Source organism: Lissotriton helveticus, chromosome 1_1, assembly GCF_964261635.1.
Source record: "Lissotriton helveticus chromosome 1_1, aLisHel1.1, whole genome shotgun sequence".
NCBI classification, from domain to species: domain Eukaryota; kingdom Metazoa; phylum Chordata; class Amphibia; order Caudata; family Salamandridae; genus Lissotriton; species Lissotriton helveticus.
In genome coordinates this window covers 2,033,950,257-2,034,022,345 of record NC_136057.1, presented here as the reverse complement: position 1 = coordinate 2,034,022,345, position 72,089 = coordinate 2,033,950,257, and positions in this window count along the sequence as shown.

Sequence of the window (72,089 nt, the reverse complement as noted above, 5' to 3'; positions counted from 1 at the left end):
CTACTTGACCAGTTGCTGTTCTTCTTCCAGTCTTTCAAGTGGACTTGGGACTCTTCTTGTATGGCTTGCGTGTATCCAACTTGGTAAGCCACCGCACTTCACTGCTGTCGTTGTCACCAGTATTACCTGGAATGGCCCATGCTAACGAGGCTTCAGACACGACCTTCTTACATGCTTCTTCACCAGAATCCACTCTCCTGAACTTAAATCATGTGCTTGCTCTTGCTGTGTTGTGATTGCTATTTCTCCAACCTGATGAGACACAGAACACACCACATCAGCCAATCCTTTGCAATAATCAAGCACTAGATCATCAGTAATATTCATTAGTTGATATGCTGGTACAATTGGCTGTCTCATTGCTATCCCCATTATGACTTTGTGGGGGGATAATCCAGTCTTTTTTATCAAGAATGCTTCTCAGACTCATCAATACCAGGGGGAAAAGCATCTGGCCTTTTCAGTGCTGTGGATGCACATACCTTTGATAGTCTGGATTTAATAGTACCATTAATTTGCTCGACCACACCTGAGGCTTCTGGTCGACAGGCACAATGCAGCTTTTGTTCAATTTGTAATGCTGCACAAATCATCTGAATTATTTCATTATGAAAATGTGTACCTCTATCCATTTCTAAAGAGATTGGAAATCCAAATCTATGAATAATCTCTCTTAAAAGCAAGTTAGCAACTGTTAAACTTTGTTCTTGTTGGATATGCTTCCACCCAACGAGAAAACAGACAAACCACAACCAATACATATTTCAGTCTATTACAAGAAGGGAGCTCAATGAAGTCAGCCTGTAACAGTGTAAACGGTCCTGCTGCTTTTCCAATTAGTCCCCACAACTACTAACAACAGTTTTCCTCCCTGGATTCTGCTGCTGACAAACTATGCATCTCTGGCAAAGACTCCATGCAATGACTTTGAATATAGGATTATACCAAGATTGCTTAAAGAGACTAATCATAGCATCTCATCTCACATGTGTCAATCCATGGTATATCCTAGCCATTTGAGAAAGTAGACAGTCTGGCATTACTGGCCTACTATCTGTACACACCCACACTTCATCATCAGCTCTTTGTATACAGCCTGATTTAATCCAAATCTTCTTTTCTTCCTCATTGGCTTCTTCCTGCAGTGGTCTTATTTTTTCCCATGTCTCTACAGAAGAGAACATCAAGTGACAATTTGTATTCTTTTTCTCTGTCCCTTTGTTGATTGAAATGTAATTTTGTGTACAAAAACGAGCCCCTTGTTTTGCACATCTGTTTCCACTGGTCACATAATCATTTCCTGATTTATGTGCCAGACATTTCACCACTAGAATCTCTTTGGGCAACTGTAATGCATCCAGTAGATCTTTTACATCTTTGCTGTTTCTAATCGGAGATCCCGAAGAAGTCAGGAACCCACGTTGCATCCACAATTGTCCAAAATCATGCACCACCCAAAAAACATATTGACTATCCGTAAATATGGTTACTCTCAAATTGTTCCCAATTATGCAAGCCCTGGTCAAAGCGAGCAATTCCGCAATTTGTGCTGAATTTACCCCTCGCAAACAGGATGCTTCAAGAACCATGGACATGTACACACAGCATCAGAAACATGCAAAGCACTTCTTTCGTCCCTCAAACAAGAACCAGCTACAAACATCACACAATCTGATTCTGGCAATGGTGCATCTTTTATATCAGGCCTTGGTTTGGTACACAACTCTGTCACATCCGAACAATCATGATCTGCTTCATCCATCACATCTTCACAGCTTGTGTTCGGCATCAAAGTTTCTGGAATCAGTATCGTGCATCTTGTTACTGTCACATTCTCAGCACCCAAGATCACTCTCTTAAGATGCTGTGTTCTCATCCTTGTCAGCAAAATTTCAACAGATTGTGGCACATACACTTTCACTGGATGTCCCCTCACAATTGATTCACTTTGCTCCAGACTCACACAAGTAGCAGCCATTGCTTTCAAACAACCTGGCAATGCTGTAGCCAATGAGTCCAAAGTAGCAGAGAAATTTGCCACTGGATGATGCACCATTCCATGTATCTGCGTCGACACTGAAATGCACATTCATCTTTCTCGCAACAGAACAATGCAAAATCTTTACAATATTCTGGCATCCCCAACGCAGGTGCTCAACAAAGACTATCTCGCAGCTCAATAAAAGCCTTCATGGTTTCTTCATCCAATTGGATTGAATCAATTACGTCTTTGTGAGTCAATTTCTGTAATGGCTTGGCTATTAGTGAGAAATCATTGAGCCACTGTCTGCAGTATCCAACCATGCCCAGAAACTTCTTTCTGTGTTCTGGGAGGACCCATTTGCAAGATCACAGCAATCCAATCTTGTGATATTTTCCTGACTCCTTTCTCAATTTTGTGTCCGAAATATTGAACCTCTTTCTGGCAAAATTGTAGTTTCACTGGTGACACTTTATGCCCACCTACTGTCAAATGGTTCAGTAGAGCAATTGTATATGTCACACATGCCTCTCGTGTCTTTGATGCCACCAATAGGTCATTAATGTATTGCACCAATCCTGAGCCTTCTGGCATTACCAATGACTCCAGACACTTTTTTAAAATCTGATTGAAAAATGAAGGACTCTCTGTGTACCCTTCAGGAACTTGGCACCATGCCAAAACACGGTCTCTGAACCGGAAAGCAAAAATATTCTGGCTATCCGGATGTAAAGGTGTTGAGAAAAATGCTTGGCACAATCAATCACTGTAAACCATTCTGCATCACACGGAATTTGATAAAGATTAACTGCTAGATTTGGCACCAAGATACCACAATCTTGTTCACTTTTCTCGGGTCTTGCATAATCCTATATTTGCCACACGGTTTCTTAATTCCCATAATAGGTGAATTAAAGGGACTCCCTAATATCTCTCTCAGAATACCCTGTTCAACTATTTGCTCAATTACAGGAGTAACTCCTGCAACAGTCTCGGGACTAATTTTATACTGTGGTGTTTTTGGAAATTCTGCTCCTTGTTTGACTGAAATTTGAATAGGATGAACTCCCTTCATTAATCCAATCTCTTTCCCTGTAAAATCCCACACATCAGTCATCATTGTATCTCTCAATTTGACAGGCAAGTACTTTGCTGTAAATAAAAGATATAAATCATTCACTTCTGTCCCTTTTCTTGCTAACATCACCATGAAAGCAACATCCTCATCTGGCATTTGAAAAGCAATGCCATCCGGTGTACAGTAGATGGTGCAATTCATTTTACACAACAAAGTCTCTACCTAAAAGCTTTACTGGACACCTCAAACCGATGCAAATCTCTAAACTCTCCAATAAGAACCCCCATTGGTTTGGTCACCGGAGTTTTAACAAGCTTATTTGAGACTCCTACAACTTCGTTTCTCCCAAGAGGGGTAGGTTTGGGATTTCTGCTGCTTTCACAGTAGAACTGGTAGCAGTGTCTACGAGGAATGTAATATCATTACCTTCCATTTTCCCATCCACAAAAGGACCAGACTGATCTACCTCCAGAGATGCACCCAGCACACACTCTTCCTCCCCCCTTAGGCTCCATCATTGAGATTAATCTGAATCACCCTCAGGACATTGAAACCAGTATTGTGAAACCATTTGTACATTTTGATTCTTACCAACTTATTCACCCGCATGAAATCCAGCATTTGCACTGTATCTTTGTCCCTGAGCATTCACATTATTAGGCATATCAGCTTGAGGTACTTGTACTTGTTGTACCTGCTATACCTGCAGTGTAACTACCTGTTCCTGCTGCAGCTGTTGTTGATTCATAACCACCTCATTCTGCATCTGTGGATTGAAATTTTGAACCATTCCATTATTTCCTAAAAAGAACTCACTCTTGTTCTTCCAATTCTCCATTCTTTCCACATGCATGACAAGGATATTTCTTTTTCATCTCATATCTATTATTTTTACCTTTGCCTTTTCCCTGAATCTGCACTTGAACAGCACCACTTGGTACAACATACATATTAGGCACTTGACCATTTTGAATATTCTGATTCTACTCTTTCACTTGAATACCTGTTTGAGAAAAATCAACAACATATCCATTCTTCTGCTGTGCTGCATTCACCTGTGCCCACATCATTTTCTCTTTCAATTTCTTATGTCTTGGTTCAATATCATCACTACAATACTTTGAATACCTCAAAATTTCATCTACTGTCTTGTTTTGCCAACAAATCAGATGCTGCTGAATCATATTACTGATCTCTGGTTTTAATCCGAACACAAACTTATACACAAAATTACCCATATTTTGTCAGTTATGCTCTCAAACCCACTATACTGAGAAAAACACCTGTAAAAGTCTCTCATAATAAGCATGTACTGATTCTTTTGACTCCTGTGTCGTCCTGTCAATCTTAACCTAATCTGTTTCTTTTGGGGAAATCTTGCTCTTCAAGTAAGTAATTACTTGAATATATTTCTTCATCACTTTTTCTGAAGGTGCTCCAATTTTCACATCTCTAGGATATTCCTATTTTGGACAATCAACTGCAATCTTACACTCAGACCATAAATCGGTTGGAACCACAATGTCAAACAAACCATCCAAATCTTTCAACAATACTTTTGAAACCTTTACAAATTTATCTACCTGCTTATACCACTCAACAGGCTTTTCTCTCAGCCTGGGAAATTCATTCGTAAAAGATAATATATCCTGTCTTGACCAAGGAATGTGAACATATCCACCACCTGGAAGTTCTCTCATTGGATATACTATTTCAGCAGACTCTGTCTCTCTTAACGGAAGCAAAAGAGATGCAGTCACACCTATATTTCCAAGCATTTCTTCTTTCTTTTTCTCCCATCTGCCTTTTGATCGTTCCAATTCACCCCATCTTTTCAAGGTACTAATCAACTCTTATCTGTAACCGTGAACCAGATGCATTCAAACTCTCTAGATCCTTATCGCTAAAGTCTAACCTATATGTCTTTTGTAAAGCTTTTGATTTCTCGATATTCACTCCATATGCCTGTGCAGCTTCTGCAAACTTCTCATGCAAACTTTTTGCTCTCAATGTAATATTCTTACACAAGAATAACAACTCATTTTCCTGATATTTACTCAATCTGACTGGACTTACTCAATCTGACTGGACTTATTGTACCAATAATCATCTCTTCCAGATCTACTTAGTCTACCTACATCCATACTCGGTTTACACTTACTAGAAGCCATTCCTTTAATCCAATCATCCCACTCCTCTGGTGGAGGTCCCACTGAACCTGTTGATACTGCAGTTGTTTATCTCGCATTCTGCATTAATCTTCTAGGATCTATTTGCCGACCCCTCTTTGGTGTTTCTATCACATTCCGATTCTCTGCAATGCCAATCAGTGACATTCCCATCTCATTTGATTCTGATCCACTACCATTCCTAAGACTATTCACTGAAACTGTCAATGCATACACCCTCGAAATATTTTGACCCTCAGTATACAAAGGGACTATAGGACCAATTGTCACCTGAACTGACAACACCTCTGCATTTAAACTCATCTGATTAATTTTCTGTGTCAATTCTTCCTTTGCTCTTTTAAGCACATTGATCTCTTTCTCCTGTGAAACTTGTGTAGCCTGTTAAGACTGTAAAGCTAACGGAACTTGTGAAGCTTGTGAAACCTGTGGAGCTTCTATCTCAATTAATGGTGCATCCCTTCCGGACACTCCTCATATGGTGGAGGTCTCTTCAGTAACATCTCATCTAGTAACTCATCAAAAATTTCTTTCGGATCTATATCTGGTTCTGTACCGTCTACATTATTTTTTTTCTCTTTGCACTTTCCACCAGCCTGATCTTCAGCCACAATCACTGGATATAATCCCTCTGTGATTATATCTCCCCTCCATCTTTTCATCTGTGCATCCCATTTAGCCTCTAAATACCATCTCATTGTATTCCTGTATTTTACCCATTCCTATCTCTTTCTTTCCTGTACGCCTCATGTTGCCTTTCTTCAAGTGCCTAATACTGCATGGATCTAGGATTTGGCCTCAACAAATTCATTCGTCTCCTCAAGTTTTCCAAAATCCTTACATTAACGGTACCATGTTCTGGGAAAGTTAAAACTCCATTACCTTCCGTACACTTCACCCAATTCTCCAAGCATGTACACAAATGATATCCATGCTCTAACAACATATAAAAAGCAGGCAACCTAGGAGGACGTATTGGAACTCCCTCTCTAGTAACTATTGGCCTATCTTTTCTAAAGGAAGCCAGTAACATCTTTACCAACTTCAGGTCCAACTTTCTCTTTTCGCTAGCTTATTTCAGAAATCGAGGGAATCCTTCCGTAATTCCGTTCATGCTATTCGCTCACACTCACCCAACACTAGCGTGACTCACACCAACCAATCAATCATAGCACAATACTTTCTGAATATGCACCCGCTATCTGACCAATGCCAGCACGGCTTTTATGACGTCAGTATAACTCCTACAACTGACCCTCCCTTCACAAAATAATACAGCAATGAACTACAAAGTCTTTCTAAATAAATTCTTGTTAGAAACTACACAAAACACTGCTACTTTGTCTGCTGCATTAAATGAAGAGATAGTTCATACGAATATATGATGATACCACGCATACCATCACAACACGGTATTTTACATCGCGGTTTTGACAGCACAAGTCGTTACATCGACTTGCGTTGGAGGGCGCTGGACTTAGGAATAGTGTGAATTACTATTCCAACTCCAGTATACGTACAGTAGGGAAGGTGTTGGAATAGTAATTCACACTATTCCTTAGTCTAGAGCGCCCTCTAGTGCAAGTCGACGTAACGACTTGCATTGTTAAAGCCACGATGTAACCATTACGCGTTGTAATGGTTGCGTGGTAAAGGATGTTTCCCATTTGTACACTCAAAGAGATCCTTTTACAACCAGTAGAATAATGACCAGTGTCACCCTACTCTCAATCAAGTGAAAAGAGGTATTGGTACTTCTTCAGGTGTACTTTCTAAAGTTTCTCAAGAAGACTTTCACTATTACAACCAGCTTACTCACTTACTTCAGAATATGTCCCTTTGATAATATCAACAACCTTTCATTGTTCAATATTATAACAACAGACCAAGTACTTCTCCAGTATGTTACTTTCCACACTCTTTCTCTGCCTCTGGGGCTAAAACAACATCCCGGGATCTTAGAAAACTCTGTACCAGTACTTCCAGACTACATATAACTAGATGCTAACATTTCATATTAGTATCCAAAATCATGAATTCAACCATTAATTTGCCAAAATAATCAATTCAAACCATCAAGCTGCCATCAAAACTGATCGAGCGATCCGGGACTAACACATTTTCACAGACAAGGCCCAAATTCATTACCCAAATAAGTCACTTCACGCTGGGTGAGTGAAATACCAGACTTACCAAAATGTATATCATCGTCTCAGCCATCAAATTGTGGCGCTGCAATCTTTATTTATGTTAACAGGATTTGGGAAATTATTACTTGATTATAATATACTTATAAATCAAAAATAAACACCTGTAATAAAGACAAACTCATTTGTATATTTATAATGCTTTCTCTAAATAATGTGAAATGCTCATCACTACCAAATACAGTATAATCATAGGCCATCACGAGAAACAGAAATAGAGATATAACATCAGATCTCATCTCATTAACTGTGCATAAAGGATTGGAAAGGCGAAGAGACAAAAGGTTCAGAGACAAAATACATTGCCAATGATTATGCAAATTCAGTTTTCTGTCTATACTAACCCAATAGGAAATAGGAAAACTACTCTCTGACCACAAGAGCAGTAAGGCCCTTCAAGAAGATTTGAAGAGGTAAAGACTTGTCATATAGTTACTGCTTATCTATATATTGTGTTAAGTTAGCGTGAGCTTATTAAATGTTTAAACACCATTTTTCCTTTTGCTGCTTCTGCACACAACACTTACTTGTTGATTTAGCTTTCAACCTACAAGAGCGTTGTGATTTACATGAGAATAATATGTTATTGCTCTGATATCAGCTTTGCTTAGTAAACTATGTCTGTACAGTGAGTGCTGAAGCCTAGAAGATAACTCGACACAATTGTTGTGAAGTCTGATCTCCGCACCTTCATAGACATAACATAAGTGCAGATCCTGCCAAATCCTGGCTTTAGGCGGGTTTTATATTGCTTTGCTTAGAGCACACATACACACTTGATGCGGTTCGCATGCAGAGAGAGCTGGTGGAAGCAGATGTGATCTCTTCATACTAGGATCTTGAGGTATGGGCCCGCCCTGCTGAAACCCAAAGAGACCTTCTTAGATATTAATATAATATGCTAGTTAGGGAGGCTAAGAAATAGGTGTGGTTAACGCTTATTCATTACAGCAAGTTAGCATGCTGTCACCTTTTGCTTTCTATGGACTAGTAACTATGCTGATAACTTTGCTTCTGATAATATGTTTCCTTGTATTATCTAAGATACTGCGTTTGAGAAAACGGCATTAGTAAATAAATATTTCAAAAGTGCACGTGTCCTCATTTACTCCACGTTCTGGTTTGAAATGATTGTATAACGAAAGAGTGTTCATGTGTTCCACGTGACCTGAGGTATTGTAAGTTCATGTTCTGGTTTGTCTAAACATTGGGAGTTTGTTATGACCAATGAGGCACTGTAGCTAGCCTGGTAAGGGGTTTTGGGTACTGAAGTGAGTTTTGGGTCACCCTAATTTACCGAGGTTCCAAATCTCTATGCACAGTTCTGTGGGAGAACGGAAACCCTGCGACAGACTAACAGCCAGATTCATCAACCAAAATTGCGATCGCAATAGCTGCGAATTAGCTATTGCGAACGCAATTCAATTAACCGCAATTCATGAAAAGAAAACTGACCATTTTGCCAATTCGCAAAATAGATTTAGCGAAATCGCAATTCAAATTGCAGAATGTAGGTGGAACTCCCTTAGCGAATCGGAATTAGCGAGACTCCAATGATTCTGCGATTCCATTTGCGAATTCGCTATATATTCGCAAACCAAATTCATGAAAAATCGCAATTAGCGAAAAACCACAAAATCGCTATTTGCGAGGCGCAATTTAAGGAGAACCCAAACCAGGTGGTAACCATGAATTTAAAAAAAAAAAACAATTCCCAAACTATCCACAGGTGCGGGCCTGACCAAACACACTTAAGGAGACACAGTAGGAGCATGAGGACATTCACAATGCCAGGACTCTACATGGTGGTCAGGCGGCGAAGGCTCCAGGCTAAGCAGCAAGGAACAGACGCAGGATCCAGGAGCGAATTTTCCACCAGCAGATCACACTTCTGGGCCAAACTGAGGAGGAAATCTACTCAAAGTACCGGCTGAATGGAGCAATGATTACAAAGCTCATCCGGGACCTTGACCCCCTGATGCAGCACCCAACGAGGAGGACCAATGCCGTGCCCACCCATGTCCAGGTCTTGTGCAGCCTGCACCTCCTGGCCTCCGGAAGCTTCCAGGGGATAGTTGCCGTTGCAGGGGGGATCTCCCAGAGCACCATGTCCCGCTGCCTAAAGAGTTTCCTGGGGGCCATGCAGACCCAGCTACACCACTACATCACATTCCCAACCACCCACCAGGACTTGAATAAAACCAAGCTAGATTTTTACAACATTGCGCAATTCCCCCATGTAATTGGATGCATTGACTGTACCCACATCCACATCTGCCCACCTGCAGAAACAGAATACATGTACCGGAACCGCAAGTCCTACCACTCACTGAATATCCAGATGGTGTGCAACGCTAAGACAATCATTACGGACATAGTGGCACAATACCCGGAGAGCACACATGACACCTTCATATTCCGGCACAGCGGCATGCACACACGACTGGCCAGGGGAGACTTTGGCGAAGGACACCTTCTAGGTAAGTACACATGCCAACAAATAGTACATCGCGACCATGTGGGCTCCCCTCCTCTGGTTGCAACTCGCTCCCCCAACCTCGCTGTGATGCGTTCTTTTGCACGCCCTCTGAGGTCATACCACCTCTTTTTAAGTTCGTCAATGGAGCGCTGGGTCACTCCCACTGCATTGACCTTTGCGCGGATGCGCAGCCAAATGCGCCTCTTGTCCGCCTCAGGCACCCTCCGGGGATCCTTACCGAACAGGCGGTCATGGTCCTATGTGACTCTATTAAGTACTCAAGTTCCTGCTCGGAAAATTTAATTGTCCTTTTTCTGCCCGAGGCACTGCTCACTGCTGCTTCCTGGGACATTTTCTGAGGTTGTTTGTCTCCTGGTGTGCTGCTGCAGGTGGTCTGTAGTGGAGCTCTGGCCAGTGCTGCTTCCACTTTCAGGCTCAGTGATCAGAATGAAGGAGGGAACTGCCTACTTCCTGGTTGTGATGTCATCATTGTGCTCGGAATGCGACTTCACGTTTTTGCGATCTCGCAATTAGCGAGATCGCAATTTGCGATTTTGGTAATTGCGAGATCGCAATTTCTACATGGGAAACGGCCGATTCTGCGAATTTTATGCGATTTTGGCAAAATCGCAATCGGCAATTGCGGCCGATTGCAATTCGCTTTTTTTTATCGCATTTCTTCATGAATCCCATTCTGCAAATTCTAAATTGCGATTCGGAAATTATTGCAATTTGGAATACGCAGAATGTGGCCTTGATGAATCTGAGGGTAAGTCAGGAATCAGCAGACAGGGATATCCACCTCGAGAATCGGAGACAGCAACATGGGCCTCTCCTCAGTTAGGTATGAGTCACGCGTTTCTCCCTGTTCTAAAACAACAACGCCACTCTAAACCCTCCCACCTGGAGCCTCAATTATACCCTAAAACCCAAAGGACCAACCCACAATTGTGTCCGAACAGACAATTTCTTTTCATTTGATTGGTTAAGGAAGGGGGTGTACTGTCACATTACTCTCATCATGTCACTTTAGCTCAGGGACTTCATTGTTCGTTTATTCATCGTATCAACTTCCAGCTCAGGAAATACAAATTCAAGCCTCTGTCATAGTACTCTTTTCCTTCATTCCGTCATGGACCAACTTTCGTGCCTCGATTGTTCATTTGTGCCACTTCTCGAAAGAAGTGTTCTTCTTCTGAAGATTATTTTGTTTCTCCATGCAAACTCCTGCCAGGCACATAGGACCCGTGAAGGACAACTGCCTTCCACCTTCCCCTTCTCACTCGATATTAAGCCGCATTTAATTTTTTCATTAACCCAAATGTTTCCTGCTGAGTAGAAAACCATTCTTTTATGGAAAACAAACACAGGCATTATTAATCACTTATAATTAGGCTTTCCTGTTTTCTGTTTCATTTTTGGTAAATTCTGGTGGGTTTTTTCAGTGTTTGTAAGTGATTTCAATACCTTAACCTCTTCAGCGCGGTGCAAATTCCTGCGCTGTGCTGAACGTTCTATTAGCCCTATGGACTCATGACGGAACGGTTCCATCATGAGCACAGGCCAACCGACGCTCATGACGGAACCGTTCCGTCATGAGCACCGAAGGGGTTAAAGAAAACAGTGGTTATCAGTGGTTACACATTTTGCGCCATTAATAACAACAGAAACAGTGATTTTCCAGGGTTTATGGAATGTTTTGCTTTCATTATTGCTTGCTTTCAGCACTGATAGTCAAGGGTATATTGACAGTGTACGTACAGTGCATATGAGGTCCAAATACATTTTTGCAAATCAAAATTATTGTAGTACACCATACAAAACATCTTCAGTGAGTCTTTGGTCATGTGCGCTCACTTTTTCCTTGCCATGTAAACTTTTTTCTGTGAAAAGGCCATCCCAACATTGGCACTGGAGATGGGCAATGCCAAAACAGCCAGTACAAAATGTATTAACTCTGGCCACTGACAAAGCTTTCCATGCCAATAGTGGTGCACTTGAAGATTGCGATTCTCTAGACAGGTTCGGGAACATTTTTGTTGAACTGGGAGTTTATGCAAGCAACACTACAAAACTTAAAACAGCAAAAGGAAGAAGAAACAGTATTTTAGTGACATCCCTAAACAACAAAACTCAAGCAAAATATTGTTAGCCCAGCCTTTCCTGGTGCTAGCTTGTATAACAAAGTTACATTGTATTGGCCCCTTCAGGAAGAAAAAGAATAACTTTTTCACTCTCCTTTTCCTTTCTTTGAATGGCATTTAGTTTGTGGTTCTGCAGGTGTTTTTTCAGTGTTTATATGTTTACACTGGTGAGGGTTATTTCCCTTTTGGTGGGGTTCATCAGTTATTATAGGTTTAAACCTAAAACTGGACAGCCTACTTATTATGCTTTCCATTACGCACCCACCCTGTGTTGCATCTACTCATGCACAACCCGAATTAATATTATTTTCCTAGCAGACATTAATAAATGTATTTAGCAGCATTAGTCAAAAGTATTTTGCGGCCTACTCCAGTGTTTTAGTTCGCGCTTGCGCAGTAGCATTTTTCCTCATGTTAGGCCCTTTTCCGCATAAGTTTTCACTGCACACGGTTAATAAGAATTACTGAGGGTTCAATTTGAGCAGGTTTCATTTCGTGAAAACTCTGCTCCATCATTGGTGATATGTCTACCAATAAGGGAAAATACCTGAGGGTACAATATAATACATACCTATATCATATGTGTCTACTATGATGTCAGAACATCACCTTGCTTACTCACAGTCCTATTCCCCATCATTTGGAACACAACAGTTGCACATATACAACTTAATCTTTAACATAATAGTGAGTGTTTTTACCTGTGCTCTAGTCAGACAACAGTGAATCCCTGGCTCTCTGGCAAGGTCTGCCTCTTTTTTGATTCATCACTAATTGTTTGATTTGCAATGGAATCCAACAGAATGAACCAAGGCATGCTCTAAATATCCAACTACTAGCTAGTGCATCTAAGATGGCGCAGCTACTACTTTGTATCAATTGTGAGTCACTGCTAATCTGTTTCCATACACAGGGTTCTGGTTTCATGACATGCTTTGTTGGCGATAACTGCTGTGTTTTGAAATTTGTCAAAACCCCCTTTCAGAGGGCTTCGTGGCAAGCAGAAACTACTGGGCCCAATGGGGGGGACTAAGGCCTTTTACTACTGATGTAATGAGCCACAACTTACTATGTGTCCTGAGTAACTAGGTTAAATACCCCTTCAACACTCAGTAGTAGTGTGGGTTGAGCAGTCCAAGGCTTCTTGAGGGGAAAGTAGACCCAAAATATGTTCAGCAGCAGCAATAAATGATTGTTCAGTCAAACACTTGCTTTTATGAAAAAAGGAGTATTTACATGCAATCACAATGTGAAATACAGCATACATTAACAATATACACAGCTCCTGATGTTGGGGTTCTAGTGTTCAATAGGAGGGTCACTGAGTCCCATTTCCCTGTCACTAGAGTAGTGGTTACTCCCCATTCATTATAGATAACATTCACATTAGGCCCCACTAGTAGTGTGAGTCTCATCAGTCTCACTTCAACTCTATTTAAAAGGCAAAAATTCCAGCACTTGAAGTGCTTTACGATAGAACAAGTTCCCCCAGGGCCTCCTGGCCCAGTGATCAGTCTTACATGCTCCTGCAAGGACTGAATGAACGGAGTCTCCATGGGGAGCAAATGCTGTTGGTGAATAGCACTCGCAGCTCTGCAGGGGCAGCGAGTGAACATCCACTGCGCTTCTTCCAGTGAGACCGTAAGTTTATCTGTTCCTTCCCACAGGTTGGAGGTAGGCTGCTCTGGTTCTGATTCCCAGCTGGGGCTCCAGCCCACAGAGATCACTATAGTAGCCTCTCCTCTCAACAGAAGCTTGAACCAGGCACAATTCACAGTTAAAAAAGGACCTGTCCACTTCTACTGATCACTACATGGTATGCTGCCACCACTGCGCTCCTGCTATTTCACTCCTGGTAAAGACAGTAGCCTTTCACCATCATGAGGGTAGCGCTTTGTGGGCCCCTCCCAGTCGACAGGTCTGTGTCATGGTGTGCACAATGACCAGTGTTGGCTCATGACAACAAGAAATAGCACTAGGGGTCCAGGAAACATTGCAGAGGGGGCACTCAGGGCAGGAGTACACATTTGTCACTATGCAAGGACCTTTTCCGTCCCAACAAGATGCCTTGAAGATGGAAAGCTGCCACATCTAACCTGTTGGCCAACTTTACAATGGCTCACTCCTTACTCCATGAATGAAATGTATTAGTCTATGTAAAAATTCAATAATACTATGTATTAGTCCATTCTAAAGTTCAAACAAATGTTGATTCGTTAAGATGATCAATAAACCAATGTACAATCAAAACAGTAAAATAAATACATAATTTAAATAAGCATCAACTGGTCTCCCATTCATGTCTTCCTTTACATTGGAATGGTATTGATGGGACAAATTAAGAACTGATCCTCAACAAAGATTAGGTTTGGTGGTTGAATTTAGTGTGTGTGGATGTGATGGGATTTATGATCCTTGACAGAAATGGGCAAAGTTGTATTAGATTCATGATTTGCTATGCCTGCAAGTATATTGAAAATATATGGGTGTGTATGCACTTGTACCTTCTGATCTCACATTCTATATTTAGTTATGCATTTGCAGCTGCATATGACTGCTGAAGGGCTGTTGTCGATTAGCATGGTTTTGTTATTGGAGGTGTTTAATGGAGCGAAATGTAAGAAATCTGTCAAGAACTATTTTCTTCCAGGAAACTAAGAAGGTTATGCGTAATACTGCTTTATGAGTGCGAAGCGGGTTAGTTATTTTACCATTTAATACATCTTTTGTTATTTGCTGACTTGTGGGTTGCTTTTGGCCATGGTGCAATTAATTATTAATTAAGTGTACATCAATGTCATGTATGCTGGCAACTTTCCACTATCGTGTTCTTGACCATTCTCTTGAAAGTGAACTAATATTACTGGTGTCAAATGTGATTTTTCAGAATATGCATCACTGTTTGATGAATTATGTTTTTGGTGGCAATGAGATGCCGCCCTCATCATCACATTGTTCTTGTTTCCCAAGACCAATAATTGAATTGAGAGATAATTTCAGTTTTGGTTCTCTGTGCTTAGCCTTGGTACATTCTAATTAGTTGAGTTAAGAACATTTTGCAATAACTTGCAAAAAACGTAAATGTTAGTTCATATTTACACACAACTGTGTTGTTAATTTGTTCTCAAATTTTGATCGCTTTTTTATAATCAAGCTTATTATATTTTTAATAATGTTGCTGTAAGTGCTATTATTATGGGAGTATACTATTACAATGAGTATACTATTACAATGAATGGAGAAAATAACAAGCAATATTTGCTTTGCTCTGAATAGAGGGAGAGATGTCTCCTTAGGGCGGTGGTGCTGCATTGACCTGATTTATGGTGCTTCACCATCTTTGAAGGGCAGTCACATCGTTTTGTGTTGAGTTATTCAATTATTGTCCATTATTGGTAGTCAGTTAGTGTTTGTATACAGAGTTCAATAAATATTCTTATCACACTATAAACCAAAATAACACTAATCTCAAACACACACACACACGTGTGTGTGGAGGAATAGTGTCAGGTTGGTTTATAATGTGTTAAGTGTATTTATTGAACTCCACATTCTATATATATATACTCATGGACTTACAGCCTGATTCATGTAGCCAATAGCGCTCGCAAAAGGGCCAGATTCTGAGAATCTGGCCCTTTGCGAGTGCGATTTTTGCATTTGGTATTCATGATCCCAAATGCAAAAATCGCTATTTAAGAATTAGCAAATATGCGAGGAATAGCATTTAAGGAATCTCTATTAGAGATTCCTCAAATGCTATTCATGACACATCAAGAAATTGCGATTTAGCACTTTTGGGGCCGCTATTTACCGAGAGGTCAGACCTCTCGGTAAATAGCAAAAACTCAGAGAAATGCTTTTAAAAGCATTTTTCTAAGTTGCATGTTGCACACACACATGTCCTTTGGACATGTGTGTGCGCAACACCTGTTCAAATGTGCTTTCTGGGGTGCTACAGGGTGTCCTTTGGACACCCCTCGCACCCTTAAAATCGCTATCTTATTTGCGAGTAGCAAATTGCTACTCGCAATTAAGGGTTACTCCCCATTCATTCCTATGGGCCTCTTGGCCCATAGGAATGAATGGGGAGTTTTTGCGAGTAGCAAATTGCTACTCGCAAATAAAGAACATGTAGGAATCGCTATTTAATTAGCAATTCCTACATGAATGCCGTTTTGCGTGTCCTCAATAGCGAGTCGCTATGATTCGCTATTAGGGCCACGCAAAACAGCCTGTACATGAATCAGGCTGATAGTTACTAGATTTAAAGATGTGTATTTTTGTTTGGAATGTTCAACAGGCACTAATTAATGATCAAAAAAAGTGGCAGAACATGCCTGTCTCAAACTACGTTGCACTTCACCAGCCTTTCCCTGAAGATCTGGCACCTAAGCAGCAACCGCTGTGGGGCCTCCGAGACCGCCTTATTTTTTCTAATTATTTAATTGTGGTCTTTGAGTTGTTGAGCGTCTCCTAAAAGCATTTGTTTTCAAAAGGTAGCTGAGCCAGCAATAACATTAACTTACAACAGCATTTTCTGCCTTCCCGGTACACGTCTGGCTCACCTGTCCTGAAAACCAGAATGATTATAGAAGAGGCTCAACACCCGAAAGACCTCAATTAAATAATTAAGAAAACTAAAAGGCCGCAGAGCCCCCACAGACTTTTCTCCTCAGGTTACAGGGCATCAAGTTATTTTAAGAGAAGAAAATCCTGGTTTCAAAGAAACATGCTTTGTCTGCCACTGCTTATTCATCAGTCTATACTTCAAAATATGAGGGGTATATTGTCCAATGTGTCCCCCCCTCTTTAAAATCTCAGGAGGTATAACTCTCCCCCATGATTCCTATGCCCATGTTTGTGCACCTATTTCACTAACTTTTTCTCATATGTCCTGCCCTTGTTCCATTTTGCAAAGGCACTAAGTCAATTATCTGTGCCAGGTTAGGCTCACTCCACCCCATGCATACAATTCCAAAGTCCACTTCTACCTTAATTCCTGTTTCTGTTAAGTTTGGACATCTCGCCTCCTGCTTTTGCTGCAGCTGCCCAAGGTGTTCAATGCACACTCTTCTTTTCACCTGCCTGTGTCCTTGCCACCTATTCTGTGAGAGGAAAGTTTGCATGTCAACTATTCTGCTACACTTGATTTGTGGGGTAGAGACATTGGCACTGCTACTGCTTGATCTGAACCTGTTCTGACTGGGAGGTAAATGTACACTGCTGCTGTTGAACTCTTTTGATTCCACCAAAGAAAGAAGTGTTTATTTCTCCTGTCATGCTATATGCATGTTGTGAACGGTAGAAGTTTGTACTGCTGCGGCCATGTTTCTCTTCTGTAAGAAATTCTCCATAGCTGTTGATCGTATGTCTCTTCTTCCATGCTTCGATGTCCCAGGTCCTTTTTCTATGTTCTCCGTCCCTGTGGTGATGGGTATTTAGGTCGACCCTCAGGCATTGCTTTAGCAATGCTTGTTTGGCGAGATTGTAGTAAGGCTTTCAAAAGTCAACCCAAACTGCGGATTGGGTACAGTTCGTGTGAGCTGGGCGCGTGCACATCGCCAGCCACATCGCACACCACTTCAGGAATCCGCTCCCCCGCTCCTCCTTCCGTCAGACTTCAAAGGAATCTGCTCCCCCACCCCCTCCCCGCCACGCAATGCCAAGAGATTGTTTATCAGTGCCACATTCAGCTCATTTCCCCAGTGCAGCTCATTTGCTTATTCCTCCACCCGCTTTTGTGCCCTGCCCACCAAGGCGGCTGTTCAGCTTCCACTGTCCTCTCTGGATGTTCAGGTTTTCCCTTCACCTGCTCTGTGAGGGAGCATTGATTGCACTGCTTCAATGGCTCTTTGGGAAGAAGAGAGACGTGTTTTGCTGCCTCCTGATCTATACTTGATCTGCAAGGAACTAAAGTATGTGTCGCTGCTGCTGTACTGCACAAGTTCTATGAGGCTACGAGACTTGCACTGCTGGTGCCTATGCTTACCTGTTTTGTAGGGGAGGGAAGTCAGTAATGTTGGTATCCATGACATACCCATTTTATGAAGAAGGGGAGCTTGCATTGCTGCTGATGTACCGTTCCTATTCTTTGACAGATCGAAGCTTGCACTGTTTCTGGCATCATGTGCTCTGAGGGAGGGACTTGTGCAAGCCTTCAGAATGAGTAGTACATGTTCAGTGAGGGATGGATGGAAGCTTACACTGCAGCTGTCCTGTTGGAATTGGTGTTGTGCGTGTTAGTGAAGTTTCACAAAAACCTTTTCATGCGCGGCGCAGCTTTTCGCCAGGTCGAAACCTAAAAAATGAGTTCCATTGTGTTGTTGGTTAACAACAAACATCTATTATTCATGGCCAAGATACCCTTCCAGTTGAATGTGCGCTTTACAAGCGATTTTGGAAGAGGGTGATGTATAAGGTGGCTAATTTGTCGGGCACAGGGATGCAAGTCAATGCACAAGGAATACAGGTGTGGAGCAACATCAGGGTAGTGCGAGTATTGAAGGTTGTGGGATGTAATGAAAAGTGTTTGGAAAGCACTAATGTTTGAACAGGATAGGTGTTTTACAAGAAATGTACGTGGATTGTGTAATAAAACAGATTGCTTCATTCTGCTGTTCTTCATATTCATTAATAAGGGTAGGATTCGCGTTAGAGAGAATTAAGAGCTAGAATGGCAGCATCTGAATCTTCAATAAAAGTGTTTAAAGAATATAGTTTGTATGATAATTAAAATCGAGTAGTGTTACCTCAAGAGCACTATAGCCACGAACAATATAGGTAAAAAATGAATATGTGTAACATATTTGTCACACTTATGTGTTTATTCCTTGTTTTTTAATTTTTTTTTATTCTTACTCGATGTCGTCATTGCTCTAATGTCCTTCCTTCCATCGTTTTTGTAAAGCGCTCTGATATCCTTCGGGATCTTGTTCGCGCTATATAAAACTTTTTAAATAAATAAATAAATAAATTATACAAACAAGGGTATTGCCTTTGTCAGAGATTAATAGGTTATAATGGTGGAAACATGGAGTGGCATATTCTCTATTCTTCTGACAAGGTATGTGAGAGATAGTGTTTAATTTCTTATTCCTCCTTCAAAGAACTATTCCTTTGATGATCTTCCTTCAAAAGTTGTTAGATTGGGTTAGAGAGGGTTGATGCATCAGGTGAGATGGAAGGTCAGAGGAATGCATGTGGGAAATTACTGTTGCATTTCTGTTGTCCTGAGTAAAAAATGATGTCTCTCAACCTAAATTTTTACAACCTGCTCACAGTGATCCTCTTTATAGTACAGTGCACACTATGCGCATTGTTACCCTTACAGCTAACACAAGAGGAAAGTGTACATCCTTTCTTCATAGTTAGTGAATTTAGCCCATCTTTGACTATGTCCTAAATCTCTACTATTTGTCCATGAACCCTTTGACTTCATTAGTCGTGGACCTTGGTCAGCGGACTCGATAATTCTCGCTTCGGTGCTTACTCTAATCAGGGGTTCCACTCGGCAACTCTGGGCATTAGCTTGCCTAATCTCCACAACGGCCCCACCAATTCCGGGGATGCCTGGCTCCACCTTGGGGACTCCCAGCAAGGGACCATCCCACAGGGAAAGCCAGGACGGGTTCCCCAGAGTTATACAGCGCCGGGACGCCCCGTTGCTGGGGCAGCTGTGCGCTTTACAAGTATACTACATTTACATTTACATTTACATTATGGCCATCATCACAGTGATCCTCTTTATAGTACATAAACCACGAACCTCGCTTTCAGCTTTCTTTCGAGAACAAACGAGCGTAGACCCAGATTTGGTGCTAGTTGTTTATTTGTTCAGCACACCATCAAGTGGCCATGCTCCGTTTCGGCAGATCCCTGCCTTGATCACATGACAGCATTGCATTATGTGAAACCTCATTCTATAGTGCCAATGTAGTTAATTAATACTAAACACAGAAAAAATACTATGCAATTCGTGCATGAATGCATACAGCTTAACATTGTTTCAATACAATTATATATTGGAGTGGAAAGGGTTTCCAACTAAAATATTATAATACCTCATTTTCAATAAAATGGTATCTTGAATTTCTTCCTAAGTAATAAAAACGGTGTTATTTTTCAATTTTATTTCCATTTTCATATTGTTGAAATTTCTTGCCTAAATGCAATGTTCTCATTTCCTCTCCACCATAATCTATGTAAATACTAATTCAAATAAATAAATAACGAAAAAGTGCCAAAGTCCCTAAAATATAATATAATAATACCCCACCAGTGCCTACTGTGTAAAGTGCTAGTGCTAAATAAAGACGTCATGTCTATTGCCACGAATAGTAAAATATTTGTATATTGTCTCTTGATTTACGTTTCTGGCCACTAAAAAAACCTGTGCAAATAACAGCATGTGCAAACATGAGTTTAGGGAAATAAGCCGAAGGTTTTACAGTATTGAGACAAATGATTCCCACAATCATAAATATATGTCCATAAATATGTAAATAAATAATGATGAATAAATACATATATAGTCTTATAAATACAATTAATTTGTCTTAAAACCCAGTAAAAAACTTTGTTAGTGCTTAAAAATATGTTTTTCATATCATTTCATTTCATAAGTCTTTATTGCGATTCTTCATCATAAAAAGACAATAATAACAAAATAACACCATATTACATATTTCATCCATTAACACTACACCAAAATTATAAAAATATAAATTCGCAAATGTTACACCGTCACAATAATAAATACATCCATATAAATTTACATTGTCATTATTAAAATCAGTTAAAATCATATTAAACATTTAACCCTGCAAAAAGACTTAGGACATACAATGGTTGCCAATAGCTATTAATACTGTTTAAAAAACACGCTATAAAATGCAGTGATGAAAATAAATAAATGCCGGGACCATAAGAGTTTACTTTACCCCCCCTTTTTGGCATGCAACACCCATGCCCAGCTCAAGAACTTAGCTACTCCTATAACTCCATAATCGGAGGAGTCAGATTTCAACAATCTCTTTGCTACCATGGCTGATCTAGTGCCCATGAGTTTACAAACAGGTTTCAACCAGGTGCTTCTTGGATTATGGGAGACTGGGCATACAAATAAAAAGTGGTCTATATCTTCTATCTGGTCTTTACAGAACTGGCACTTATTGTTGGTAGAGATATCCCACTTACTTGTAAGCCACCTCAAGGGTAAAGTGCCAACCCTGAACTGGTGGAGTAACTTACGATCTAGTCGTTTCGTCACTAGGTCCCAATAGGCCTCCAAATGAGGTTCATCCCTGATATCAAGGTAATCCCTTGTTAATGAGGAGATAACATGGGTAGAGAATCTTTTAACTTTGATCATCTCCCAATATGCTGCTTTGAAGAGCTTTTTTGATGGAAATTCCGCAATATCGGGGTGATCTCATAGATTCCTCATCCCCATGTCAGTCAACAGTGATTTGACACCAGAGAACCATGGGATCCTGTGGGAACGACTTAGCCCCCTGACTTCCAACAATGCCCTGGTGAATAGATGGAGCTCTGGAGTAGTCCAGAGGCGTCTCCAAAATGCCAGTGGTCTGTAGCGGGCGACATCTTCCAATGCTTGACAACCAAGATCGTAAAGCAATGGAATTCTGGTGGAAGATTGTGGCAGACCCACTATGGATCTCATAAATTTGTTCTGGGCTGTGGAGAGTGGGGATAAGTTGGTAAAACCCCAGAGTTCGGCTCCATATAGGATTGCTGGGCAGATTTTAGATGTATAAATATTAACTATCGGAGCAATAGGCTTAGAAAGGGACAAACTATATTCCTTAAGCAAGGTACCAGCTAACTGAGCATGTTTTAATGCCAAGGTGTCTATTTGAGGCTTCCAGCTCAGTTTATCATGAAAAGTAACACCCAGGTAGGTGAAAACGTCCGTCTGCTCGAGAGGTACGCCATCCATAAGGACTAGTGCTTTTACTAGCTTACACCCGTGGAGCTCCATAAACTTAGTTTTCCCTACATTAACCATCAGCTCATGCTCGTGGCAAAACACCTCAAACCGTGAAAGGGCCAGTTGTAATCCCTGTCTTGTTTTTGATATTATCAGAGTGTCGTCCGCGAATATGAGCAGGGGCACTTTCATGCCGGCCAACATTGGCTCATCCGTGGGGTAGTTGGTAAAGTACTAGACCACCCCGGTAATGAATATTGAAAACAGGGTGGGAGCCAGCACACACCCCTGTCGGACGCCTTTGTTTACCTCAAACTTTTCGGTGACCTCACCTGGTTTGCCCCAACGTACCTGTGTATTTGTGTGTTCATGCAATTTGACTAGGATGGCAACCAACTCTTTAGGCATCCCAATCTAAGTAATACCTCCCACAACCTTGCCCTAGGGACAAGATCGAAGGCGGATTTAAGATCCACGAATGCTACAAAGAGCATCCACCCGCCTAAAATGACCTCTTTCCAGAAGATCAAAACAAATCTAAAGGCTTGATCTAGCGTGCCTATATGGGACCAAAATCCTGCCTGTAGGGGAGACAGAATATCCTCTTCCGTCAGCCATACCTGTATCTCGCCCAGGATCAAGCGTTCAACGATCTTTTGCACGGCATCGATTAAGCTGATGGGCCTATAGTTGGCCGGAGCAGAGCGATCTCCCTTCTTATATATTGGTATAATCTCTGCTCCGGACCAGGATGGAGGAATCAGAGCTCCTCGGGTAATAGCATTGGCTAGTAGCTTTATATATGGGACCCATAGCTCATGATCCTGCTTGAATAAATCTGCAGGAATACAGTCAGGTCCTGGAGCCTTCCTACTCGGAATTATTTTCAGGACAGATTCCACCTCACCATTAGTAAACTCCAATGGGCTGTCAACTACAATAGGCAGGGCGGCTTCCATGAAGCTATGTGATGCCCTAAACTGTGATTCAAAGAAGGTTACCCATTGCTGGGGCTCAACATAGTTACCCAGGGTTTTGGCCTGCGGGTTATTCCCCCACTTAAGTCATTCCCAAAATTGTACCATGTTCCTCCCATGGCAGGCATTTAACAAATCCTTCCAGCGCTCCTCATCCCATTCTCTCTTGGCTTGTCTTAGCACTGATTTGTAATAAGCTCTACACTGCTTGATACTCCCTAGAGACCTTGATTTTATGGCTTCAACCAGATCTTTATGAGCAGTTCTGCACAAATTATTATACCATGATCTTAACTTCGGCGGGTTGACCTTTTTGCGCAGATTGGTTTTAATAAAAAAACGCTTTCAGCCCACTGAATAGGTCAGTATGAACTCCCAGTATGGTAGCATTAAGCACTTCCTGGGACTCACAGGCCACAAGTTTGTCAAGGACCTTGAAACCATGGACCTGATCTGTAAAACATCACTATCGTTGGCTGCTATCCGTGGCCACCAAAACCCTTCTTAGATCATTAGAGGTAGTTAAGATATTAGGGCAGCCATCTTCTTCTGACGCAGGGGAGCAGGAGAAGCTTTTATTATCAATTATACAAACCAGAGGATTATGATCGCTTTCAGGTCTACTCTGCACCTCCATATCTAAGATTAGCGGCCACATTTCCACATTGGCCAATATATAGTCGATGCGACTTTTGAACCTACCATTGTCAAAGGTTATGGCTTCTATCAGACTTAGTCCTGCCGTTGGCCGCCCTCAGGCCCCGTTCCAGGCACAGCCCCTTTAATTGAAGGGTGGCCTCAGACCATTTCCTTATGGGATTAAAGTCCAGTGAAAGGATGCCCCATACTGCATCTATATCCTCACTAAGCCTTCCATCTTCAACACCCAAGGGTTCGAAGGTGGGGTGAAAGTCACCAACTATGATCAGTCTACTAGTATTAGCACCCTGATCCAGATAATTTTCTAATAATGTAATAACACTCGAACTCCTGCCACCTAGTTGTCCTCTCGAATACACATTGTAGATGGTTAAGTCAAGGCCCTTTGTTGAGCTTACCTTTAGAGCCAAGATATTGGGGCTGTCGATATAAACCTCATCTATCCTTACGCCCTCAGATTGACGAACCCAACAACTCAGGCCTCCTATGGGTCTTCCTCTTTCGCCCCTTATGGCAGCCTTAGAGAAGTTTAAATAACCTACATGGAACACTCCTTCTACAGACCATGTCTCCTGGAATGCCCAAACATCCGTGGAGAAGTGTGGCTCACTGGTTAGAGGAGGCAGACCTAGAAGCGGAGGTCAGCCCGGGACCAGGGTTCAATTCCCGGCTCGGTGGGGTCTTGAGTCCTAAAATGTCCATGGACTTGACAATTCTCGCTCCGGTGCCTACTCGATTCACAGGTTCACACTCTGCGACTCTGGGCAATAGCTTGCTTAATCTCCACGACGGCCCCTCGCGGCGGGATGCCTGGCTTTCACCTTGTGGATACCCTGCCGGGGTTATCTCACAGGGGAATACCAGGACGGGTTCCCTAAGCAAGCGCTTAGAAACCGCTTGGTGATTTGCGCTATATAAATTCCTGTACATTTACATTTACATCCGTGCCCTCTATATACTTGCACCAATCTGGTGACACGGTTTTTGCCTCAAGGCCAGCAACATTCCAGCAACATTCCAGCACCCGCCAAGCCGAACACCAGCAGCAACCACCTCAAGTGCATCCTGCTCAACACCCGCTCCGTCCACAGACACACCATCGAACTCTGGAACCTCCTCGACACCACAGCTCCTGACGTCGCCTTCCTCACGGAAACCTGGATGAACGACTCCTCAGCTCCCGACATCGCCATCGCCATCCCAGAGGGCTACAAGATCACCCGAAGAGACCGCGTCAAACGAACGGGAGGAGGCATCGCCATCATCCACAGAAACACCATCCGCATCACGACCAACACCGACGACTCCCTGACAACCGCCGAACACCTGCACTTCCAGATACACACCGACCCCAAGACCACCCTCAGAGGCACCCTGATCTACCGACCCCCGGGACCATGCACTCAATTCAGCGAAGACATCGCCGATTTCATCAGCCCGCACGCCCTGCCCTCTGCCGACTACATCCTCCTCGGGGACCTCAACTTCCACCTGAAGAACAACAGCGACCGCAACACCACCACCCTGCTTGACAACCTCACCAACCTCGGACTCAAGCAGCTGGTGACCACCCCCACCCACCTCGCCGGACACACACTCAACGCTGTCTTTTCATCCAGCAAGGACATCGTCTTCAGCCACGCCACCGGACTCCACTGGACGGACCACAGCTGCGTCCACTTCAGCTTCAGAAGATCCACGATCCACCACCACCAGCAACAGGTTGCTCGAAGAAACTGGAACAAGATCACAGCAGACCAGCTCGCCGCTTCCCTGAGCCAGCACCCTCCCGCCAGCTCAGCAAACCCCAGCCAGGCCGCCGACAACCTCACGAAGTGGATCAGCAACTGCGCGGACGACCTCGCCCCACTAAGGACCCCGCCTAGCAGACCCGGCAGCAAGAAGGCCCCATGGTTCACCGACAAACTCAAGAGCTCCAAGAGGAACTGCTGAGCCCTCGAGAAAGCCTGGAGAAGGGAGCCAACACCGGACAACATGACCACCCTCAAGCTCACCACCCGGAAGTACCATCAACTGATCCACGCCACCAAGAAAACAGCATTCAAGGACCGGCTGGACAACAACGCACACAACTGCAAAGAACTCTTCAACATCGTGAAAGAGCTCTCCAACCCCAACGCCGGAAACAACGACATCACCCCGTCGCAAGACCTCTGCAACTCCCTCGCCTCTTACTTCCACAACAAGATCGCTGACATACACAACAGCTTCAGCCCACAAACAACGCTCCCCACGACCGCACCAACGCCCCCCACCACCACCCTCAGCGCCTGGACCCGGATCAACACAGAAGACACCATCCGCACGATGAACTCTATCCACTCCGGATCTCCGACCGACCCCTGCCCCCACCACGTCTTCAACAAGGCCGACGCTGTCATCGCACCCCACCTGCGGGACATCATCAACACCTCCTTCGACACCGCCACCTTCCCGGAGAGCTGGAAGCACGCCGAACTCAGCGCTCTGCTAAAGAAACCAACAGCGGACCCCACCGAACTCAAGAATTACCGCCCCATCTCGCTCCTCCCGTTTCCAGCCAAGGTCATCGAGAAGACCGTCAACAAGCAGCTTGCCGCCTTCCTCGAGACGAATGGATCCCTCGACCCCTCACAGTCTGGCTTCCGAGCCAACCACAGCACCGAGACCGCCCTCATCGCGGCCACCGATGACATCCGAGCCCTGCTGGACAACGGAGAAACAGCGGCCCTCATCCTCCTTGACCTCTCCGCGGCGTTCGACACTGTCTGCCACCGCACCCTAGTGCAGCGCCTCAGCAACATCGGAATCCAGGAGAAGGCACTGGAGTGGATCATCTCCTTCCTCGCTGGAAGGACACAGAGAGTCCGCCTTCCACCGTTCAGATCTGCAGCCACGAAAGTCATCTGCGGCGTTCCTCAGGGCTCCTCGCTCAGCCCCACCCTCTTCAACGTCTACATGAGCCCCCTTGCGGCCATCGCACGCCAACACAACCTCAACATCATCTCCTACGCCGACGACACCCAGCTGATCCTCTCCCTGACCAACGACCCCACCGCCGCCAGAACCAACCTCCACGAAGGGATGAAAGACGTAGCCGAGTGGATGACGACCAGCCGCCTGAAACTGAACTCAGACAAGACGGAAGTCCTCATCCTGGGCTCCTCGCCCTCCGCCTGGGACGACTCCTGGTGGCCCCCCGCCCTGGGCGCCACACCCAAACCGACAGACCACGCACGCAACCTGGGCTTCATCCTGGACTCCTCCCTCTCCATGACCAGACAAGTCAACGCCGTCTCCTCGTCTTGTTTCAACATCCTGCGCATGCTACGGAAGATCTTCTGGTGGATCCCCACCGAGACCAGGAAGACAGTCACCCAGGCCCTCATCACCAGCCGACTGGACTACGGCAACGCCCTCTACGCCGGAACCACCGCCAAGCTCCAGAAGAGACTCCAGCGAATCCAGAACGCCTCAGCCAGACTCATCCTCGACGTCCCCAAACGCAGCCACATCTCCGGACATCTGAGAGACCTGCACTGGCTCCCCGTCAACAAGAGAATCACCATCCGTCTCCTCACCCACGCACACAAAGCCCTACACGACCAAGGCCCGGGCTACCTCAACAACCGCCTCAACTTCTACGCTCCCAAACGCCACCTCCGATCGACCAATCATGCCCTCGCCGCCGTCCCCCGCATCCGAAGAGCGACAACAGGAGGTAGGTCCTTATCCTACCTGGCCGCCAAGACCTGGAACACCCTCCCTACCGACCTTCGCCTGATCCAAGACCACCTCTCCTTCAGGAAGAAGCTCAAGACCTGGCTGTTCGAGCAGTAGCGGCACCCCCCCCAAACGCCTTGAGACCCTCTGGGTGAGTAGTGCGCTCTATAAATGCCTTGATTGATTGATTGATTCCAAGAAGACAGTGTCAGGACCTGCCTCAGGGGGCTAGAACCAGTATTCCCAGTAGAGGTCGGGATCTCAATTGTGTTAGGTTCCATTATTAACGAAATACCTAAATTGCGTGTACTTAAATGGGATTGAATCTCAGGAGTGGTAGGGGTATCCCACCCTTCGCTTCCCATGCTTACACTCCCTAAACCGCTTATCAATGATTTCCGAGAGGAGGGTCCCCCGCTTACCTGTTGACTGTAGTTGATGTTAGAGGGATTCTCCAGTACTGTCATATTGACCTCTCTATCTAATGCCTGCTTCCCTGGTGCCCTTCTTCTCAGTCAGTCAGTCTATATCTTCAAGAGTTGATAGGAGTTCATAGCGATTGCTAGTCTGGATAGGGTGATCTAACCTATTGAAGGACCATTTTTGGGATCGTGAGACCCTGTTACTGGGAGTAGACCAATGATTGTAAAAAAAAACAAGTGGGAGTGATCTAATTCCATCTGCCGTAGGTAGAAAGTGCCCAGCCAACTCTAGGATATGTCGAACCAAGAGAGGTGATCTAAAGCTTACAACCACATAGTAATCATCTAGCGATTTAAACAAGTGGCCCACCCAATTGACACGACAAACCATTTTAAATTCGTCAAAAAGCTCTTGACGAATCCCAGTCTTCTTACTTAAAAAATGAAGGGCCTTGTTCTTGAGTGTTGACCAATGTTCGCGTGTACCCGGCGCCAAAGGAGGCACATTCGCTAGGATGACCGTGTAGGGAGTGGCTTCTGGCGGAAGATGTAGGCTTGGTAGCATAGCCGGATCCCCATCTAAAAATCGCTCATCTAATCGTCTATTATCATTGGAGGATGCCCTATGTTGCTGTATCGGGAGAGGAAGACTACCCTCAGCAACACAAGTTTGCAGAGGACAGGCTACACTCATCACTGGTTCTACCTGCTCGACACTACTTTGTGCGTTTTGCAGACCTACCCGCTGTGTGGCACGCATTGCCCCATGAGAACTGCGATGCGCTTCCACGTTAACGTGCGCAAGATGTTGCTCGCAGTCCCTTTGGGCACTACAGGCTAAGCGTTGTTCAATCTTGGTTAGCTTAGTATCCACTGAATCAAGACGCTTAAGTATAGGATCAATAAGGACTGCTAATTGTTTCCCCAGTAAGGAACACAATTCATCTTGATTAATCTGTATTTGTGGTTGTACAACAGAGTTAGACCCCGTGTTGTTTTCCCCCGATTTTCCAAACACAAAGCCCCGCTAGCTTTCTTAATGGCTGTCAGTGGAGTTTGTTTGGAAGTACCCCGACCTTTCCTTTTTTTTGTGGGTGGTTCAACTCCTGACCCCCTTGGAGCTTTCCTTCCTCTAGTTGTTACCATGACGGGACTGTTTGAATTGCATTGTATTGATGGGGAAGCCGGAGATATGGGCGCGAGTGTACCACTTATTGTATTGGGGGGAGTTATGTCGCTGGTGTTCCCAATTCCATAATCTGCTGTGATGGAGGTATCTGGGCACTAGGTAGGAAGCCACCCCTCGAGGGTGTGGGTTCTAGTGAGAGCCTACACTCTATGGCCTGTATTTCATATTTTAGGACTGACTCAGCCCTATTAAGAAAAGCATCTGGAGTGCCCACCACCCTATCCCCCACTTTCCTTTTACTCATGTTAATAAACTGTGTTCCCCAGCCCAATCAAAAGCGAGCACCCCACTTGCCAGCGAGTCCCAAGTACAAAAGTTCACAATTTACAGTTCTGACTGGTTGTGAAAATGTCAATAAAATGGCCCAGCCCGGTCTCCTCCGGCACGGATGGGCCCGCCCTTGGCCCGGGCACGCCCGCATGCGCCCCGCGCTGCGGGAGGGCCTCTGTGTTTTTAAGCACCTCCCGGCGCTGCCAATGACGCTGTGAACACGCGCCCAGGGACTCTGGGAGTTGTAGTCCTGGCGCGGTAATTATGGCGAGGCAATGGTCGATGCAGTCCCCCGGACTGTAATGCAGCAAGATACCCGGTAATCACTGGAGCAATCAGGGCTGCAGGGCGTTGGCGAAAGGTGAGTAGCCCCAACAGCAGAAGTCGCGTTCCATGCTGCGGGAGGGCCTCGGTGTTTTTAAGCACCTCCCGGCGCTGCCAATGACGCTGTGAACACGCGCCCAGGGACTCTGGGAGTTGTAGTCCCGGTGCGGTAATTATGGCGAGGCAATGGTCTATGCAGTCCCCCGGACAGTAATGCAACAAGAGACCCGGTAATCACTGGAGCAATCAGGGCAGCAGGACGTGGGCGAAAGGTGAGTAGCCCCAACAGTAGAAGTCGCAATGTTTTTCTATCTAAAACCTCATTATCAAAATTTCATTGAAAGAAATGTGCAACATTTCAGACCACAATCATTTGTCAGTTATGTACAGCCAATAGATTAAACAGGAATGCGCATTAATTAAAATCCAAAAATGTATAAAGAATTAATAATAAAAGGCAAACTCATTCCACCATGTGTCATTATCAATCAATCCCTCAAGCCTGACCATGAGACCCTTGCAATTTTGAGTGATAGCTAAGATATCATCCAAAGACAGATTTCAACAAGAGTCTTAATGAAAGCTGATAGTCTGCTAGACTATTTAAAGATATGTGTAAAAGTCCTCACTTGTGTTTAATCCCCCTGGCTGCTTTGTATCTAGCTCAAGGATATAGTGAATCTCTAGACGTCTTAGCTTCCCTTCTCGGTCTCCCCCTCTCCTTTGTGGCAGAACATTGTCTATGACATAGTATCTGAGATGTTTTAGGTTGCTCTTGTGATGCTCTTTGAAGTGTCTGGCCACCGGATAATTAGGGTCATTGTTTATAATTGCCCTGGTATGTTGTAGAACTCTCTTGTCTGCCACCAACTTGGTGCTTCCAATGTATGCTAGCTTACAGGTGCATTCTAGCACATACACCGCAAAGTCGGTTCTGCATGTAAGATGGTATTTAATCATCTGTGGCTTATCACTGAAAGCAGTTAGATAAGATGTTCTGTTGCTTCCAAAGAGACAAGCTTTGCAATTAGAGCATTTAAAAAATCCCTTTCTTGCAGTGAGCCAACCCTCTCCCTCCTTGTGTTTCGGACTGCTCTTCACTAAAACATTTGTCATAGACACTGATTTCCTGTATGTTATCGAAGGAAATCTAAGAAGAGAACTGCCTATGATGAGATCTTCCCTGACTATAGGCCAGTTGCGGTAGATGAATTTGCGCATTTGTTGTTTCTGTCTGGAGAAGGTCAGGATGAGTCTTACTGGTTCAGCCGAAGCAGCTAGACTTTTATTAGTGGATTTCAGAGAATGGGCTTTATATTGTAAAAGCACTTCCCTAGCCAAAGCCCTGGATTTGCGGATAGCTGCATCTATGGTTTTAATGTGATATCCCGCTGCAGAAAACGTATCTTACCATCCCACTGGTGTTTTTCCAAGTCTTTATTATTGCTGAAAATCCTGCGTAAACGCAGCTTTTTCCTATAGGGGATTCTGTGAATTAAATGAGGGGGGTTTGCACTGGACGCGTGGAGCAGGGTGTTGCCCGCTGTCTCTTTGCGATATAGGAAAGTGACACTACTGTCGCTGATAGAAGATGTAATTGCAAGATTAATATTATTTACATTAATTTGAGCAATGAAATCCTTGGCTACCGTCTGTGTGCCATTCCATTCCATACAATATCAGATCATCAATGTATCGTAGCCAGGACGCAACCTTCCCACAGTAGATTTCTTCATATTGCTTCCTCAGGACCAGCTCCTCATTCCGGTCCATAAACATGCAAGCGTAGCTTGGGGAGAAGCTGGCCCCCATAGCAACACCCGCACCAGCTGAGACATTTGTTTTTTGGATAAAAAATAGTTCTTTTCCTAGCAAAAAACGAACATATCCATTAACATTCTGTTGTGTTGCATGTACTCAATGGTTCTTCTGGCTAGAAAATACTCCTCCACCTTCATACCATCACAGTTTCTAATGCAGGTATAAAGAGAGGATACATCCAAGGTAATTAACTGGTATCCTTCTTGCCAATACACATTACGAATCTTTCTTATGAAGTCACTGGTATCTTGTATATATGACTCCAAACTATGGACGTATTCCTGCAAAATGAAATCTATATACCTTGACAAATTCTCCAAGAGCCCATCAGAAGCTGAGACGATGGGCCTTCCTGGTGGCCTTTCAATGTTCTTGGCACCTTTGGGATGAAGTAGATGACAAGGGTTTTAGGGGGGTCTTTTCCTCCAAATTGAGCAAACCCAAACTTTTCCATGCAAATAGTTTGGTGTACTTTTTCTGGAAAACAATGGTCCAAAGCAGTTTCAAGGATATGCAATAATAACGAAACAAACCATAATAGGCTGCTCTGTATTTATCCAAGTCCAGCCGGACAAGGAGTTTATTATCATATTGGTAGTTGAATTCAGTAAAATCTTAGTGCATAAGCAACATATCAAACATAAAGAACACAATCCTGTGTTTTAACTCGGAAAAGAACACACTTTAGAGATAAAGGATAGTTTGGAAAAAGAAAGGAAGATTTCCAGGCAGAGAAGAGGTGAGCAAGCTGGACACTTATTAAATTCAATTTTGCAAGTGTTTGCCAGAGTAGTACATACAGAACTTAATACAATTTGGCTTTACTGTATGGCTACTTAAAAGGTCGACGTTTCGATCCCGCGCTCTAAATTAGAATGGGATCATCATCAGGACTGTACAATTATGACTATGCCTGGTAAGAACAATGGAGTGCCACGAGGTGCGGATAAACCGTTCCTTGGGCGTGCGGAATGCTTGTAAGTTTTAGGATGGATGGAGCTATTAGCACCGTCCGGGTGGAGCCGATGCTCCTGGAGCACTGAGCGTCAGGAAAATCACCGACGTCTAGAATATTCGTGCTGGAGCAGCGCACTTTCTGTGAAAGTTCAACGCGTCAGAATAGTTACCGGCTTCCTAGGTAGGAACGGTAGAGCATCGTACTTTGATTAAAGTAGCGCAATAATTATTGCGCCCGATTGAGAAGCGGTCCTTAAATAAGTTGAATCCGCAGCGGAGCAGTGTCCAAGTGCAGATGACGACCTGATAGTTTGGTGTACAGCTGGTCCTGCATTGCTTTGTATTTAATGGGGGTACTCTTACGATAACAATCAATGTTGTTTAGTTGACTGTAGGCTTATATCATTTAATCTGCTAGGGGCCATAGTACTATATTTTCCCCTTTATCCTAGTTTCTGATTACCGTGTTCCCCTCTTTTTTGAGTTTGGCCATCAACTGTCCATACTTTCTTTCATGATTTGTGATTTTTCTTTTCTCTTTGTTGGTTATGATGTTAAATTTCTTTATTTGGGCCACAACTACTTCATTGAAAACGTCAACTGAGTCTCTCCCTGTAACTGGTGTAAATTTGGACTTTATTTTGAAGGGGGTGTCCGGTTTCCTCGAGGTCATAGCTCCAGATCTCTGGGATGCCTGTCCTGAATACTATTCCCTACCCACCCTCTGCTCTCCATATTGTTGGGAAGTTTCTGCTCCACTTTCCAGTGCCTGTAGGTCTCTTAATAGATCATAGTCTGCAACTACTAAATCTGATGAACTAGAAATAGTAGTAGCTGCCCTCAATTATATCTTAGTTTGTGGCTGAAGCTCGTGGAACTTACGCAGTTTCAACTTCCTGATAAATTTGGTACACATCTGCACGCGTTTGGGTGTAATTAAAATTTGATTTGGGGCAATAAGTTAGCCCCAGGGAGAACAGTTGTTCCTTGGCTGCAAATAGATTTATTTTTGCCAAGTTGATGATTGTATTGGCATTTTCCGGACTAGGGGAGGGTGTCACTGTCAGTTTGTCTGCTTGTTCCTCCATGACCCCAGTCCCCGACCTCCCCGCTTGCTGCCTGTGTTGTTTGACTGCCCTCCTTCTTTCTCCCCTGCTCCTCGAATGCCGTTTTTTGCTGGTTGACTCCTAGGGCGTACAGTTTCTTCCCTGCTACGTCTCAGGTACTCGAGTTCTTCCCCCATTGTAAGCCTGATTGTATTTCATTTTTGTTGGTCATCCCGTCCCTCTACGTCCGACTCACTCTCAACCGCGGAGCTCAAGTCCAAGGTGAAGCTTCCTCTTCTGGCAATTTGTGTACTAACTGACTCCCCTCCTGTTGACGATTGCTAGCTGTGGCATTCCGAAATGTATCGTACTTGCCGGCAAATGAAAATATTTGCCCGTTATCATAGTCTTGTTAATCCATCCTTAACTTATACGTTTTACGTTGTTTAATTTTGTCTTCCTCCTTTTGGAGCGTAAGCATTATTTCTTCATTGAATTTAGATTTTTGCTGTTGTGGGTCACTCAGCACTTTTATTTCATCGTTCAGGGCGTCAATTTTCATTAATAGATCCCCCCTGGAACTTGCCGGCGGGAAGAATCCAGGTTGCATTGTGCCCATTCAGCCATCATCAGGGGGTTGGGTGTACCATAGCTTGGCGCTATCATTATCCTTATCCCCTGTTGATACGTCCAACATCTATGTATTTTTGTAACGATTTGGACTCTCACCACTTAGCTGGCGCATGAGTTTTTCTAAAGCTCGATATTGTTCTTTTAGGCTTTACGCCCCTGCACCGTATCATTGCCGGCACTTCAGCTGCTTGTTCGCTGCTCCTTTGGAGCGTCCGCAAACATTTCTTCCGGAGCAGTCTCTCGGTCTCGCACCTCTGTGACCGACATGATGGTGTGCTGGTATCTAAAACTATTGTCCTTGCGGAAATGCCCCCCACAGGCAAGCCTGCACCGTGGACGGGCTCCCGATCGCACACCTCCCCACCTGCCGTTTGTCTAGTGCACGTCTCGTACCTACATTGGAAGGTAGATACCGCAGCGTGGCCACTCCACGAGTCTCCACTCTTCCGAGCGTCCACTCCGGCGGCGAGCTCTACACCACAGCAACCATCCTTTCCGATGGGACAACTTTACTTTGCCACAGAGGGCTCCGTGCAGCCACGGCCGGTAGTGGGAGTACCGGGCGGGCGGTGACGTGGGGAGGGGGAGGGGCAGGGTGGGGGGTAGAAATTTATGGATTCCGGACCTTAACAGGTAAGTAAACATATAAATAAATAAAACGAATTTCATTGCTTGCACTGCATCGCATTTGGTGACGCGCTCTATAAGCTTCACAAATAAATAAATAAATAAATCCATACATTACTTCCCCCCACCCTGCTCCTCCCCCTCCCCACATCACCGCCCGTTCGGTACTCCCACTAGCGGCCGTGGCTGGCTCCGTGTATTCTGTTTCCGGGTCGTTTAGGATGGCTTACGGGTTCCCACCAGCTTGCTCGAAGCCTCGATACCCACTTGTGTCCGCCTGATGCCTGCGACTTCCCTGATCATGGAACCAACTTTCGGGAAGGGGGTCTACGTCACCGGAGAAAGTCAGCCCTGTGCACACATGCCACAAACCTCGCTTTCAGCTTCACTTAGAGAACAAATGAGCATAGACCCAGGTTTGGTGCTAGTTGTTTATTTGTTCAGTACACCATCAAGTCGCCATGACGAGTTTTGGCAGATCCCTGCCTTGATCACATGACAGCATTGCATTACTTGAAACCTCATTTTAAAGTGCCAGTGCAGGTAATTAATACTAAACATAGAAAAAATACAGTGCACCTTGTTACTCTTGGGGCAACAACATGAGGACATGGCACATACTTTCTTCATATTAAGTGAATTTAGTTAATCTTTCAATAAACCCTAAATCTCAACTATTTGTCCTTGAATTCTTCGGCTTCATTATGACTGTCATCAGAAATGCAAAGAATGACAACATGCTCCCTGGGTCAATTGCAGTAGTAAGGTGAAGAGTCAGGGAAAGGTTGGACAGGGAAGTTGTTGGCGAGATTTAGGGTGGAGGATAAGGAAAAGGGTTAAATGGATTTTATATCCAGAAGTTCTGACAGAGTTGTGAGAGTCTGATTAGTCTTTCAAAAAAGCTAGGGTTTTTGGGCCATGTATAGTTTGAACAGGTGAGTCTTTACGTGACGTCGGAACGGTTTGTTCCATTCTAAAATCTGTCGACTGTGAGATTCAGAAGGTAGAGGCTGCTCCCAAGTAGGAATGCAGTAGAGCATGGGAGATTTGGAAGAAAGGTGTTTCCAGGAGAAGGGTTTCTTTACTTCTCTAGGACTTTGAGCTGCTGAACGTCTTGAGAAGGTTAGTCAAGTAGGATGTAGCATTTGCATTGATTGCTTTGAAGAGTAAGCATCCCAGTTTGAATTTGATTCTGGCCTCGATAGGGAGCTAATACAGATTCCCAAGTATTGGTAAGATACAGTTGAATTTCTTACTAGAATAGAATAGTCTGGATGTTGCATGTAAACATGTTTTTAGAGGAGTAAGGGTGGACTGTTAAATTCCAGCTAGAACCACCAAAGATTAATCTTGATAGTATAAGAGCATGGGCAGCCACCCTTACATGGCCTGGTTGTAGGAATGGTTTAAGTTTCTTTACCATTTGAAATTTGGCCTTTTTTTAAAATAATGTTGTTAATGTGTTGGACAATTGTTTGTTAGTGTTCTAGTGTTTTTCCAAGTGAGCAGACTGATGATGTCAAAGTGGGGGTGAAGTCAGGTAGATAATAGTGTAGCAAATCAGGGTTGAATATGTTTTTAATTTGAGAGATAATAGGATGAATTCCTTATTTTTAGGATTTAGAGGGAGGAGATTCTTTTCCATCCAAGTGTGATCTTCGAGTAAGATTCATCGTAAGCTGAGGATGTAATTTAGGAGTAAGGTTATCAGGTAGATTTAGCTGTCGTTGGAATAGTGGTGAATGGCGACATTCTAATCTTTGCAGATTTCAGCTAGCGGCTCGACTTAGAGGTTGAAGGGCCTTGGGAATTAAGATGGATCCATGACTCACTCCCCAAATGATAGGAGCTGGATCAGAGACACTCTTGCTAATTTTTACTATTTTTCAGTATTTGGAGAGGAAGGAGGCAAATCATTGGGGATCTGTGTTTGTAATTCAAAGCTCTCTTCGAGCAGGTTAAGCAATCTGGAATGATTAATTGTGACACAAACTGCTGTTAAATTGATTAAATCAAGATGACAGGATTCACCCTTGCCCAGAACACAGTGGATATCATCCTGAAATTTTAACAAAACTTTCAATTCCATTAATAGATTTGAGTCTAAATTGGAGGGCTACTTGTAAATTGTATTTGTTTTTGAATGTGATGAGTTGAATAGAGTCTTATTTTTCAATGGTCTTCCCAAGTACCATGAGGTTGGAGATTGGCCTGTTGTTTACAGGGCAGTATGGGCCGAGGTTAGATTTGTTGAGTAGAGGTGAGATCTGGCTGCCTTTGAGTGCAGTGAGTAGGCCCCTCAGGATAGGGCGACATTGATTATTTTGCCCCTGGCTTCAGACAACACATATTCATTTGCATTAATTATAGCAGCAGTGATGAGGTCATTGTAATATGGGTTGGCTTTGAGGCTTTTAACAATGTCGATGTCAGTTTGTGGAATTATCTTGAAATAATTCCCAGTGTTTGTTGTTTTGGCTGTGGGTGTTGATTGAGAGGCGGAGCAGGACATTGATGAGCGTAGCAAAAACATTTTGTAGGAGAAGACGTTTAAGGAGAACTTGCATAACTTAGTGGAAACATTTTAGATGTATTTGGCAGGTAGTGAGGTTTAGGAGTGGATAAATTAGAAGAGAGTTCTGGCAGGAGTTTTGAGAGGTCTGGAGTTGTGAGAGAAGGAAGTTAGATTTAGCTGCTGTCTGAAAAGTTTTCTTAGTGAGTACATTTATTTTGGTTTTAGGGGTGAGATAGTACTGTGGTATCTGACAAAGAGAGAGCTGATGTCAGTGTTATCAGAAAGTGTGTGCATTTTATGCAAGATTCTCCCATTAATCTGAGTAGGAGAAAGAATTTGAAGGTCCGTTTTATAATGACGGATGGGTGAGTGGGGGAGAAAAAGAGAGTGATGGCAAAGTGGTTTGATCAGTCAATTGTAATTGATATTTGATATTTATTAGAATTTGTATAGCGCGACTATCGCTCCGGAAGGAGCATCTTGGCGCTGAGCACACAGAGAACCAGCAAAGGAGAGCAAGGATCAGATAGCTGCGAGGACCGATGAGTCAGACTGAGAGAAGATCCAGGTCTTCAGGAGATTCCTGAAAACGCTTTCAGAAGGGGCATGCCTGAGGTAGGGGGGGAGACAATTCCATGCCTTGGCAGCTAGAAAAACAAAGGTTTTCCCGCCTTTAGTTTTTAGTTTAATTTTGGGTACAGAAATTAAGTTAGCTCCTGAGGACCTCAGACAACGAGTTGGAATGTAGCGCAGAAAGCGCTTGGTCAGATAAGATGGACCGGTGTTCCTAGTAGATTTGAACACCGTGACAAGGAGCTTAAAGAGAATTCTCTTGTGGAGGGGCAGCCAATGGAGGGTGTTGAGAGCTGCAGAGGCCGAAGACCTGCGAGGGAGTTTCAGAACAAGCCTGGCCGCTGCGTGTTGCACACTTTGCAATTTCTTAAGGGAAGATTTCTTTATGCCTGCTAGGAGGCCATTACAATAATCCAGCCGGGAGAGAATAAGAGCCACCGCGACTGATTTCCTGGCAGAGATGGGCAGAAAGTCAAAGAATTTCCTTAACTGCCTGATCAGGCCAAAACAGCGCCCCGCGGTAATGCGCACATGTTTTTGGGTGGTGGCAGTGGACTGCCCTGGCAATGTTTATGATAGCATCAAGCGTTCCAACATTTGTAGGGAGTCACGAAGGCAGGGTGCTGTTTTAGTTAAAGTGTTTGACTGATGGAGTTCAGGGAATTGAAGAGGCTACATTTGGTATTATCTCAGTCAATATTGAGGTCTCCAAGGTAGATGCTATTTGGAGAACATGTTTGTTTGGAGGCAATAAAGGATGCTGTTTGTTGCATATAGTCTACTTTCAGATTGGGTGAGTGGTGTATGACATGAAGGTAGTGAAAGTTTGAGGTTTATGAGTTAATCGATGCTATTTGAGTGCATATGAGGGTTTTTTGGGTATAATGGTTAGACCTTCTCCATGTATATAGTGCCTATTTTTGTGAATGAGTTTATAATTGGATGTCACTAAAGAGTACAGACAAGGATTTAAAAACACATTTAGCCATATTTCTGTGATGGGTTTGAGGTCAATGTTGTGTCTAATGACAAGGGTGGCTATTTCTGAATGGTGGATGTTCCTAGAACCTAATTGAGTAATGTGGTTGAGGTGATTACTTTCAGAGTGAAGGAATATGGGGCTCTTTTAATATGAGTGAGGTGTGGAGAGGGGATTTTGGTATGATGCAAAGGCTGTTATCTTGTAGTGGCTGTTGATAGCTTGTGACTATCTTATGCAAAGGCATATGGGAGTTTTGTGGGGATTAAGTGTGATTTAGTAATGAAATACATTTTGTGTGGAGACCTTGCTAGAATGTTTGGAGAAACACGTTATAGTGCATACTGCAATGTGTCGAGGAAAAAATAATTGTTATGCTAAAGCTGGACTTGGGGTGATTGGGAAGTAGCCCAACAAATAGAGATTGTCACTGACTGACTTAAGATTGGAGCAGTGGAGTTATGAAAACCATTACCTGATCGTCACTGTTAGCAGGCAACTTCATCTTCGTACTGTACATGGTTTGTGGTCCTCTTTTTAATGCTGATTAGTAGGCATTGGAGGCTGTTGATGTTGTGTTGGAGAGTCACACTGTCCCTTGTTGTTTTTTTGGCACAGACCTGTTTTTCTTGCTATGTATAGGAGTTATTGGAGGCTTACTGTCAGTTCCTAGATGTTGGCCCTTCCTTTATGCTATTATTGTTAGTCCCTTATTGTTTTTTATGGCTAATTCCTAGTTGTTGGTATTGTTAGTCTCTTTATTTTCTATTGCCAGAGACTAGTTAAAGTCCTCACTTGCTTTTGGTTTAGAGGAGGGCGGGAAGAAGTTTAAGGAGATAGCGTTGGTTGATGGTGAAATTTGGCAGGGCTTGATTTTCAGTGGGGAAAGGTCCTCCATTGCAGTCATCAGTGATAGACCACCCCGCTCATATGAAGCAAAAGGCACATATAGGCAGAAACATATTTTCTGCACACAGGCATTATTGCATTATGTTTCGCATTAATGATACTTTTTTCAAGGCAATCTCATGAAAATAAAGAGATCTTATAGCTCTTCATTCAAAATAGGCTTGTTCCAGGCTATACTCTTCTTGTTCTGTGCTATATTATTGCACACGGTATGCTACAGATTGGCCTGACCAGTTTTATTAATGTGTGACTTGAATGATCAACAGCAATCATGGTGACAAATGGCATATTACCATTCACCAAATAGTGATTACAAAACAAATCCAATTTTTTCAGCTACTTGTATGTTATTTCGGCGTTGTTATTATCACCTAGCATTTCTTTTGCCTTTAGGGAAGTTGGCTTCTGTGTGCAATTTTACTAATTCTTTTGGGGTACTCCCGGCACTTATCCAACAAACACAATGAAACGGATGAAGCTTGACACAGAGCAGTAGCTTTGCAATGAAGCACGCAATCTTCTTTCTGTGACCACATTGACTGAATCCAGCTGCAGTGGCTACAGAAAACGGTTATTTTCTGAACTCTCTGTTCAGCCACGTTTCCATAGGAAAGTGCCTTCGGGGGATTCCTTTTGTATGGCTGCTCTATGCAAATACTTCATGCATCCGTTGAGTTAAGGCATTCCTTGCCTTAATATTCAATTCCATCACATGCTCCTTTGAGCAAGATTTCTTAACATACACATTTACCTGCTTAACTTTGCATACTATATTGCGGGTCCATTGTTGATTGTTTCAGGACTGGTGTGTATACACAGCAGGTGCTATTTTCTTCAGTTTGAATGATTTAGACACCGTCTGCCTGACTGTATCTTTGATTCATCATCTTGGATCTCAAAGCTCGCTTTGAGTGCTTTTTCAAATATATTTGACTGGGCATTTATATAGCCCTTGTTCTCTGCCTTTTTTAGGTCAAGCCTGGGCAGCGCATGAACTGCTCTGCGAGCCATGCTATATTGGAATATGTACTTGGAGCCCCGCCACTCTCCGCCCATATTTGTCATTCACTTGTGTCATTGTCCTTCATACATGCAGGCTTCTGAATCGTTATTAGGCTTGTTAGTCCCTCCTTAGTATTGCCTTGTCTTCATTTGTAAGCGTCCATGATGTCTGGCCCTTTTACTTCAGTTGTTCCACAGTACATCTTCTTTAGTCTGTAAGCACTAAGGGGCATATTATTAAGAAACAGCGTTAAAATTATCGCAGCTTTAGCGGCAGAAAACTGCTGCTAAAGCTTCGATAATGGGCTTGATAATATGTCCATGAGAGTTCCAATAGAAGCCCATGTTCTGGTGTGAACATGGGCTTCTATTGGAATTCTCCAGGGCATATTATCAAGCCCATTATCTCCGCTTTAGCGGCAGTTTTCTTAACGCCGTGCTCGATAATATGCCCCTATTTTCTTTAATGAGTTTCTCTTACTGCACGAGGGCAGGAGGGTCAAGCATTTGGAATGGAATAGGTTTCGCATTTGGGAGAGTTTCATCTATTGGCATTGTAAATGACAATGCTTTTTATTTATATTTTGATTTTTACAACATAAATGAAAGGCATTGTCATTTACAGTGCCAAGAGCTTAAACTCTCCCTAATGCGAGACCTACTGCGTTGCAGATGCTTGTTGCTTTCGTGCTGTGCGCAAAACAGATGTAGATTTAACCTTGAAGCAAGAGTTTTCATTCTGCTGTAAATTATTTTCTTATTTTACTCTTTAACACATTTCTGTACGTGATTTCTTAGTACTTTGTGTGACTGAAATATTACGACAACTCATTAGATCATCTGGTGTTGCAAATAGTGTGAGTCTATGAATGCTAATATTTCGATATTTGTTCACTTACATTAGTTTTCAGCTGTGCTACACGCATGATTACTTTGGTGATAACAAAAGCTCTTTGTTGTTTGTTCATCGATTTTAGCTTTAAGCAGTATGATGTTTTGTTATGTTATAATAGATATTAAAGAATGTATCTGATGATGAGCTGTGTTGTGTTTAACGATGATGATAATTATAATTATAATATTTGAGGTTACCAGGATTTGTATTGAGCAGTTTGACATGTATAATTGTTCGTAGTGATGGCACTTGTTGGGATAGGAGGTTTTTCATTGTTTTGTAGATGTGGGCACCTTCCTTGAGTAACTCAATTGCAGTTTTCACAGATATCCTGGTTGTATTTGTGCCCAACATGCATGACTATCGTGTGTGCATACTGATTCCTAGGCTGTGTGAAAGATCCTGAAAGCCAGAGTTTGACTCTGTGGTTTAGAGGGTGCACCAAGAATGCCTTCAAAGGACGCAGAACTATTGTCCATGTCCTGGGACATAATTATGAAGTTGTGATCGCAGACTACTTTCTGATCTGCAATACAGGTCACGCCTCTTGAAGAGAGAGATGTTTACCCGCCATACATTTCTGCTATGTTGATGTGCCCTGACCCTGCGCTGACAGCCCTGAATGAAAAGGTGCTTGTAAAGGAAGTATATATTTCTTTTATTTTTATTTATTATATACAGTGCAGACATGGCTCAAAAGCATCAGTGCCCATTACAACAATAGAAGGAAACATGAGTTATAGCGAGTTCTAGTTACAGTGATTAAACCCATGTTATGTTATGTTATGTTATATTAATTTATTATGCGCGCAGATACTCCAGCAAAGGAGCGTCCCGGCGCAGAGACAAGGTAGAACATAACACAACAAGAAAATGAAAATACGGAAGAAGCAGCTTAAAACAGGAATGTTTTTATAGCCCTCCGGAAGGTCAAAAGGTCCTCCAACAAGCGAATTTCCACAGGGAGGGAGTTCCAAGCTGATGCAGCTTTTACACTAAACGAGCGGCCGCCCATACGACTAAGTCTGAATCTGGGGACCACAGCAAGGGCCAAACCCTGGGAACGGAGGGTACGGGTGGGAACATAAAAGGAAAGACAGCTGGATAAAATTTCCGGGCCATGACTTTTCCATCGGAAGATGCATGCAAGAATTACCACAGGAGACAATTACAACGGTTGGTCTGAAGTCGTACACAGTTAATGGGATGTATGACGTTACAACGCATACTTTTACCACGCATACCTTTACAACGCGGTTTTTACCACGCATACCATTACAACACATAGCGCTTAGAGGTGCTGGATAGTGGTAAGTATAATTTTCTATTCCAACTCCAGTCCCCGTGGACACTAGGGAAGGTGTTGGATAGAAAATTAAACTTATTACCTATCCTAGAGCGCCCCCCAGCCCAATGCGTTGTAATGGTATGCGTGGTAATGCCTGCGTTGTAATGGTAGTGCGTTGTAAAAATTTTGTTGTAAACGTTACATACCCAGTTAATGCATCTATTTAGATGGTGGTGGTCACAAAACCAAGATAGTTCTGATCCTGGTGAAGAGAGTACTTAACCCCATCGATGCTGGTGACGGAACCACTCCGTCACCAGCCACGGACGCGCGGTGCTGGTGACAGAGTGGTTCCGTCACGGCCTGCGCGGCGCTGATTTCGCGCCTGCGCGGCGCGTTCTACTGAGCGGGCGGGCTGTGACAGAACCACTCCGTCACAAGCACAGCGCGCCTGAGGCTCGTGACGGAGTGGTTCTGTCATGAGTATGGCGGCGCCGCGCGGCCCCCTCCCCCCTAGCGCTGTGGCGGAATTACCGCCGCAGCCAAGGGGTTAAGTATGTTTGTGGGAGATTGACCAAGGTGTCTGTTGAATAGAGAAGCTTGAGGTCCTTTTTGAAGGTGTCTAGGCAGTTAGCTAAGCGGAGGGATGTAGAAAGAGTGTTCCAAATTCATGTGGCTATACCAGAGAATGACTGACTGATGTATCCCTCTCGACTGAAGGTGGAAGGCGGTTCCAGGTGCTTGTATTGGGCATTTTTTGAACCCCTATTTCTCCAAGAGATTTTCAGTTTCTCGTTTAGATAGTAGGTTAAGAGGAGTGCAGCACCGTCTGGATAATGCACGTCGCTTTGAATTGGGCCTGTGTTTCAGTGGCAAGCCATTTAGATGGTTAGCAGGGCAGGGGAGATGTAGTCAAATTTCTTGAGACCTAAAACGAAGCATGCTGCTGCATGTACAGTTGCTCTCAGTGGGCCTAGGTGAACTTTGGGAGTACCTGAGAGAAGGGCAATTCTGTATTCTAGCCTGGAAAGAACAAGAGACAGCACCACTGTTTTGAGGTCTTGTTCCGGTATCAATTGTCTGATACCCCAGAGCTGCCTAAGTTGGGGTTGTGTTCTTCTGGCCATGGCTGGGATGTGGCTGTGAAGATTGAGATGATTATCAAGAGTGATACCAAGTGATCTGGCACTCTGGTCAACGGCGGGGATGCCATTAAGGGCGGGAACTTTAGCCATCCATTCCTGTACTGGAGTTTTTTCTTTCTAAGGCACAATCAAAAGACATTCTGTTTTAGTTGTGTTAAGTTTAAGTGGTGATTAGACATCCAGTTTTGAATCTTTGAGAGCATGGTTGAAAGCAGGGCAATGTCTTCTGGGGATGATATTTTCATGTCCATTTGGGTGTCACCGGAATAGAGATGGAAGAGAACTCCAGAGTTTCTGACAATCACACATAGTGGTTCTATGTAGAGTTTAAAGAGTGTAGGGAAGAGGATCGAGACTTGAGCGATCCCTTAATTTATGCTGACTGGTCTAGAGAACAAGTTACCCATTTTCATGATTTGGCAACAATTGATTCGAGTTGAGAAGGACCAGTTGAGGTCTGTGCCTCTACAACACATGCAATGTTCTAGATGGCGAAGGAGGTCCAGATGGTTGACAGTGCCGAATGCAGAAGATAAATCCGAATATGTGTCTTTACTACGCAAGACTTTACTTAGCATGTTTTCAGTGCGATGTTTTTACATCGCAAATACCATTACTTCTCATGTTTTTTTGGCGAATGCTTATAGTTCGCAAATGCATAGTAATTTATTATAAATGCTTTTATTTATTTTTATTTATAAAGTTTTATATAGCGCGAACAAGATCCCAGAGGATATCAGAGCACTTTACATTAGGAAGGAAAAGAATAACAATAATGCAAAAACAACATAAGGTAGGGATAAAAACAAGAATGATCACAGGTTACACGCAAAAAAACACAAGGTGGTTATATTAAGCAATAGTAAAGGTTCATAGTATGTCGTTAAGTAGCGTGGTTGTAAATGATGGTACCATGAAAGTAGGCAGTATGTCTCCGGGCAGGAGAGCCTAGCCCACTTACGGAAGGAATGTATTCATGAGGAATCTTTTCACTTCCAGTTTGAACACCGCTGTTGAGGAGATTCTGCGTACATCCGGTGGTAGCGAGCTCCATGTCTTTGAAGCAGCACCAGAGAAGACTCTGTGACAAGTGCTCTTTTTGCTGAGGATAAGTGGTTTCAAGAGGAAAGTAGTGGCGCTTCTTGAGGCTCTTACACCACAAGATAGTTCAAGTTTTTGTGCCAGTTACATAGGAGTATTGAAGTGGATAGCTTTGTGCGTCATAACGGCAATCTTTAACTGAATTCATGCTTCATAGGGGAGCCAATTTAGAGATTTTAAGACTAGCGATATGTGCTCATTGCGTTTGGTGCCTGTAACCAGTCTAGGAGCAGCATTCAGTGATGCCCTTAGTGGAGCCAGGGTGTATTTGGGAAGGTCAAAGAGGGTAGCGCTGCCGTTATCTAGCCTCGGTAGGACAAGTGCTTGGACCACCTGCTTGAAATCATTAAGTGGAAGGAAAGGTTTGATATTTCTGAGAGTCCTCATCAAGTGGTTTCCCCCCTTGCATATATTGCTGATATGATTTTTCATATTCAGGTGCTTGTCCATGGTGACTCCTAGAGATTTGGCTGAGTCTACAATGAGAGGAGAGCAGTTGAAAACAGTGAGGTGACTCAACCAGAGGTCTATCTTGGGGATGTGGTTCGGAGGGGAGATGAGCAGGAATTCTGTTTTTGAGGTGTTAAGCAGGAGATGGTTCTCAGTTAACCAGTTTTGAGTAAACGTTAGGGTAGTGTTGAGTGAGATGATGTATTCCGGAAATGAGATTTTCAAATAGAGTTGTGTGTCGTCGGCATACATGTGGAGAAGAATACCCGTGGAGTTTAGTGAGTTTGCTAATGGTTCCAGGAAAAGGTTGAAGAGGATAGGAGATAATGCAGATCCTTGGGGGACCCCCATAAGAACTGAGGAGGGCTGGGAGAGAGAGTGATTTGCCTTGACTCTGAGATCTGTGGTGGAGGAAGGACGAGAACCATTGTAGCACCTGATCACAAAAACCCATCCTGTTTTGCAGTAGGTTGTCATGATTAACCCTGTTGAAAGCGGAGGAAAGGTCAAGGAGGATCTAGAGGCAGGATTCGTTTTGATCGAGCATTTTTATAATGTCATCTATAACATGAGTGAGGGCCTATTCGGTGCTGTGCCCTTTCCGAAAACCAGATTGCTGCTGATCTAGGAGTTGGTAGTTCTCAATGTGCGCACAGAGTTGGGATAGAACACATTTTTCAAGGAGTTTCACAAGGGTGGGGATGTTGGAGATAGGTCGAAAATTATTGAGGTTAGTCTTGTCAGCGTTAGGTTTTTTTAGTATAGGAGATACCTGTGCTGCTTTTAGGCAGTCGAAGATTGTGCCTTGTGATAGAGAAGCATTTACAATCATTGTCCAGGTGGGGATGAGTGCATTCTTGATTTCCTTGAAGATGGACCGGGTAACGGGTCACTGAAGTGGTTGGATGGGTTTATATTTAATAGGGTCTTTTTGATATCTTGTCCACTAAATGGGGTAAATGTACCCCAAGACGCATTGTTCTTGGCGTTCTGGGTGGAAAAGTTGAGCTTATCTAAGAGGACGAGGGGTGCTGCTTCCCTGGAGGCGAGCAGCAAAGTCTTCTGAGAGGCGAGGTCATTGGAGATGAGTTTTGATTTCTCAATGAAGAAAGCAGCAAGTTTGTCACAAGAGGGTGGGCTGACTCCGGGTTCCGAGAGGTTTGGACCAGCAACTGATTGTTGTTTGAGCAATTCGAAAAGTTTCTTGGGGCAGTTTGCCGCTTGATCCAATTTGTGTCTGAAGTAGTTAGCCTTGGCGCTCTTGATTTGTTTGTAGTAGAGGCTCCTAACATCTCTTAGGAGTTTAAGTTGGTCCGAGGAGGAATTTGATCTCCAGGAACGTTCAACTGCCCTAAGGTTGCGACATTCCTTCCTCAGCAGTACCTCCTTGTTGATATAAAAAAGGATGCAGTGGTGGTCTGACAAGTCACATGGAGTAATGGAGTCCAGGGTGATGGTCTGCCCTTTCGAGATAATGAGGTCTAGAGTTTTTCCTTTATTATGAGTTGGTTGGTCACAGTGCTGAGTCAGATCATGATCATTTAAAAAAGCTTTAAGGCTTGATACCACGAGGTCTTTGGGGTTTGCCCAGTGAAGATTAAAGTCACCAAGGAAGATTTGCCACACAGTTGAGTCAACATTACTAGAAATGATTTCCATTAATTGCTCAATGAAGGGGAGATTGTCACCCGGGGGTGGTAGAGGTGTGAAGTTTGCAAACAAGCAGGTTCTCACTAGAGATGCTGAGACAAAAATATTCACACAAGGAGAGTGCAGAGTACTCGACTAGAGACATTGAAAGTGTGTTCCTATGAATACATGCTAAACCCCCACCCAATTTCAGAGCTCTGTCTAGCCTAATTATATCATGAGTGGGTAGTACTAGGAGGTCTAAAATAGGAGTGGACGCGTGATTTAGCCAGGTTTCAGTGAGGATGATAATGTCCAAGTCCTTGTGTTGGATGAGGTCGAAGATATCAGTGGCGTATTTGCTGGCTGACCTACAGTTTTGAAGTACACATTTAACTCGTATGGGATTTGGGGGGAGGGATTCTGTGTGACGTTCACATGAGTGAGATTGACCTTATTGCTGCCTCTAAGATTGCGAGGAGGTTCTCTATTTGGTTTAGAAAGGATTTATTTATTTATTTATTTGCATGTTTATACAGCGCTAGGATCACCTCCCAAAGGAGTATCTCCGCGCCTTTGGCAGCTAAGAAAACAACTAGCGGAGCTTGGCCATAGGTATAGATCAATTTTGAAAAAGGAAGGTTTTCAATTGTTTCCTAAAAGGAAAGTGGTCCTTGCACAGTCTCAAAAACAGTGGGAGGCTGTTCCACAAGGTTGGACCAGCAACAGCGAGAGCTCTTCCCCCTTGTCTTACTTTTTTAAATCTTGGGACCTGTAGCAAGGCCTGCTCACTGGATCTCAAGGAGCGTGTCGGTATATACCGGGAGAATTTATTAGTCAGATATGCTGGGCCCATCTCCTGTAGACACTTATGCATTATACAGCAGATCTTAAACTTCACCCTCTGTTTGATGGATAGCCAGTGCAGCTTTTTCAGAAGGGGTTTAGAGGGGGTGCGAGAGGGCTGGATTGTATTTGTCTCGGTGGGCTCATGTTGGGGATGGACCAAATAGGGTAAGAATTGTGCACGTCCTGTAGCTCTATGGACTCAAGGTATGTCTCATATCTTCTAGGGCGAGAGGGGTCGTTAGGCAGGGGAATGGATTTCAAGAAGGAGGAGGCTAGAGGCTTGACCATGGGTTTTCTATAGCTAGTGGGAGCTTTGGACACATTTGTGGAGATGAGGAAAGTGCTGATCTGGGGAAAATGTCATTTGATAGGGCTTTCAGGTCATGTAGCTCAGAAGTTAGAAGGTGCAACTGCAGAGAGATCTCATCTAAGCGCGCAGCCAAGTCTGGGTGTTGCGCGAGATGTGGCGGGTGTGAAAGGGAATCGATTGGAGAAGGGCGGTCACGGTGTAAACTTATGGAGTCCGCGGAGGTGATGGGGGGATCCTGGGGAGGAAGTTGGGCATTTGAGGCTAGCTGAATTCCGTGTGCTTTTACTGGTGCGGTTGGAACCTTAAACAGGGGGGAGTGATTATTATGCTGAGGGTATGGTCCATGCAGCACCGGAGTGATTGGGATTAGTTGATCATGATTGGTGGTGGGCAGTTGCTCAGACTCTAGCCCTATATGAGACAAAGGGAGAGGGCTGGGGGAAATGGTGTCAATCATTGGAGTCAGTGCCAGTCGGTCAACAGGGGATCTATCTAATTGGGGAACAGATAAGCTCGGACTGGCTAGATGTGACCCAGGTGAATCCGAGAGATCTATCAGTTTCAGATTCATGGATCTAGATAGTTGGGGCACAACAGCCTGCACTTGAACCACTCCATGATTATCTGGTGGTGAGGAGGGATTAAGATGGAGATGGGGAGATGGCCTTCTTAGAGTAGCGGGGAGGGGACTCGACGACTTCTGAGAGGAAGGGTGAGTATGGGTGTCATTAGGTTTCGAGGAGACCGTGTTTTTGAGTAACGGGAAGATGTTGGTTATCTTAAATAGGTTGACATTGGACGCTTGAATTAGGATGATACCATTGTTATAGAGGGTGATGGTGGCATTGAGTGTGGACGAGGGTGCTGTTGTAGGCTTGATACAGTGCGGTGTTTTCCTAGTATTTGTTATTCGGAGCATAGAGTAGAATACTTTTCGCCAGCATGCTCTTTTCCTGGTGTAGAAAATAAGGTCATTAATTCTAGTACCTTTGTTAGTGGAGAAGTAGACATCAGATATTAAAGTTTAGGGTCTGGCCCTGAGTAAGAGGTGCTTGTGTTTCTTTGTGGCGTTTTTCGATAGGTTGGGAGGGTAGTTAATGATCAAAGCGTTGGATCCTGAGGGATCGGGACTTAAATCCATTGTGAGCATTTAATCTATTGCCCGATGGAGAGTGTAATATCAGTGGGAAAAGAATGATGTTAAAGTGAAAAATGCTGGACCACTAGTGCAGGATGACACCACCCAAAAACAGTGTGTGTGGGAAAAAGACAGCAAGACTACTCCAAGAAGGAACCCAAGAGCAGGGGATGTAGTCAGATTATTTTCTCTTATTAATCCCTGCCCGTTCCAAGATGGCCACCATATTAGGAAGAAGAGGGTTGAGTCAGCTCATTTCTATTTCCATGCACAGCTGAGCATAGGGACTGGGGAGGAGGAGCATCCAGATTCAGGCCCAGTTAACAAAATGGGAGCCAGAGAGCATCACTAGAGTAAACAAGAAGGGTGGCCTCAATTTAAAAAGTAATAATAATAGTTTAAGCTAAGCTGCTTCAATTTAGGACTCACAGCGAGGGAGAGTGCTGTTCAGCAGCTCAATTTCTGGGGCACTCAGAAAAGATCAATGGTTTTAAAGCTGTTTCTCACATTGCATACATGCTAGAAATGAACATCCTCAGATTATGGTAGAAAAACATATAAAATCCATTGTTCTGAAATTAAGGGTGGAAGATTTTTTTTTTTAACTCCTTACACCAGGGGGGCGGGCAACCATTTGGGTATCCAATCGGTGGGCCCATGAGCTGCTCCCATGACAAACCTGCACAATGATTTAAAAGATGTGGAATACATACAGGCAGCGCTCAGTTAGCAGCGCGCAGACATTCCAACTTCTCACCGCAAATGCAGAGCGAACGTTGGTAATCTGACCCAGTTTCTCACCCCGCTCTCGCAGTGTGGTTATAGCAAAAGCTGCACGGCTGACGGGAAAGATCGGGAGAAAGAGGAAATCTCCTGGCTGTGAGGGGAAGCGCCGCAAAAATGGCCAGAGGTGGATCCCATATAGTGAAGGAAGAGGTGGAAAACGGCAGGGTCAAGCGGAGAGATGGGGGAGATGTTCAAATCTCCAATCCTTACTTGTTGAGTGGAGCACCACCACCAGCAATACGGTCGAGTAATCACCGATCGGATCTCAGCGTCGGCAACCGTCCCAGAAACTTCCGCTAATAAGTCAGAATCAGCAACAGCCACCCGTTCACCGAGCGCGAGTCCTAATGCAGCAACAGCATGACTGCGACTCCCTCGGCAGCTAGAGGCATCAGGTCGAGGCATACATTACAAATCCGACCCGGAAATGCTGGAAGGTACGCTCTCGGGAGCTGAGATGCGATAACCACGGAGCGCATATGAGCGGCGCGATGGAGTCACCCTCAGCGGCTGTGAGCATGGATGAAAATCGGAGCATTGTGTTGGCCACGGGTAAGGAAATTGCTGGGAGTCCAGTAGATGAGTGGATGGCGGGGATATACAGGGATATACACCAAAAGGTGATCCCCAGCCCCGGAGCTCCTTAGGCGAGCTCACCCACGTCGGCCATCCTGGGTGTTTTACTACGCATATAATTACTTTGCATTCTACTACAACTTTTTTTTTGCTCATTATAATAATACATTTTTCAAAATAGTAACCCTTCCCCAGGCACGGGATGCCAGGGAAATAGGGGTGTTGGGTCGGGGAGTATCTAAATAACGTAATTACTTTTTTTCTTTAACGCTCTACTTTTTCCTAAAAACAAAAAATGGACAAAACTTATATATCTAACCTTTTAACTTAGTTTACTAAGACTTTTCTAATATTTCTAAATATTATTTTTTTCCCCCTTACCTATACAGCTATGTTACATGCTTCTCTTCCTCCGCTCGCCGCTGCACTGTTTAATGTTTTAACGTTTTTGCGTGTACGTTTGAAACTTTCTTAGAAATTGAAAACGGACAATTATTTCCATTTTAACAAATCTTAAACTGTGGGAATTTAGTTTATGCACACACAGAATGAGTGAGTCATCAAATCCTTGGTAAATCTTTCACACCCGTTTTGCCTAAGCTACCATTCAGCCCCTGATGTCTCTGCCCAGGCACCTGCCAGCATTTACTTGGGTCGTCCTTCCTGTTTCACTCGCTCTTCTCTGCATCAGCCGCTTATAGTAATAGATTACCCTCATACACAGCTCTATTAATTCTCTTTAAATTAGTCAGCCCTTGGCAGCATTGGTAATACTTACAATGTTTTTGCAAAGTAACCTGATGCGAAATAAAAGGACGCAATATCACAGTTCATGCGAAGGAAAAGCATGCGATATAACAATTCCTGCTTACTAAAAGATGCGTAGAAATGTAAATTCGTAGAAGTGGGCGCATAGTAATGGTCATTTACCGATAAATCCAGTAGGACCAAGAGGCAGGCGTTCATGGAAAGAGGATTCTAAGGGAGCCATCGACTACTTGGAGGATCACAGTTTCTGTATTGTGGCTCTGGCAGAATCCTGATTAGAGAGTGGCTAGAGGTGTCTTTGTTTGAATGTGTGAAGCTAGTTGGAACGCTACACAACTTTTGATGACTTTGCCTAAGAATAGGAGTGAGGGAGCTGAAAATGTTTATGAAAAATTTACCACCTAACAATTTAGAAATGTGTTAAAATCATTCACACAGAAATACATAAAACAGTAGGCATTAGGAAATGGGCTTTTATTAAATGTGCAAAAATGGAAATGCTGCTTACATTTACAGAAAGCTTTCGTTACTATCATTCTGAAATGCTAGGACGCACTATTCTTTTAGTGTTCTCTATCCCTTTAAGAAAAAAAGTGCCTTTCAGAAATAGTGATTTAACATTATAACTGAATTATAAAGCCTGACCTTTTTGTGAAATGTGCTGTTTCATGCAAAATGTATTTCTCTTCTTCTCACACCATATGGCTTAATTTTATTTAGATTGTTTTCTTTACCAAATATTCAAAATGAACAAACATATTAATCAAAAGAAAATGCTTGATGCAGGTTACATTTTGCTATCTACCTAGGACATACAAGAATTAAAATATTTAATTCCATAGATCAACTCATTGTTTCACAATGGGACAACATACAGCTCATCGAGTAGGCTTGCAAAAGGTTCCTTCACAGGTGGAATTTTTTGTAATATGTTGTAAACACCTCTGAATAACTTAATGTCGACATGAACGATTATCATGGGAATTGAGGGCGTAGACAACAGACCATCAGAAGATCCTCCTCCATTGTCTGCTGATGACATATTAATCTGATTTCGCAACACGTTTAGTGGGCTTTCTATATAGTATGTGTTCCTAGCTAGAGAGTCAAGGCATTCTATGCACTCCTACCCTGATGTGCCCCTTACACTACGTTGTGCTAGCTCAAATTACCATAAACTATTGCTGACAGTGATTTTCTTTGACGTCTTCTTATACAGATTGAGGAGACTTTCTGTCTTTATGCTGAGCGTAGCTACTGCTGTGATTTCACTCAACCTTTTGTTAATTTAGACATTTGTTACTGCAACTGTCCGGGGTACTCGGCTGAGTATCCAGAACTACCCTTTATGGAAAGTATGATCCTTTTCTTAGTTGTCTGACTCTGCTTCAAAATTCTACTTGCTCTTTTCCAGAAATAACTCTTTGTGGGTTTATGTTAGAATAGGATAGGGACTCTTTCTGAATGGAACATGATATTATTTTCTATGCCTGTTCTAACCAGTCTCTAGCCAATATCTTTTGCTTATTTCTGTACTTGAACAAATCTGACTAACCTGAATAAAAGAAACAAAAAATATCTACTAATCTCTTAATGAGAAAACAAACTTTTAAAACTTCACCAACCCTCTCTTTATTGGCTGAACATCAAATGCAATAAATTATGTTGTGAAAAATGCTCCATTCTAACATGGTGAGAAAGGTTCACCGACTTACTAAGGTGCGTAACTTCCAGGTTTATTAAGTAGATTTGAAGTAGCATTATTTATGGACATTTTTATAAGATTTCCGCATTCACAGAAGTGTGGAGACTGGGAGGTAGATGCTCATGTTCTCTGGATCGAGAGGTTGTTTTTTCAAGAGAGAAGAAACTTGACCCACTGTTAGTCATTCTGGAAATATATCCTCTTTGCGAGAGGCGTTGACCATGTTGGTCCATTGAGGGTGTAAGTGATTGGCAAGAGATTTGCTAATAGAACTTGGAATAGCATCCTGAAGGTGGTTTAAGGGTTTTACTTTGGAGATTGCTCTCTGTATGTTACGTTCGGAAATTGGGGAGAAGAGGAACATGAATGCAGCACCTTGCACAGTAGATCTCAGCTGTTTCTAGGGAGTCACTGGTGGATAGAGAGATATGGATGTTTCTAACATTTTTATCAAAACATTCCACAAAGTTGTTGCGTTGGGCCACTGATGTGGTGGAGGGGTTTGTAGTCTGTGCGATAACCTTGAACAGGTGCTTTGGTCTGTTCCTTGCAGAATTCATGAAGGCTCTGATATAGAGGATTTGGTGCTGAGGATTTTGTTTTCTTGCTTCGCACAGCTTGATCATACACAGGTGAGAGGGCACTAGTCTCCATTCTTTCTCACATTTTTTCATAGGCTTTCTTTCTCCATACAACACGTTTGAGAAACAAGGACTAGAGGGTTGGTCTGCATAATTTGTACTTCAGGGGTGCACATTTTTCCATAAGAGATACCATGCACAAGTTGAACTTGTCGGTGGCTTTGTCGATCTCAAGATGAGCGGTAATAGTAATTAGGGTAGGTAGAGCCATGATGGTCATGGCTTCTGTGTCAAGGTTAGATGTGACCCTGAGCCATATTTTCTCTTAGGTTGCTCGGATGTTTTAGTATAGAGCAGGATAGGGAGAGTGGGATCTGTATGTGGTTGGACCAATCGACTGGAACTGGATCATATGACTGTAGGTTGGGGGAATGGAATTAGATTGTGTGGATTTTTGGCTGTGTTGTTGTAGATCATTATCTTTGAGAAAGGAGGTAAAAGGATCTACATAGCTGTTTCCCTTGCCCCCCCAGTGAATGTTGAAGTCACCAAGGAGGTTAGTGTTGCCAGCTACAAGTTGAGAGGTAAAGAGATCCATGCATTCCTCAATAAAAGTGTTGTTTTGAACCAGTGGATGATAAATCACATTCAATCTGATGTTGGAGGTATGGGATGTAGACATTTTGACTGACATGCATGTGAAAGACTGAAAATGAGTGATTGGGAGAGTCCTGCATCTCAGGGAGTTTCTGTGGATGAGTGCGAGAACTCCACCTTGTCTATCTTGTCATAATGCTAAATGGAATCGTTTGGAGGAAGTAGAAGGTCTACAGCATGGTTAGATGAGTCATTGAGTCAAGTTTCAGTGATGAACAGGATATTGGGATTATGTGCAAAGATCAAGTTTGATAAAGATCAAGTTTGATATCTCTAGACGGTGTTTAACTAAAGACCGACAATTGTGTTGCATGCAATTCAGAGAGAAGCTGTTGACTTTCTGACTTGGCTGTTCAGGGAGAGAATTTGGGATTTATATCAAGTTAAGAGGGGATGATTGTACACTATGTCGGTATGTGTGAGTTTGACTGAAATGATGGTGGAAATCGGGGTTCCATGTTTAAATATCGATGTAAATGTAGATGTAAAAAATATCATCTTTTAAAAAATAACGTAATTTAAATTAAATAAATGTAATTAAATAATCTTAATATTATTAATAAAAATATTTAATTGTATTATATATTTTAACTAATTATAACACATTAACTTAATTTAATAAATATAAATAAAAAAATATGTACATATACATATATTTACTTAAATACATTTTATTAACTATTATCTTTATTTAATTTATAAACTTTTTTAATTATATACAAAACAAAATAAACACATACATAAATAATTTAAAATAAAATAAAATATTCTATATTTCATTAACACATTAAACTTTTTTTTAAATAATACATACATTTAATAAAAATATTAAGAAATTAGTAGTTAAAATATTGGATAGCGAGGGGGTAAAAATTACTATTCCCACTCCAATGAGTGCAACAGTAGGGTAAGTGCTGGATGGCGGAAGGGTAAAATTTACTATTCCCACTCCAGTGAGTGCAACAGTAGGGAAAGCACTGGATAGCATAGGGGTAAAAATTACTATTCACATTCCAATGAGTGCAATAGTAGGGAAAGCGCTGGATAGCTGAGGGGTAACATTTACTATTCCCACTCCAGTGAGTGCAACAGTAGGGAGAGCGCTAGATGGCGTAGGGGTAAAAATTACTATTCCCGCTCCAATGAGTGCAACAGTAGGGAAAGCGCTGGATAGCGGAGGGGGGACATTTACTATTCCCACTCCAGTGAGTGCACCAGTAGGGAAAGCGCTGGATAGCGTAGGGGTATAAATTATTATTCCCACTCCAATCAGTGCAGCAGTAGGGAAATTGCTGGATAGTGGCGGGGTAAAATTTACTATTCCCACCCCAGTGAGTGCAACAATAGAGATAGCGCTGGATAGCAGAGGGATAAAAATTACTATTCCAACTCCAATGAGTGCAACAATAGGAAAAGCGTTGGATAGCGTAGAGGTAAAAATTACCATTTCCACTCCAGTGAGTGCAACAGTAGGGAAAGCACTGGATAGCGGAGGGGTAAATATTACTATTCCAACTCCAGTGAGTGCAACAGTAGGGAAAGCGCTGGATAGCGGAGGGGTAAAAATTACTATTCCCACTCCAGTGAGTGCAAAAGTAGGGAAAGCGTTGGATTACAAAACAATAAAAGACAAAACCATCACCATTTTTATTATATTTAATTTCCAATATTAACATAATTAATATATAAATTTAAATATATTATTATTAACAAAGATAATAAAAATAATTGATTACACATTATTCAACACTATAATATCCACATCACACACCTAAAATTAATTACACAATTAAATGTAATAATTACTAATTAATTAATAAAAAATTATTCATTATTATTTAATAATTAATCAATTAAAATGTAATTACTTACCACCTTTCACACCATTTACACATATAAGCACCACAACACACACCTAAAATTAATTACACAATTGCAATTAATAATTAATAATTAATTAATGGTAATCAATTGAAAAATATTTAATAATTACTCAATTAAAATGTAATTACTTACCACCCTTCACATCATTTACACATATAATCATCACAGCACCCCCCCAAAATTAATTACACAATTATAATTAATAATAGCTAATTAATTAATGGTAATTAATTTTAAAATTATTTAATAATTAATCAATTAAAATTTAATTACTTACCACCCTTCACATCATTTACACATATAAACACCACAACATGCACCTACAATTAATTAAACAATTAACATCATTAATTAATAATTGACTAATTGAAATTAATTAACAACTAAATATTAAACTATCATTAACTAATTAATTAACTTAGTAATTATTCAATACATTTTATATAATTAAATTACTTCCCATCCTGTTACCCTTAAAACCCACAACCCGCTAGGGAACTAAAAATGCAATATTCTAATTTAAAAAAACAAAATTAACTACCATATATTATTATTTAAATCTATATAATTAAATTACTTCCCACCCTATTCCACTATAAACCCACAACCCGCTGCAGAAGTAAAAACGCAGAATTAAACTTACAATAAATTAATAACTAGTAAAATTCTAAAACATATAATAAAATGAAAAACAATTCTCATTAAAAGCACTAAAATACATAACATTATTAATAAACCATTATTTTTGTAAACTATATTTTTGTAAACTATATTTATCACAACAATATTTTTGTAATCGATATTACTTACCTGTCAGTCGATATTCTTGTCAACTATATTTTTGTTGTCGATATTTCTTCGCCACAATATTTTTGCGGCGATATTTAGGCCCCCGATATTTCTCCCTGATATTCCTGCTCTGCACCAGAAATCGGGCAACCCATTGTGGGAAGAGCGAGGGTGTGGCGGAATTTGAAGCTGCATAACTCTCTAGGAGATATTATAGTTCTGAGTTTGTCGAGAGGAGATTGAGGCTATGGGGGTCTGGGTAGACGGCTGTCTCTCGGTATGCTGGAAGGTTGGGTGGGAAGGTCCCTAGGGTTTGATAGAGAGAGCAGGAGTAAAAGGACAGAGAGTCACTTAGATAGAATAGAGCCAATGTGAGGATGTCCATTCTTCAAGAGAGGTAGGAGAATGAGCGAAGGAGCTTGTTGAACAGAGACCAATTATTCTAATCAATTATGGTTGGGGGAGGCGGGGTTGTAGTTATCTGGTATTGGGAGATGATGGGGCAAGGGGAGATAATGTTGGGGATGGAGGGGGAGCATTTTGGGCACACTGTGGGGCAGACAAAATGGTGTATGGGGCCACAGGAGGGGGAGATAATGGTGTGTTGGAGGGTGGAGAGGAACAGTGTGGAGATGGTCTGTGGGCAGAAGTTCAAGGTCTGGAGTTGGCAGAGAACTATGAGTAGTGGGGGACAAATTGGATTGCAGGTGAGCCGATGTTGAGAGTGTTTGTCTGGGTGGATCAGAAGGGGAGGAGAATAGGTGAGGGTGTTAGGGAAGAATGGAGAAGGGATGCATGGAGGATTGTCAGAGAGCTTGAGTGGGAAATAAATAAAGTTGATCGTGGCAAGGAGTATGTCATTGCATTGGACCATGATTATCCTGTTGCTGTAGAAAGGTTACCCAAGAGGCCAAAGGGGGAAAAGGATTTGCATTTGTGTCAAAAGAGATGTTAGAGAGACAGGAGGATGGGCGAAAATCATTAAGGGCCTGATCCAAAAGCCAGTGTTGTGTGTGAAAGGGAAGAGGTCGGTTTTGAGGGTGCCTGAAAGTCTCTCAATGTCCTGTGTTTTAGGTTTTTAGTTGAGTATAAGGAAAGATTCAGGAGGTAATTGATCTTAAAAGCTTTGGTACCAGATCTGGAAAGAGGCGATGGAGGGGAGCTGGGGGCCACTGGTGTCACCATCATGTTGAAGGCTGATATCGGACAGTAATTGATTGGAATGACTGAGACAACATTGCTAGGATAAAGATGGGTGTTTCGCATTCATGCTTAGTCTTGTGAAGCACACTGCATTGTTAGTGTAGAGGGAGACCTTGTTTAATAGACATTGGAAGAGTGAAAGATGGGGCTGGGGTTAGGATCCCAACATCATCGATATGTTGAGCGGTAAGATTGGACAGCTTTCTAAAGTTGGTTGGGCATGTTTTGGGCTTGTTTTGGTGGGTCAGTGGGCTGTACATTAGGGGCCAAGCATATCAGGAGTCCAAGAAGTCCAAATCTTTGACTTCTTGACCCTCTACCCTAAGGGTTAAGTACTGAAAGTTTGTACTCGTTGATCGGTTTGCACTGCCTTAGTAGGTCAGGGCCCTTTAACAACAGTGGCAAAATACCATAACCACCATGGTTATAGTCTTGTAAACCAAGCTTGTCTTGTGGTGATCGAATGAGCTCTGGCAGTTTGCGACAATGGTGTGTGATCTGTAGACTCCAGTTGCGACTATTACAAATAGAGCAATATGTTCAGTTCTCTTATAATATTGTCTGCATATTGAAATGACTGACTGGGTAATTGCTAGAAAGCTATAATGGATTCTTGAGAGTATACATTGGAAAGAGGCCAGGGAGGGAGAGCTGTGGGGTGAGGCTTGGTCCAGGTTTTCCCTATGTGCGCCACCAAGATTGCTTTCTAGATTATTCCTAAAACAACCCCACACCTCCAGTTTCAATGATACCCCTATCATTGACTCTTGGAGTAATCTCATTTGTTGGTCAGGTCTGACTGAAGCCTTGACTTTGAAGCTGGTACCTCAGACAGCTAAGGCTGAGGAAAAAGAGACATTTAACGGAATTGTAAGTGAGAAGTTGAGACTATATTACCAGCAGCAAGAGGATATGAGGAGGTAGAAACAGAAGGAATGAGCCCAAGATGAAGGCAGAGAAAGGGAACTAGAGGAGCAGGTAATGAGTCCAAGATGAAGGCACATAAAGGGAACTAGAGGGGCAGATAAAGGAGACCGAAATCCAAGCTAAAGGAAAAGAATGACATACATTATAAACGATGTTAAAGAGTGCTTTGTCTTCAGAAAGGGGGAAGCTGGGTTGGAGCAGAAAATTCAAGCTCGGAGAAAGGTACTACCATCCCTCTAACTCTGAGGGACTCACTGGCTAATTTAAGAAACAACGTATGCGGATGTATGACGTTACAACGCAGGCTATTACAACGCATAGTGCTTTTGGGTGCTGGATAGTGAATAGTTTAATTTACTATTCCAACTCCAGTCCCCGTGGACACTAGGGAAGGTTATTGGATAGTAAATTAACCTATTCCCTATCCTATAGCGCCCCCCAGAGCAATGCGTTGTAATAGTTTGCGTTGTAATGGTTGCGTTGTAATGGTAGTGTGTTGTAAAAGTTTCGTTGTAAGTGATGTTTACCAACGTATGCATATGTGCATGGCAGGTTCTGGTATTTTGGGTTGGTTTTTGAGTTTTGGAATCACTTGTTTGTTAGAAGCAGAGAGATTAAATGAGGTTTCCAAAGCAAAAGCTCTCCACAGTCACCTGCTTATGGAAGGGGTGGCTGTCATTGTGAGAATGTCAATGGCTCACAATAGGATCTATGATGGAATGAAAGAAGCTCTATCAAGCACTTTGAGCTGAGGCCAGTATATTTTCCTTCAGAGATTCCAGGCAAACATGAGAGGAGATGGTGTTCTGTTTGAGACTTAAACGCTTGAAGTGTTGCATAACTTAGTGGTTGATATAGATGGGAGTGCATAGTTTTCATTCCATTAAACCAATTGATAGTAATAGAGTGACTCAAGGAGGAGTGCTCTGCCACACTCAGGCAATGCACTTCTGAATGTTCAGTGTTGGCTGACAAGTGAATAGCTAACAGGGTTAACGAGGTCTGGAGCAGCATAGTTTGAACCCAAAGGGGGAGAAGAATTACTCGCAAAAAAAGTCCCAAACATGAAGAGAATAGCTAGAGCAGAAAAAGGGGAACTCGGTTGTTAATAAGGAACACAAGGGAGAATGAAGGAAAGTAAATTCCCTAACACAAACCCTAGGTAGTTACACAATATAAATGCCACAAGAAGGGACATCGTAAGTAAACTCAGTGCAAAACGTGTCTAATTTTCTTTGCAGAAATTATGTGGTACCCCGCAGAATACAAAGTTGAAAGTGTGTTATATGTACTATATGGGACTTGTTGGGTGAGGTGCATGACTTTTCAATGATGTGATGGTGATGGAGCAAGGATTCGCACGTTACGCGACTTGCTTGTACTCATGAACCTCGAATAGTGTTAATAGTCTAATCAATATGTTTGTCTTACTAATATTGCAAATTTTACACTACACGGGGTGTCCCAGTGATGCTTGCCTATGTGTTTACTAAACAGTAATAACGCTTGCCACTAAAAATGGCCGCTGCTTCGCGGGAATTTAGTCTGCGCATGCGTCGGTCATAATCATGTGACGTGACGCACTTGCAGTTCTGGTGGGAAATGTTTGCTCATGCGCAATACTGCTAAAATGGCCGCTTTGTTTTCTCATATGCTCCGTGCTTGCAAAGCTGCTTTCGCAAAGTTGTTCGTTCCGCACTTATCCTAATGCTATAGTTATTATAAAGTAAGGGGTATAGTGTAGCTATTCATGGTATACAGTGTATTCAGTTTTTCTGTATTTCTAAATTGTTTTCGCTTACTTTTCATGTACTGCATTCTTTGGGGCCTGAGGAACACTCGTGACTCCATCTTGAAAAGCCTATCTGGTACTCGTCACGTGATGAGGGAAAGAACCTCATGATGCAGTGGAGCCCAGCCAGCTGGCAGCCAAAGCCAAGATGCTCCTGGGAACCTGAACTGTGACCAAGCTGCAGAAGCCGACTTGTACCTAAAACTGTTACAATTGTATTTCACTACTGTATACTCTATTGTATTCTGTAAATCTAGTGTCATGGGAAGCTAGAACTTAAGGGGTGGGTACGAGAACTGAATATTAAGTCTGGGAAAGTCAAAATCTTAGGTAAATGGTGACCGAATCCCCTCCTTTGTCCAATCAGAACTTGGGGACCCTTTCACTTGCAACATTAGTGGGTGGTACACTGACCCGAAAACAGTATAACTAGCCTAGGTTTAGCTAGAGAATTTGTCCGACTTGTCCGAATAGCTGACCTGTCACTGACCCAACAAACTCTATAGGTGATTGATACAGAGAGCTGCGGAGCACTCTGTCCGTAATTTCCACAAACTCAATCGGGGTTTGGAAACCTTAAGTGCTGGCGAAGCACTTTGCTGGGAGATTCGAGAACCCAATCGGGGTTATTGGAAGATTCCTTGCAGAGAGGGAGTAGCGCAGGCGTTGCATCCGAAGCTGCAGGAGTTGGTCGTACCCTTAGACGAATCCGGTCCTGATCCAAATCCTGGGGTTATCCTGTCCTGACTGTCCATGAGCCGTACCTGTTCGCCTACCGGCAACCTAAGTCCTTGAGGGTCCTGTCCCCGCTTTTCCCAACTGACCCGTGGCCAGGGTTAGTTCTACAATCTGTCCTAGGTAAATATAATCCATGTGGGTGTCCGTCATTCTAAACTCTTTCCAATTGTCTTGAACGAAGTATACATTTACATATGTCATTTAACCTTCTCTCCTTAAATGAGATTTTTCATGTTTTATTGTTTATTAGCGTGTTCCATTTTTTTACCTACCTTTAGTAAATGCAAAACTGTTTGCATATAAGGTTGTTCCATTCTTACCCTTCTTATAGAGAATAAGCATATCTGGATAAATCAAATAGTCTGAGTCTCATTTCCTCTGAATCGTTAGTGAGTTTCGAAAGTCTACTTTGATTAGTATGTTCCCTTACTTTACCCGCCTTTAGTGAAGTTGTGAAGTTCTGTTTATCTAAAATAGCGTGTTCCTTATTTTGCCTTCCTTTATTTCTCATGATTCCAAATGTTTCTTACTCTCATACATAGTTATACAATTGTTATGATTCTCGTGATAGATAGTTTGATTGGGGTGAACCTTTGGCTCATGACACTAGAAGATAATAATAATTAGATAAAGGTCTTGAAAACTTCCCGAGTCTGTGGTTATTTAAAGAGTACAAAAACATTATTAAACTGTCTATGATATTTTTGTTTTGCTTACTTATTTTCACAGCTAGCTCCCTGATCCATTGTGATCATAGGTACCCGTAACAGTGGAGTGGTAAGTCCGGTACATTGGAAATACAATAGGAAGGAACAGGGATACTGGTAGTAGAGTGTAAGGTTACCAAATTAATAAATATGGAAGATAGGTAGGTAGGTTATTTGCTGCTATTTGTGAAAATTTTGCTGCTAAACGTTCAAACGAATTTACAAATGTTTTATTGCTTTGGAAATTATGAAATGTTTTAAGTTGGTTTTCTTGCTGCTATATTGATATATGTTCTAACAAACCTCGTTAGTGATTGTTATATGTTTGTCTGGAATCCCCGGGGAATAGAATAGCGAGTGAGGAGAATCCACTTCGCTCTGAGGTCAGTGGCTCGAGGAAAATTAGTGCATGGTTAGGCAGAACTGGGCGCGCTAATTAGGGTTTCTGTATGAATAGTTGAATAAATGATAGCAACGAGTTCGCTAATGAAACTTCAGTTGTGATATAACCTAGTAAGGGTCACACGAGAAAGGAGTAGTAGGTTCATCGGAGCTTGAGTGATAGCAAAAGAGTTCACTAGTGAAACTTTAGACTTAGTATATATCCCGAAAAGAGTGGATGAGTCGAAGAAGTAGCAGGTTCTCTAATGCTTGAGTGAAGGGTAGGCAGAAGAGATCTATCCGTAGTGTATGAAAAGTAGACAGAAGAGGTTTACTTGCAGTAAAACAAATCTTTCCTTTCTAGACACTCGAGTACAGTGGCGAATGTTTTACGTTGTAAATTAAATAAAGCATTTGCACTTTAAGAAAGAAATCAAGTTTCCGTTACCTTGTGAATGAGGGAGTCAGTTGCGGAGCTGCTCTGACGTCACTCTGTGCCGCGCTGGTATTGGTAGAGACAGCGGGTGTGTAGCGGAGCTGGTATTGTAAAGGAGGGGTGAGCGCAGAAGCGTGAGAACTTGTCTCACGAAAAGGCCGCGCACCCATTGGTCAGAAATATTTGCAACCACCGTGTTGATTGGTTGCTAAAGAATAAAAGACGCATTTGGATTGAGAGTGATTTTGTAAACAAAGTCGCTAGTGGAAAAGTATATGTGGCATTCGTATACTCCGGAGACTAGACCGGATCCAACATTTCTAGGGTTTGGAAAAGATCAGTGGAAAGGTCGTAGATACAACATTATGTACGGAGAAAAGAGGAAAATGACTTTAGTACGCAAGATGAAAAATTATTTCAAGAGAGATGTCTTAAAAGAAGCAGACAAGGCAGAAAAATTATATCCTATGCGAGAGGTGCCAGGTGGAAAGTATGTGCATGTTCCATGGTCCCGACAGGATATTGTGTCCTTTACCAATGACTTCCCGAAATTACGAGAAAAACCTGTAGATTGGTACAGACAGGTAGAAAGGTTTGTGAAGGTACAAAAATGCCTTTGGAAAGATCTGGATGGTTTTTTCCGATATCGTAGTTCCCGTAGATTTGTGAACAGAATGTAAAATTGCTATTGATTGGCCTAGTCAGGAATTCCCGAGGGACCCTATTACAGGGGCACCTTCCGATGAGGTAATGAAAAAATACAATCAAGTAATGTTGCATCTGAAGGGAAAAGTGCCTGCAAAAGAAACTGATTGGACCCGGATAGATTGAACTATCTAGGATAGAGATGAAACTGTGCATTCTTATTATGAACGACTGTTACAGGTGTTCAAAACGTACAGCGGCATAGATAACATAGAGATGAAGGACATGACTCATTTCATTTACAGGTTTGTATCAGGTTTAAGACCCGAAATTTCCCAATGGATCAAAGACAATAAAATCTGTTGGCAGTCTAAAAAAATTGATGAGGTTTTAAGGTACGCCAAATATTGTGAGGATGAGATGGCTGACAAACGAAAAACATTGAAGGAAAAGGTCATGTGGGCACAAGTAAAATTAGCAGAACAACAAGAAAAGCAGTTGAGTAAAATGAATAGTAATACCCAAAATCAAGGTTCTGGGGGTGGAGGGAAGCCCAGGGTAAAAATGAGTCGAGAGGAGGCCAAAAAGAAGTTCCCCTGTCACGGGTGCGGACAGATAGGGCACTGGAGAGACGAGTGTCCACATGCACAAAATGGTAACATCCAAATTAATGATTTAAATCCACAGACGCAGAATGAGAAACCAAGAAAGACCCAACAACAGGTAAAACAGAGTCAGTTGCCCCGTGCACCTAGACCGAATTTTAAGGGCAAAGCACAGCAGGGTGAAGACATCGAGATTTGGGAAGGAAAGGAGGTTAGAAATGCAGCAACTTCGCAATTTTTGTTGAATGATACCTTCCTCTGTGTTGAACCTTACTGACGGTGCCTGAGGGGAGAGGACGAGGAGTGCGTGCTTGGCGCCTCCTTGCCGGTGGACCAGTCAGGGCCATACATTGAAGGAAAGGTTGAAGGAAATGATGTCACCTTTCTGTTGGACACTGGGGCTACCCGTTCTACTGTGAGAACAGCAGACGTTCCAAACCTACCCCTCTCTGGAGAAGCGATCCAAGTAGTGGGCGTATCTAATCAATTGATTAGTACCCCAGTTACCGAGCCCATGGAGATTACAATAGGGAATTTCAAAGAAATGCATAGATTTGTTGTCTGTGATTCCAGTCCTGTAAACCTATTGGGACGTGATTTGTTGTGTAAAATGAACTGTACCATCTTTTGCACACCAAAAGGCGTCGAAATTCAAACCCCAGACGAAGATGGAATATACAAATTAATGCTAATAAGACCTGACTCAGAAATTAAAAGACTGACAATACAAGACCTACCTGAAGAACTCCAACAGACAGTGAAACCAAAAGTATGGGATTTTACTGGAAAAGATGTAGGATTAATGGCAAATGTTGACCCAATTAAAATAGCCATAAAAGAAGATGCAGTTTACCCAAATACTAAACCATACAAAATGAGTGCAGAAGTGAAAGCAGGAGTTGCCATTGAAATAAAAAGATTGCTAGAAGCAAACATCATACAAGAAGTGTTGAGTAGTCCTTGTAACTCCCCGATAATTGGCATCAAGAAACCTAGTGGAAAGTACAGGGTAGTGCAGGACCTGCGCAAGGTAAATAAAATCGTTATCCCTTGCTGTCCTACTGTTCCGAACCCTGCAGTGATTTTGTATCAAATTCCATGGAATGCTGAATGGTTCACCGTTATTGACTTATGTCACGCATTCTTTTCAATTCCATTGCATCCAGACAGCAAATTTCTTTTCTCATTTGAATTCGACAGTCACGTGTACGTCTGGAATCGCGTCCCTCAGGGGTATACAGAAAGCCCCTCAATCTTTAATCAGATTCTGAAAAAGTGCCTTGAATCCTTGGTTTTACCTGGAGAATCAGTTTTAGTGCAATATATAGACGACCTCTTGGTGGCGTCTAAAAGTCAGAAAGACTGTGTTGTTGACACCATTGCCCTACTGTACCACTTAGGTGAAGGAGGACATAAAGTATCACCTGACAAACTACAGTTCTGTACCTCTTCAGTAAAATATCGGGGGCACCAGAGAGAGAAAGGTATCAGGAAAGTTACTTCAGAAAGAATTAGAATAATTCGAAACATGCATTTACCCAATACTCAGAAAGAGATCAGAATGTTCCTTGGAGTTGTAGGATACTGCAGACAGTGGATTGTGGGATTTGCAGTCCTAGCAAAACCTTTGATAAAAATGACAAAGAAAGGAGCAAAAGACCCAGTGGAATGGAATGAGGAAAGCATGACAGCTTTTACAAAATTACGAGAATGTCTGTGTACAGCTCCCGCATTAGGAATGCCTGATTACTCGAAAGAATTTGCACTGTTTTGTGATACACGAGACAATTGTGCACTGTCAGTCCTAACTCAAGAGCATGGTTTGACTAGACGTCCAGTAGCATATTTCTCTGCTACTTTGGATCCAGTGGCTGCTGGATTACCTGGATGTCTGAAAGCAGTAGCTGCAACTTGCATGAGTCTTGAACAGAGTGAATCCATCATTATGAGACATCCTGTAACTGTGTATGTTCCACATGCAGTTGTAATCCTACTGACCAGAACTAAAACCCAGTATCTCACACCTAGTCGGCTGACTAAGTATGAGAGAATCCTTGTGGGTGCAGCAAATGTAACCATTACTCGGTGTAACATACTGAATCCAGCTACCCTATTACCAAATTCACTGATTGCAGTAGCAAAGGGAGAGGTCGAGCATGACTGCATTGACCTGACTGAGTTTAGTACCAAACCACGCCCAGATATCAAGGAAATGCCCCTGCCTGTAGAAGATTCCGAGCTGTTTGTAGATGGCTCATGTCTGAGACATGAGGATGGAGGCCTAAGTGCTGCCTATGCTGTAGTTACAATATCACGTGCCGTAGAAGCATCCTATCTATTTGGAGTAAAGTCTGCACAAGTAGCCGAATTGATTGCATTGGCAAAAGCCTGTAAATTTGGGAAAAATAAAAGAGTAACCATATATACTGATAGCCAGTATGGTTATGGGTTTGTGCATGACTTAGGCCAATTATGGCTGCAAAGAGAGTTCCTGACTTCTTCAGGTACTCCTATCAGAAATGGAAAAGTGGTACAGGAATTACTGGAAGCAATCCAGTTACCAAAAGAATTGGCAGTGGTCAAGTGTGCTGCTCACAGATCTGGCGATGACAATGTGACAGCAGGTAATCAATATGCTGACCAACTGGCCCAACATTGTGCAAGACATAGAATGTCAGTCAATATCAAATTGGGGGGAAGCGGAAACAGCTGCCAACTTATGGTGTTTGAGAATGTACAAACATGGGAGGAACTGAGAGATTTACAGAATGCAGCAGGACCAAAGGAAAGGAGAAGATGGAGAAAGTTTGGTTGTCAACAGAGGAACGAGGATGGTGTCATTGTTGGCTCTGAGGGGTATGCCTGTATTGCCGGATAGCTTGCTTGCTCCTATGGCCCGGCTAATACATGGAGATGCGCACATTGGTAGGGATGCCATGGTCCGTGTCTTCAGACAGACATGGTTCAATTCGAAATTCAGGAAAGTAGCAGAGAGACTCTGCCAGAGGTGCTTGACATGTCAGCAATACAATGCCAGGATGAAAACAGTATTTTCACTGGGTAAAATTGGGAAAGCAGAAGGTCCTTTTATAAGGTTACAAATTGACTTTATCCAGTTACCCCCTTGTAAAGGAATGAAGTACGTCCTTGTCATTGTTTGCCTATTTTCAAAATGGGTAGAGGCTTATCCTGCAAAGAAAAATGATGCCATCACTGTAGCCAAATTGTTATTGCGAGAACTAATACCTAGGTACGGTTTTCCAGTCACAATTGAATCAGACAGAGGTGGGCATTTTCAGAATTAAATAATAAGTCAAATCTGTGAAGTATTCAAAATTACTCAAAAACTGCACTGTGGGGGCGTGGCCAAGACGGCGAACATGGCGGACGCAGCCTAACCGAGCTCCGTCCCGCCAGCCACACATCCTGCCTGCATCCTACGTCGCCCCGACCGCACTGCGCCCAAAAACCTGGTGGCAAGCGGCGGATCCGACGGCGACGCCTCGGCAGTGACTCCGGTGTCCCGGCGGTCTGCGGCTGGGGAGATACAGCCGCCGAGAATTCTGACGGCGAAGGGGCCTGCCTCTACAGCACGGCCGGGACCTTGATTTTGGGCTGATCCGCCCGGAAGTGTATGGCAGCCGGGGCGCGCCGGCCGGAAGGTGCCGCCTCAGTGGAAGTCCAGTGGCGGAGAGGCGACCGGGACTGATCGAGCCCCGCTGACGCCTGGACACTTGCTGCGGTGGCGGCTACACCGGCTGGGGAGGACGAAATCGACGCCCGTTCTCCAGCGGAGGTGGGGTAAGGAGAGGTGACTGGGTGTAAGGCCTAGTGGGGGAGGGGACGCCCTGAGACTGTGCCTGGCCCCACTCGGCGGCGGGATCGAGCCGCGGGGCTCTGAGACACTGGCACACTAGGGGGGTAGCGGCCCCGCCGACCCCCTACTCGTCCCCCCCCCCCCCTCCCCCCTCCATATTCGGACTGCGACCCTGCCGGGCTCTTCCTGGGGCTGGAATACTGCTACACTCCTGCTCGGTGGCCGCCTCGGGCCACGGTGGGGGGAAGGTGCCTTGGACAGACCCCCGCAGTCTACTGGCACGATCCTGGGCATACAAGAGGCCCCCCAAATTGTTTTGCTACTACAACTGGGAGGTGGGGCACGGATGTTGAGCTGATAGCTGCGGGCCCGCAGCGTAGTGAACGGTTTCGATACCGCGTGACACCATCCCCTGCCACCGCACGTATAGCACCTTGCGGGAGCTTCACGGGGGTGCGCTCCATCTCCGCAGGCTCACGGCGGTCAGGGAGACGTCCATAATCAGAGGCCGTGCACGACGTGCGGAGCACATTGGACTGCTGGTCCCTCGTGGTCGGAACCATCACTCTATCCGCGCCATGACGAGAGGGAGCAACAGCAGCAATGCTTCGAAGCAGGGCCCAATGGACAAGTTTGCAGGACCCAGTGGGACGGCCGGAGCATCTGGGGGTCCCCAGGGCGCGGGACCCGACAACGCGGCGCTGATGGCGGCGATCACGCAGTCGAGGGACATGTTGGATGCGAAGATCGGGGCGGTCGGTGCCGACGTGACCTTGCTCCGACAGGACCTACGCAATGCGGTGGCCCGCATCACCGAAACGGAATCCAGGATCACGGAGGTCGAGGATGATGTGGCCGTCCTCAAGAAGAAGGTTGCCGCCATGGAGGGGATTCAGAAGGGACTTGCGCTGCGGGTGGAAGATGCGGAAGGGAGGGCCAGAAGGAACAACCTGCGCTTCGTTGGCTTCCCGGAGGACTGTGAGAAAGGAAATATGGTGGCCTTCCTGACCCAATGGCTTGAGGGATGGCTCCCCCCAGACACCCTATCGCGCTGCTTTGTGGTAGAGCGGGCGCACCGAGCACTCCTTCCAAAACCACCTCCTGGAGCTCGCCCCCGCTCGGTGATTGCCAAGTTGCTCAACTATCACGACAGGGATGTTATCCTGCGACAGGCCCGCGCCCTGGACCCTCTCATGTTTGAGAACCACAAAATCCTTGTGTTCCCGGACTACACAAAGCTGGTCCAACAGCAGAGGCAGTCGTTCACCGCGGCAAAAGCACGTTTGCGGGAGCTCAAAATTCCCTACGCTCTACTCTTCCCGGCCCGCCTCCGTGTGGTCTTCCAGTCCCGCACCCAGTTCTTCAACTCTCCGGAGGAAGTATTTGAATGGACGGACGAGACTGTGCGTGTCAAGGTGCATACCCCTCCCAGGCGGAACTCGGACTCGTCGACCACCGGGAGACCTCCGAAACCACCCAGAAGGTCACGCAGCAGAAGCAACTGGAGGGCGCGCTCCCAGAAACGCCCTCCTCCCCGCGACGAGTCGGCCGAGGCTCCGGAGGAGACGGACTCTTCCCCATCGAAATCCTGACGCCCTTCTCTTCACACTGACTCCGGCGATGGATCTACAGGACTTTGAAGTGCTTGGCAGTATAGTATAGGCCAGGCGCTGCTCTCGGACATGCCACTCATTGATGGACTACACAATTTCGTACTCATGGGTGGACAGTGGGTCGGGTGACGCCTCTCCAAGGGCGGGCCTACTCCCGGAGTTCGTTCCCAGGTGTTGAGTGGGAAGTAGTTGGGCACTTTGTGGGTAGTTGGGTGGGATCCATTGGTGCAGTGGGTCTTGGGCCTCCCGTTGGAGGGCTGGGATTGCCTGCATCGCGACAGGTACTTCAATGTTGCTGAGGTATGGGGTGGGGGGTTGGAGGGGAGGTTGTTGGGGTGGTTGGGTTCCGGGGGAAGTTTGCAGGGGGAGGGACGGGAGTTTGGGGGTTCCGGGGATGGTGGGGAGGGAAGTTGGGAAGGGCCTTAGCACGGTGTACATGGGAACCTGGAGACGACTGAGCATGTGTGTGTGGCCTCAGTGGCCTGACGATTTCGGAATCTGGATGATTGATGGCGGCTGATGTACTGGGGGCGAGCCCCCCGCTGGCCTCCATGCGAATTTTGAGCTGGAATGTGCGAGGGATGCTCGACAAAATTAAACGGAGTGCAGTCCTACGTCTGGGGAAGACTGAAAGAGCGGATGTGTTGCTCCTTCAGGAGACTCACCTCTTGGGCACCAAGGTTCTGAGCCTACGCCGATACGGGTATGATCAGGTGTTCCATGCTGGGTTTACACGAGGGTCCAGAGGAGTTGCAATTCTCATACACCGTAGGGTCTCCTACACCCATGAAACACAATGGCTGGACGTGCATGGTCGGTATGTCTTTGTTAAGGGGAGTCTGGGGAGTGAGCCGGTGGTTTTCGGGAGTGTGTATGCTCCACCCCCACTCCAAGATGCCCTGATTGAACGACTGTTCGAGGTATGGACGACTCTTCCGCATGTGTTGACAGTAGTGGGTGGTGATTGGAATGATGTGATGGATGGGAGACTGGACCGCTGTAGGCCTGGGGGTGGTCAATTGTCAGATGCCTCTACGAGGCTGAGTAGGATGGCGCAGGGGATGGGATGGATCGACGCTTGGCGCCACCAGCATGCATGTGATCGTGAATATACATTTGTCTCTGCGGTCCACAAATCCTTTTCGCGCTTGGACTACCTATTCGTCCCGCAACCCTGGTTGGGCAGAATTGACTCCACCTCCATACTTCCGAGGGGCCTGTCGGATCACTCCCCGGTCGCCCTGACGTTGAGCCTCGGTGTGCGGCGACAACCGTTTCGCTGGCGCCTCTCTGTGTGGCACTTGCAGCGCCGCGACTATCAATCGCATATGAGGGAGGCTATCTCGCATTACTGGTCAGAGAATGAGGACCCGAGTATAGATGCCATGACCCTGTGGGAGGCCCTCAAGCCAGTCCTTCGGGGCGTGGACATTGCGTGGTGCGCTGCGAATCGTAGGGCCCGCAGGCGGGAGGTGGAGGAGGCGGCCGACCGGGTGCGGGACCAGGAGACCAGATGTCTCACGGGGGAGGATGGAGTGGCCGTGGACCGGCTCCTGCACCTCCAGCAGTCATACACCTCGCTATTGTTAGACGAAGCCCGACAGGCCTGGCTCGCTACGCAGAGCAGAATCTATCAATGGGGGGACAAGTCTGGCACAATGCTATATAGGCTATGTCAAAGCACTTATCAAGCCCAGCCCTTGCCGGGTCTCCGAGATGCCGCGGGTGGCCCTGTCTCGGCCCCTGAGGTCCTGGCCCAGATGTTTGCTCAATACTACGAGACCCAGTATGCCCCCCGAGAATCTCTCCCAGCGGAGGAGATTGACAAATTTCTCGCAGACCTTCCTCCCCGGGCGCTCTCGGATGAGGCGAGGGCCCGCCTAGACCTCCCACTGTCGGCGGAGGAGCTTGGGGAAGCACTGGGTGGCCTGAACACGGGCAAGGCCCCTGGGCCCAATGGTTTCCCCTGCGAATTTATGAAGTTGTTTCATCTCCAATTGGGGATGCGCTATAGGAA